Source organism: Salmo salar, chromosome 13 (assembly GCF_965601325.2).
Source record: "Salmo salar chromosome 13, fSalSal1, whole genome shotgun sequence".
Classification (NCBI taxonomy): domain Eukaryota; kingdom Metazoa; phylum Chordata; class Actinopteri; order Salmoniformes; family Salmonidae; genus Salmo; species Salmo salar.
In genome coordinates, this window is record NC_138303.1 from 51,088,551 (window position 1) to 51,158,904 (window position 70,354).

General features: G+C 42.7%; 1 protein-coding gene across 1 annotated transcript; it reads left to right on the forward strand.

The window, feature by feature from the left end:
• The first annotated feature begins 11,422 nt into the window (after window positions 1–11,422).
• Window positions 11,423–43,766, forward strand: clcn6 (Cl-/H+ antiporter 6). The gene is made up of 22 exons (XM_014136526.3): window positions 11,423–11,893; window positions 12,721–12,780; window positions 13,129–13,194; window positions 13,432–13,497; window positions 13,728–13,794; window positions 13,952–14,058; window positions 17,577–17,703; window positions 17,958–18,084; window positions 18,169–18,301; window positions 18,422–18,535; window positions 18,662–18,828; window positions 19,036–19,156; window positions 19,926–20,058; window positions 20,479–20,632; window positions 31,295–31,451; window positions 31,546–31,652; window positions 31,878–32,064; window positions 32,783–32,946; window positions 33,223–33,379; window positions 34,316–34,423; window positions 38,039–38,164; window positions 38,932–43,766. The coding sequence occupies exons 1-22, from the start codon at window positions 11,819–11,821 to the stop codon at window positions 39,010–39,012; spliced, it is 2,604 nt and encodes an 867-aa protein (XP_013992001.1). The 5' UTR covers window positions 11,423–11,818; the 3' UTR covers window positions 39,013–43,766.
• Window positions 43,767–70,354: the final 26,588 nt, after the last annotated feature.

Here is a 70,354-nt window from a genome sequence, read left to right on the forward strand (position 1 = left end):
GGGAGGGTGCAAATGTCTATGGCGGCTCTGGTGCAGTAAGCAGAACCTTCTCATCCTGCAGATCCTCCAACAGAGGAGGCGGCTCCGGTTCAGGGCGTAACCCCCGCTCCGCCCGCTGATCCCTCTGTTTTTGTGTCACCGGACTGTGGATCATCACCGAAGGTTCTGGACTGCGGGCCGTCGCTGAAGGGTCCGGACTGCGGGCCGTCTTAGGAGGTTCCGGACTGCGGGCCGTCTCAGGATGTTCCGGACTGCGGGCCGTCTCAGGATGTTCCGGACTGCGGGCCGTCTCAGGATGTCCCGGACTGCGGGCCGTCTCAGGAGGTTCCGGACTGCGGGCCGTTTCAGGAGGTTCCGGACTGCGGGCCGTCTCAGGAGGTTCAGGACTGCGGGCCGTCTCAGGAGGTTCCGGACTGCGGGCCGTCTCAGGAGGTTCCGGACTGCGGGCCGTCTCAGGAGGTTCCGGACTGCGGGCCGTCTCAGGAGGTTCCGGACTGCGGGCCGTCTCAGGAGGTTCCGGACTGCGGGCCGTCTCAGGAGGTTCCGGACTGAGGACTGTCTCAGGAGGTTCCGGACTGAGGACCGTCTCAGGAGGTTCCGGACTGGGAACCGTCGCCGGAAGCTCTGGACTGGGAGCCGTCGCCGGAAGCTCTGGACTGGGAACCGTCGCCGGAAGCTCTGGACTGGGAACCGTCGCCGGAAGCTCTGGACTGGGAACCGTCGCCGGAAGCTCTGGACTGGGAACCGTCGCCGGAAGCTCTGGACTGGGAACCGTCGCCGGAAGCTCTGGACTGGGAACTGTCGCCAGAAGCTCTAGACTGGAAACTGTCGCCAGAAGTTCTAGACTGGGAACTGTCGCCGGAAGCTCTAGACTGGGAACTGTCGCCGGAAGCTCTAGACTGGAAACTGTCGCCGGAAGCTCTGGACTGGGAACTGTCGCCGGAAGCTCTGGACTGGGAACTGTCGCCGGAAGCTCTGGACTGGGAACTGTCGCCGGAAGCTCTGGACTGGGAATGCGCACTGGAGGCCTGATGTGTGGGGCTGGCACAGGTGGTGCCAGACTAGTAATATGCACCTCAGGGCGAGTGCGGGGAGCAGGAACAGGACACCCCGGACTAGGCAGGCGCACTGGAGGCCTGATGCGTGGGGCTGGCACAGGTGGCGCCAGACTAGTAACACGCACCTCAGGGCGAGTGCGGGGAGCAAGAACAGGACACCCCGGACTGGGCAGGCACACTGGAGGCCTGATGCGTGGGGCTGGCACAGGTGGCGCCAGACTGGTAACACGCACCTCAGGGCAAGTGCGAGGAGCAGACACAGGGCGTACCAGGCTGAATAGACTCACTGGAGGACGGGTACGTGGGGCAGGCACAGGATATACTGGGCCGTGGAGGTGCACTGGAGATCTCGAGCGTAGAGCTGGCACAACCCGCCCTGGCTAGATGCTCAACCTAGCTCGACAAATGGGTCCTTTCCCGTCCAGAATTTCCTCCCAAGTCCATTCCTGTTTCTCCTGGGCATGCTGCTTGGTCCTTTGGTGGTGGGAGATTCTGTCACGGTCGTCGAAGGAAGGAGCGTACCAATGTGCACCGTGTGTGTCATTCCACATTTTATTTACACTATGAAACTATGCAATACATACACAATAAACTGAACAAACAAAAAACAACAAACTGTGATGCAGAGTAAACATACACTAACTCAAAAACAATCTCCCACAAACCCAGGTGGAAAAAACCCCTACTTAAGTATGATCTCTAATTAGAGACAACGAGGACCAGCTGCCTCTAATTGGAGATCATCCCAAACAAAAACCCCAACATAGAAATTCAAAACTAGACCCTGACAACATAGAAATAGAAAACATAGAAGAAGAAAAAACTGTCACGCCCTGACCTACTCTACCATAGAAAATAACATAATTTTATGGTCAGGACGTGACAAATAGGTCTGCACAAGGAACAAGACTCTGGGCATTTTCCCTTTTGAGAATAAGTGATATGTTAGCTTCCCTCAGCGTTTGAGGGAGGCTGTCATTTGAAAATGAGTGGTTAAACATATCAAGCAATGGCTCAAGGATCAGGCCATGGAACTCCTTATAGAACTCACTACAAAACCCACGTGCTTTTCACGTTTTTTCTGCCTCTTAGTGACTGAGTATGACATAATCAGACCCCTGGCATACGCTTTACAGATTTCCCAAAGGAGCGAGTGGTTATCTGTTCATTGAGAGTTAGAGAGAAATGCTTTAAACTCTGTGATAAAATATGATGCAAGTGTATGGTCTTTAAGAATGGTTGTATTCAATCTCCAATGTCTTGATGGATTGGGTGTCCCTTTGAGTTTTATGTCCAGGATCACCTCAGCATGATCAGATATGACTATGCTTCCTGTTTTAGCAGATAAAACCGACTGCAAAGACGTCCTGGGCATAAAAAAATGATCTATTCTAGTCTGACATCCATGAGGTGTAGAGAAAAAGGTGAACTCTTTGTTGGAGAGATGAAAAGTTCTTCAGATGTCAGCAAACCCCAGATCATCACAAATAGCTTTAAGCAACCTAGCTTGTGGAGAGGGTGAAGCTATGCTGCTGGGAAACTTGTCAATAAGGTGGTTCAGCAAACAATTAAAATCTCCCCCAATCACTGCAGATTCTGAGTTTAATTCTGAGAAGTCTAGAAATACCTTAACCTGTCTGGGCTAGGGGGCAGTATTTTCACGGCCGGATAAAAAACGTACCCGATTTAAACTGGTTACTACTCTTTCCCAGAAATGAGAATATGCATATTATAAGTAGATTAGTAGATTAGTCTTCCCTGTGGCTCAGTTGGTAGAGCATGGTGTTTGCAACGCCAGCATGGTGTGTGCAACGCCAGGGTTGTGGGTTTGATTCCCATGGGGGGCCAGTACAAAAAACAAAACAAAAAATGCATGAAATGAAATGTATGTATTCACTACTGTAAGTTGCTCTGGATAAGAGTCTCTGCTAAATGATGTAAATGTAATGTAGATTTGGATAGAAAACACTCTGAAGTTTCTAAAACTGTTTGAATGGTGTCTGTGAGTATAACAGAACTCATATGGCAGGCAAAAACCTGAGAAAATTCCAAGCAGGAAGTGGCCTGTCTGAGAAATTGTAGTTCTTCTTTCTAGTCCCTTTCGAAACTACAGTATCTCTGGGGTTACGTTGCACTTTCTAAGGCTTCCATTGGCTCTCTAAAGCCTTCAGAAAGCGGATTGAGGCGTCTCCTGTCTCTGGGCAGAGTATACTAGCACAGTTTGTCAGTGGTCTGCCTAGTGACAAAGAGATTGGAGATGCGCGGTCCCACGGCCATGCTGTTTTTTCTTTTTCTCTTTGAATGAATACACTATTGTCCGGTTGGAATATTATCGCTATTTTACGAGAAAAATACCATCAAAATTGATTTTAAACAGCATTTGACATGCTTCTAAGTACGGTAAAGGAACATTTCAAATGTTTTTGTCTCGAAATGCACTCGCGCGTTACCCTTTGGATAGTGACCTGAACGCACGAACAAAACGGAGGTATTTGGACATAACTATGGATTACTTGGAACAAAAACAACATTTCTTGTGGAAGTAGCAGTCCTGGGAGTGCATTCTGACGAAGATTAGCAAAGGTAATACAATTTTTCTAATAGTAATTCTGAGTTTAGTGAGCCCCGAAGTTGGCGGGTGTCAAAATACCTAGCCGTGATGGCTGAGCTATGTACTCAAAATATTGCAAAATGTGCTTTCGCCGAAAAGCTATTTTAAAATCTGACATAGCGATTGCATAAAAGAGTTCTGTATTTTGGGTGGGAATGCATGTTCTGAACATCACATGCCAATGTAAAAAGCTGTTTTTGGATATAAATATGAACTTGATTGAACAAAACATGCATGTATTGTATAACATAATGTCCTAGGAGTGTCATCTGATGAAGATCATCAAAGGTTAGTGCTTCATTTAGCTGTGTTTTGGGTTTATGTGACATATATGCTTGCTTGGAAAATGGCTATGTGATTATTTGTGGCTATGTACTCTCCTACCATAATCTAATGTTTTGCTTTCGCTGTAAAGCCTTTTTGAAATCGGACAATGTGGTTAGATTAACGAGAGTCTTGTCTTTAAAATGGTGTTAATAGTCGTATGTTTGAAAAATTGAAATTATTGCATTTTTGAGGTTTTGTATTTCGCGCCATGCTCTTCCACTGGCTGTTGAATAGAGTGGGACTGTGACGTGCCACCTAGCCCATAGAAGTTAATGAGGAAACCAGGGGGGTGGGCAAGGGGAAGTAAATATTCATTATGGAAATGTGGAAATGTCTTCGTAAAACCGTCGTGGAGTAGTCAATGAAGAATGAGACCCTTGGACCTTGGTGTTGAATACCGTCAGATCCGATGCGTCAATGACGTGCTGCTTGTCAGTGAACTTTCTAACCACTGGTCGTGGGCGCTGGTTGGGACCGGGCAGGGGCGCCGCCAGGGATTTTGGGCCCCATGAAATTATGTCACATTGGGCTTCACCACCACTGGCCACACCAACCCTGCGCAATTGCTGTAACCACACACCTCCAGAAGCCAATCGACCCATTCAAAGGTTTAAATAACTCTACATTTGCAGGCTTGCAACTCTCTTGTAGTCCAATATTTACTGTACGATATTTACTGGCAGTGAGCTGTGAAAATATGCATGCAAACATGCATGCAACATTCTGCATACAGTGGAATTCACTATTTGATGCAAGACTGATACTCTCTATAAGAAATGTGCAAAAGGCCATATTTTACAGTCTAAATGTAATTTTAATGGTAAAACTCTTGAATGGAAAATGATCTTAACGTTAATGAATAACTTATAATAAATATAACTTAAATATACATTAACCTCTTCAATTAAAATAAATCAACATCATCATCTATAGAATGATATAACAAAATAATAAAAACAGCAGCAGATTGTTGAACTAAGTATACATACCAACTAGAAAATAAGCAGCTGTAAAAGTGGAAATGGAAATGAAAAGGCCTCATGGTGGGGCTAGAGGAAAGGTCAAGTGGTCACCAAATCAATAGGTTTCTTCCACTTGGGGTCTTGATTGTGCACAACAAATGTTATGGCAATCGAGTCATTACTTTGAGATATATCTTGTTCTCAGTCTGTTCTCAGTCTGTTCTCAGCCTGTGGGCATCATGTGTGTAGTGATCCAATATCCATAGCCATGCCATTTAACGGTTATCACTGGCCCTTGCTCAGCCTTACTCACCAAGAGCCCAGCACCGAGCCTTCTTGCTAGCAAAGTCACTGATCAAGTCTTTGAAGTCCAGCTTTCTAGCTAACTGACTTTCAATGGACAGCATGGCAAGACTGCAAAGCCTGTCCTGGGACATAGTGGACATTTTTTACATTTTACATTTTAGTCATTTAGCAGATGCTCTTATCCAGAGCGACTTACAGTAGTGACCTCAAATAGTTGATCAGTTTTAGCTTACTGAAAGCTCTCTCGCCACCAGCAACAGTCACAGGCAGCGTGCAAAATATACGTAAAGCCATGTACACTTCTCCAAGAAATGCTTTGCAGCTGCATCTTACAAAATGCATTCAGGTGACCAAGAGGGGACAAGTTAGGGGGGAAAGTGGCAGCATATACAGTGTTCAGGTGTCTTACTTCCTTTTGAAACTCAGGTGTAAGAGCTCTGGAATACTTAATGATCAGTGGTTGGCACACAGAAGGGACTTTATCCTCACTAATCTGCTCAACTTTAGAACAGCAGAAAATGATTCTACAATTTTTGCAGTGGTGTGGAACCTAGTGTTCAAGTCACTTATGATGTTGTCCATAGCAGTAAAAACACTGTGTTCCGAAACCCCGTTGCTGCACTGTCCTGAGCTGTCTCCTCTTAAGAGGTCTCATCAAGGAATCTCTTCCTTTTCCTCTGGCGGCTGTGTTCCTTGCTAAATTGAGGTGCAACATCCATTTGCGTAGCAATCAGTGTTGCCTCAGACAGGAGAGACACTCATCCATCTCTAAGAGCCTGCATCTCTTTCTTTAAGGCACTGATATTGGTTGCCTCTTTGTCAAGTGAGATTTTTTTCCTGACTGGAGAAGCACATTCCTGTCGTCAATGGATTGCAGTACCTGCAATTATGCCAACTGAAATGTCATTCAACACAATGCTGCTCACCTCCTTTTTCAGTTGGGAGTAGGGCTGGTTCAGGGGTATGGAGATGGGAAGACAGGGCTGCTGAGCCTGAAGCTGCATCTGTTGGGCCTGGCACCAGGCAGGGGCAGGGACAACTGATTTAGTATTAGCTTGCTAAAAGTTTGCCTGCATTGATTAAATGTCGGCTAAAAGAGGAGCAAAATGTAAACACTCAGAATATTCTTTGAAGATATTAAGTAAATCATTTTAGTGGAGCTAAGGCAGCCTATATAACTATGGACTAAGCTAACAGGTTCGTTTCCACCACTCACGGACTACACCCATCTTCTTTTGTGAAAAATTGGGCGACAGCTTTCTTTTCTCTCTCCTGTCTTTCTTTTCTTTCTTTTCGTTTTTGGAAGCCAGATTTTTCTTCAGGAAGCTGAGATATGATGCTCCACCGGCACTCCTCACTCGCAATTCACTGCTAGCAAGTATCGTTCGCGGCTGGTTTGGGGCCAGGACCGAACCATTTCATGGAAATATGATATTACTGATGATAGATTAATCATTTAATATTGAAAACAATGTACCTAATGTTCTAATAATATTTTAGTGACCCTGTCAGTCACAGGCCCTTAGAATCGTCCTAACCCTAACCCCAAATCAAGAGCTTCATCCACACATTGTGGAGAAGAACATATTCTAATTAGAAACCTATTGCGCATCTCCGCTGCTTTTTCTAGATAGTCCTCTGTGGATTGGCATATATGGCAGTCTGAAAAACAGGTTTCTTGGAAGTCCTCTTTTTATTAATGGCTCAGAGTGGAAGCTGTCCCCCTGTAAGAGTATGTCTGTCCGTTTTTTTTCTGTACAGAGTTGTAAACAGGGTTCCATTTGATTTCTCAATCCACATATTGAGGTAATGAACACGTTGTGTCACATTCCATAGTGAATTTGAGATTGGGGTCAATGTCATTGAGTAATGCCATAAAGTCAGAAAGCTCTTTTCCCGTGCTTCCCCATATGCAAAAAATGTCATCCATATATCGATACCACTTCAGGACTTTATTCAAAAATTGATTTTCATTGTTAACAAAACGTTCTTCAAAATGACCCACATAAAGGTTAGCATAGCTTGGAGCGAATGTGGAGCCCATCAATGTTCCATTCGTTCCAAATAGTGAGCTAGGGCTCCCAGCCCCCCCCCCCCCCCCACACACGGGGAATGCTGGTACATAGACACTCGACATCTGTGACCAAAATTCAGTCTTCTGTTAATCCCGTTATTGGTGAGATCTTATTTATGAAGTTTATAGTCTTTAACGTATGAAGGAAATGCTTGCACGAGATTTAATAAAATACTCTACAAAGATCGACAATGGCTCTAGCATTGAGCCTATTCCTGCAACCACTGGTCTTCCTGGATAATTGCCTTGTGTTTTAGGTTTGTGTAATATCGTCAAAATGTACAGGCATGGATGTATAACACATTTGCAGCAAAGATATTCATATTCAGGTTTTGAGATAAGGTGGTTTAATAGGGCTTGCTCCAGATTAGAGCTAATATCTATTTGGAACACCTGTGTGAGATCAACACTCAGTTTTCTATAGAAACGTTCAGGGCTGTGCTTCGGTGGACACACGGCTCTCGACCTTCGCCTCCCGAGGCCATACGAGAGTTGCAGCGATGGGACAAGACTATTGAATATAATAAAAAGGGTGCACATTTTATTTTTTTTACAAATGAGAAAAATAAATTGGATGGGTATAATTTGTATGTTTAAAATGACTAAATCGGGTAATTTTGTATACGTTTATTTAAAATTGCATCAGCCGCTTCTGGGGAATTCTGGTAAGATGCCAGGAAAGTCGGCTGAATTCCGGTAGAAGGAAACGGCCCGATGTACTTGGGATGATTCTAGACAGTCATTAATTTTGATTCCGGGCCGAGTGTCACCAGCAAAGCACCCCCACACCCTAACACCTCCTCCTCTATACTTTACGGTGGGAAATACACATGCGAAGATCATCCGTTCACCCACACCGCGTCTCACAAAGACATGGCGGTTGGGACCAAAAATCTCAAATTTGGACTCCAGACCAAAGGACAAATTTCCACTGGGCTAATGTCCATTGCTCATGTTTCCTGGCCCAAGCAAGTCTCTTCTTATTGGTGTCCTTTAGGTGTGGTTTCTTTGCAGCAATTCAACCATGACGGACTGATTCAGTCTCCTCTGAACACTTGATGTTGAGATGTGTCTGTGTACTTGAACTCTGTGAACTATTTATTTTGGATGCAATTTCTGAGGCTGGTAATTCTAATAAACTTATCCTCTGCAGCAGAGGTATCTCCGGGTCTTCCATTCCTGTGGCGGTTGTAATGACTGGGCAGGAAGTAGGTGCAACATTTTAATAACAGCACCACGCACACGCCACTAGCCTAAGGCAGTATGCCAATACACAAGAACAACACCAACTGGTGAGTGAACATGGGAGAGTGACATATAAATGGGAGGAATTGATGAAGGTAATGGAGTCCAGGTGTGAATGATAATGATTAACAGGTGTGCGTAATGATGAGTGCCAGGTGTGCATAATAATGAATCCCAGGACCGGTGGTTAGTACTCTGGCAACGTCATACGCCAGAGGGGAGGAGCAGACATGACAGCGGTCCTCATGAAAGCCAGTTTCATCATAGCACTTGTAATGATGGACTGTCATTTCTCTTTGCTTATTTGAGCTGTTCTTGCCATAATATGGACTTGGTCTTTTATCAAATAGGGCTATCTTCTGTATATTTTGATTTGTTTAACACTTTTTTGGTTACTACCTGATTCCATGTGTTATTTCAGTTTTGATGTCTTCACTATTATTCTACAATGTAGAAAATAGTAAAAATAAAGAAAAACCCTTCAATGAGTAGGTGTACTAAAACTTTTGACCGGTAGTGTAGGTCTTCATGCTCTCTTGAGAACCTTGATGATCTCAAAATGGAGTCAGATGGTAGTGGTAAGCGCGCTGAGGTTGAGCTAGTCCAGGATGAAATGGGCCTACCTGCGGCAACAGTTGTAGTGGAGACTTCCAACGTTTGTCTGAGAAACCTACCAGAGATCATTTTGGACCGGTAGGAGTGAGATATTTAGAAAGAGTGGATTCCTGCATTTTTCAATTCGTGTGCTTTGCTCTCCGCTAAAAGGGGTGATCAGCGGGGTAGCATTGAGTGTATAGGTAAATCAAATGAAAAGTAATATTCCTAGTGTTTGTGGCGCCTGGTGGCAATGGTGAAACTGAGAATACTCTGTCTTGTTGCGCTTTGACACAGAGTTTCTTCCTGATAAGGTCAGGTTAGGTTATATTTGCTATTCTGTGAGGGCCTATGTTCTGAACACGCTTCGGTTCTATACGTGCCAAGGATTCAGACATGTTGCAACAGTGTGTAGAAGGGAGATCCCATGATGTGAGAAATGTACCGGAGGGCATATTCAGAGGGAGTGTACAGTTGGGATACTGAAAGCACTGTGTCAACTGTGGGGGTGCCCATGCAGCTGGGGATCCGAAGTGCCCTGAGAGAGAGGTTGAGATTGCCAGAGTTCGAGTGGGGCTAAAAAGTTTCCTATGTTTAGGCATTGAAGAGAGCTGAGGATAGCCTAGGGGTGAGTGAGTGGACTGGGAGTCCCCCAGTGAGTAGGCCTGAAGAGAGAGTCAGAGAGGATGAGTTTTAGTAAGGTTGGATTTTTTGCGTCGATGGAGTGGAAATCACAGAAGATAAATGTGGTAGTTGCAGCAGCAGAGAAATATTTGGGTGTGAGATTTTAATGCAGAAGATCTACAGGAAGTTTAGAGAGCAGGGGTTCCATCCTCCCAGGCCGACGGCCTGGTGTAGGATCGTTTAGAGCCAAAGTATTGGGATGGTGAGGTGGGTTTTTAGGGATAGTGAATAGGTGCATGGTTAGATGGTGGTGCAATTTAAGTTTTTACCATTCCCCTTTTCCCTTTTGTTTTTTTGTTTTGTCACAATGTGGAATGCACATTCCCAACTGAGGAAGTCAGCAATACGCCAAAAAGCGTCTATTCTGACAGAAATTCACAAGAAGAAGAAGAAGTAGATTTGCTTGATTGCGGCATTGACTATGTTGGTTGGCAAGCAAAACTTGACATTAGACATAGTTCCCAAAAGTGAACTGGTCTCATCGACTTGACATAACATAGTAAATGTAAATCCGGTACATTCAAATTAGTATGATATGTTACGTTTGGTATGGTTACATAAGACAGATGGTTACTTGTTTGGGGTGGGCGTATAATGCGAACGTCTAGCAACCCAACGGTTATGAGTTTGAACCTCATCACGGACAACTTTAGCAACTTTTCAAATACTTAAGTTACTTTGCAAATACTTAGCATGTTAGCTAACCCTTCCCCTAACCCTTTAACCTAATTCCTAAACTTAACCCTAACCTCTAACCTAGTTAACGTCAGCCAGCTAGCTAACGTTAGCCACCTAGCTATAATTCGTAACACACACACACACACACACACACACACACACACACACACACACACACACACACACACACACACACACATATATATTGTTAAACCTTTATTTAACTAGACAAGTCAGTTAAGAACAAATTTGTATTTCAATGACGGCCTTGTTCTGGGGCAGAAAGATAGATTTTTACCTTGTTAGCTCGGGTATTCAATCTTGCAACCTTTCGGTTACTAGTCCAACGCGCTAACCACTAGGCTATCATACATTTTGCAAATTTGTAACATATCATACGAAATTAGTGACTGACATTCACAAATTAATACATACCATACAAATCATCCTAAATGGAGTTGTAGATTTACCTACAGACTAATACAAAATATTCTGAGACCAGGTTGGGTAGCTAGCTATCTTTACATTTTAGCAGAAGCTCTTATCCAGAGCGACTTACAGTATTAAATCCATACATTTTCATACTGGACCCCCTTGGGAATCAAACCCACAACCCTGGCATGTGGACGCCACGCATCACCATCCTTGCACTTTGAAACCAATGTATAGCACAGTTCACCTGGCAAAATGGCTGAAATTGGTGGGCTTGTTACACATTGCAAGCGACTGCCAACTGACTGATATACAATTCCCTTTCCATCATAAATAACTAACTCACATTATTATTTGTAGATCAGTCAGTCACAATTTACCCATGATCTTTACCCATGATACATTACGGTTTTGATCCTCTCAACCACAGCCAGTCCGGTCAGTTCGAGCTGGGCAAACTTAACACAGTCAGTGCGATACGTTTAAAGGCGAATGCATACACATTATTTGTGTTGAACTATTATAACTGGGTCTTGTAATCTTGTTGTTGTTTAATTGAGAATAACAAGCATCACACATGCGTAAATTACACGCAGTTTTGATACGTTTCCGTAAATTACCGCGTCTTTGTTCGTCACATCATATTGGCCGTGTTCGAGAGCATCAAAACGACTGCATGCGACTGCCGACTGAATAATCTACAAATCACCCTGCATCATAAATAGCGATTTATTATAATTTGTAGATCAGTCAGGCAGTCACAATCTACCCATGATGCATTGCGGTTGTGATCCTCTCGAACACGGCCAATGTGGGAAGTGGTGGTGCTGAAGAGGCAACAACGAAGATGGCGTGCTGTGGGAATTGCTTATGTTGTCACTGCTGCTGCAGGGATGAAGAGACCCGAACACCCGAGGAACTGGTGAGAGAGAATCTGTATAATGTCTTATAATGTGTAGAATTGCCTCAATGTGCAAAATATTGTGTGTGAGTTTTCCAAGGAAAACTGAGCCTATGTCCTGACTTCACCCTGGCTGGAGAAAGCTCCACCCTGTTCTGTTCTGTTCTGATCTATGGATATCTCTCAATGCTAACTTAGGTAGCTAACTATGTTGCACAATAGCTTGATAAATAAATATTGAGTTTGACTATGTTACAGAATATAGCTGTCAGTAACATTATAGGCTAAATAAATGTTTTGGGGTAATGTGTTCTGTGAGTCAAAATAAACAACATGACAGCTAGCTGATAGTGCTGAGCAACTATGCTAACTAGTAGCCACTGGCAATACGCTAGCAAATATTTTTTATAACTAACCATCCTTGTTTTATCTGTGACTCTAGCTTGATGCTTGCCAAGCACGACCGATGCCATTTGTTTATGCATGATGTGCATTGTCAAACACCCTATCGGACTGTTTGACAAGGGGGCATTATTTGTCGAGGAAGTGTATGGTTAAATAAAGGTTACATTTGAAAGAGCGCAACGTTAGCATCTAGCTATTTGTTTCCATCCAGCTATTCACAGCCTTGTATGACTCAGGAAGAAACCTCAGACAACAGCTTGCTCTTTTGTTGGGGTTATTGTGGGGCACATAGTACTAGCTGTAGTAAGTGCCAGGTATCTTTTCATGATGACTGGGAAGGTGCACTGCATAACCTTATTTGTCAGGCTGAGAGTAGTTTTGTTTCGTTGTTTTGTTATTGTTCATGCACAATGATGGCAGTGTCACATTCTTCTAATTTCCAGACTATTCTTGGGGAAACTCAAGACGAAGAGGATGAGATCCTTCCAAGGAAAGATTATGAGGTGATGAAATCCCTTTGAAGCAGATCAAGATGTTGGCCTAACTCAGTATGAATGAAGGGAAAATAGACACACCCAAATGAGCATCAGTGTAGCTCTTGACTATCCTGGTTGCCAGTCTGTTTTGGCTTTTTTGCCAACTCCTTATGGAATTGTCATGTCAATGTAAGGCCTGACAATGACAATGGAGTAGGCAAGAGCACAAAATAATATGGGACCAGGCTACCTCTTGACCACGTCTGTTACCTGCGTATCATTGAAATTTCTCTCTGCAGAAAAACAAACTACAGAATGAATTCAATTAAACACACACTGACTCCTCTTCCAATGGTTCTCTCTATATTTTGGCAGAGCCTGGATTATGACAGGTGCATCAATGAACCATATGTTGAAGTTCTGGAGGAGATGAACAATAAGGTATACTAAGAAATTAATTGTGGTATTGGTATTGTGATAAATAAGCCTACATTTTGAGTTAGTTACAAAGTCGTTACTAAGTCATTAAGTATGTGGTTAGACCACCAACTACACTAGAATGCCTTTGTTTTTTTTACAGCTTCTGAAAATATCATACTTTTCATTTCCACAAACTGCATATTGCAATTGTGCTGTTTTCCATCTCTTCTAACATGGGTTCTTCTATCGCATTATTAGAGAGCCAAAAAGTATGAAGCTGTGAGGTGGATGCTGGTGTTTGCCATTGGAGTTTCAGTAGGCCTGGTAAATGCAATCATGTTCTATGCTGGATGAAGAATCAGACATTCAGATTTTTGGTTGGCTTACATACCGGTATGTTAGCGATAAACAATGGACCTCTGTACATTCTCTGGAAATAATGTGTATGACGAAGGTATGGATGATGTGCAGGTGCTTCTGACATATGTCTGCATGCTTTGAAAAAAATAATATGCATATTAAGCTCTTATTAACACCATTCTCTTTTCTTTCAGGTGGGTGTTTTTGTGGACTTTTTTGTACGCCTTTTCACTCAGCTCAAATTCAACTTGGTGGGAAAATGTATCTTTTTTTGAAGATGGAATATTTCACTCAAAGTCTATGCCTAATTGATAATGTCTTTCTGATGTTGAACATTGCAAATCAACATATTGTATTAGTTGAGAGCAGTGAGGTGTTGTGTGGCCGACAATGCTTTTCCTTAGCCAGTGTGTGCTAGCTGTGGAGGAGTGCAGTGAGAAAGGCTGCCTGGCTCTTTCGCTTCTTGAGCTACTGGCCTTCAACATGATGTTCATCTTCATCGCCAGTGTGTTGGTCCTCATTGAGGTAAAGACGCTCTACACAAATACCTAACATGTCCTAACATGCTATTATGTCCTTACATGTTATTGTTATGCTATACATTAGTAAGATGGCGCCGACAGACATGGCAGCTCTGCTTCTAGCTCATAAGCAACTTTGCAGTATTTTGTTTTTTTCTGTGTTGTTTCTTACATTATTAGCCCAGAACGTTTTTTTGTGTTGTTACATATAGCCGGAAAGAACTTTTGGATATCAGAGTGGCGGTAAATCGGCAGCGTTACGACCAGGAATACGACTTTCCCGAATTGGATCATTTGTTTGTACCCCCCAGGGCAATTGAACTTATCCCAGAGGCTGCTCCAAGTCATCGCCGGCGGAGAAGAGGTATTCACACCATCCACCACATCCGAGTTTGTTACTCGCTAACGTTCAATCTCTGGAAAATAAAGTAGTCGAGCTCAGGGCGAGGATCTCCTTCCAGAGAGACATCAGGGACTTTAACATACTATGTTTCACGGAATCATGGCTCTCTCAGGATATACTGTCCCCGTCCATACAGCCAGCTGGGTTCTCAGTTCATCACGCAGACAGGAATAAAAAAAACTCTGGGAAGAAGAAAGGTGGTGGTGTATGTTTCATAATTAACTACACAAGGTGTGATTGTGATAACGTACAGAAACTCAAGTCCTTGTGTTCACCCGACCTAGAATGCCTCACAATCAAACGCCGACCGTATTACCTCCCAAGAGAATTCTCTTCGGTTGTAGTTACAGCCATGTATAGTCCCCCTTAAGCCAATACCCCGACGGCCCTCACGGAACTACACTGGACTTTATGCAAACCACATATCCTGAGGCCACATTTTATTTTAGCTGGGGATTTTAACAAAGCAAATTTGAGTAAAACACTACCGAAGTTCTATCAACACATTGACTGTAGTACTCGCTTAGAGAAAACACTAGATCACTGCTATTCGCCTTTTCAAAATGCCTACAAGTCCCTCCCTCGCCCTCACTTTGGCAAATCAGATCACAACTCCATTTTTCTCCTCCTTTCCTATAGGCAGAAACTCAAACAGGAAGTACCAGTGCTAAGGTCTATTCAAAGCTGGTCTGACCAATCGGAATCCATGCTTCAACATTGTTTTGATCACGTGGAATGGGAAATGTTCCGGTTAGCCTCTGAGAATGACATTGACGCTTAAACGGACACGGTGACTGAGTTCTTTAGGAAGTGTATAGGGGATGTTGTTCCCACGGTCACTATTAAAACCTACCCTAACCAGAAACCGTGGATAGATGGCACATTTGCGCAAAACTTAAAGCGCGAACCACCGCATTTAACCATGGCAAGGTGACTGGGAATATGGCTGAATATAAACAGTGCAGTTATTCCCTCCGTAAGGCAATCAAACAGGCAAAACGTCAGTACAGAGACAAAGTGGAGTCTCAATTCAACGGCTCAGACACGAGATGTATGTGGCAGGGTCTACAGACAATCCTGGATTATAAAGGGAAAACCAGCCACGTCACGGACACCGACGTCTTGCTCCCAGACAAGCTAAACGCCTTCTTTGCCCGCTTTAAGAATAACACAGTGCCACTGACGTGGCCCGCACCCAAGGACTGTGGGCTCTTGTTCTCTGTGGCCGACGTGAGTAAGACATTTAAGCATGTCAACCCTCTCAAGGCTGCCGGCCTAGACGGCATCCTCTAGCCGCGTACTCAGAGCATGCGTAGGCCAGCTGGCTGGAGTGTTTACGGACATATTCAATCTCCCTATCCCAGTCTGCTGTCCCCTCTTACTTCAAGATGTCACACCATTGTTCCTGTACCCAAGAAAGCAAAGGTAACTGAACTAAATGACTATCGCCCCATAGCACTCACTTCTGTCATCATGAAGTGTTTTGAGAGGCTAGTTAAGGATCATATCACCTCTACTTTACCTGACACCCTAGACCCACTTCAATTTGCTTACCGCCCTTATAGATTCACAAGACAATGCAATCGCACTGCACACTGCCCTATCCCATCTGGACAAGAGGAATACCTACGTCAGAATGCTGTTCATTGTCTATAGCTCAGCCTTCAACACCATAGTGCCCTCCAAGCTCATCATTAAGCTTGGGGCCCTGGGTCTGAACCCCGCCCTGTGCACCTGGGTCCTGGACTTCCTGACAGTCTGCCCCAGGTGGTGAAGGTAGGAAACAACAATTCCACTTTGCTGATCCTCAACACAGGGATCCAGGGCCTCAGCCCCCTCCTGTACTTCCTGTTCATCCATGACTGTGTGGCCAAGCACGCCTCCAACTCAATCATCAAGTTTGCAGATGACAACAGTAGTAGGCCTGATTACCAACAATGATGGGACAGCCTACAGGGAGAAGGTGAGGGTGCTGGTGGAGTGGTGCCAGGAAAATAACCTCAAAGTCAACAAAACGAAGGAGCTTATCGTGGACTAAAGGAAACAGCAGAGGGAGCAACCCCTATCCACATCGACGGGACCACAGTGAAGGTGGAAAGCTTCAAGTTCCTCGGTGTACACATCACTGACAATCTGAATTGGTCCACCCACACAGACAGTGTGGTGAAGAACTTCAGGAGGTTTTTTCAACCTCAGGTTTACAGATGCACAATTGAGAGCATCCTGTCGGGCTGTATCACTGCCTGGTACGGCAACTGCACCGCCCGCAACCGCAGGGCTCTCCAAAGGGAGGTGCGGTCAGCACACAATGTCACAGGAAGATGAAAAAGATCATCAAGGACATCAACCATGCATCAAAGCTGGGTCCGAGAGACTGAAAAACAGCTTCTATCTCAAGGCCATCAGACTGTTAAATAGCCATCACGGCTGATCAACCCTGCACCTTAGAGGCTGCTGCCCTATATACATAGACATGGAATCACTGTCCACTTTAAAAATGGAACACTAGTCACTTGAATAATGTTTACATACTGCTTTAACCATCTCATGTGTGTATATAGTGTATTATATTCTACTGCATTTAGTCAATGCCACTCTGACATTGATCATCCTAATATTTCTTAATTCCATTCTTTTACTTTTAGATTTGTGTATTGTTGTGATTTGTTAGATACTACTGCACTGTTGGAGCTAGGAACACAAACATTTCACTACACCCGCAATAACATCTGCTAAATATGTGTATGTAACCAATAAATTTGACTTGATTTTTAAAGTCAACTCCTGATAAATGCAGTAGCTTGGGACTGTCGTGATACCATGTAGTTATCAGAGCAATTAAAAAGGGACCTATATTACACTTCAATGGAGTTTACGCTTATCTGAAGTGTACTTGTCAGGAGTCTACTGTACTGTACTGCCTGCATGCCTGCCTGTACTGAACATGCTCATAATCCCTTTGACAATACGCTTTGACAGCTTATTATCAAAACCTCTTTTTTTTTTTTTTTTTTTTTTACACCTGTTGGATAGTTATTTTGGTTTTCTTTGCTTGTCTGGTGGTATCACATCAGATTTGTCCCAACTCCTACTGATTGTCCCTTTCCTGTGTTCTTTAGCCTGTAGCTGCAGGCTCGGGAATTCCTGAGATCAAGAGCTACCTGAATGGAGTAAAGATACCTGGAATAGTCCGGCTACGGACTTTCGTCTGCAAGGCTATCGGAGTCCTCTTTACCGTATCCGGAGGTACTACAAAATAGATGGAACAAGGTCATATTCACTAGGCACCAAACGGAAGACAACTGAAACAGAAAGGGACTACCTGAACTTGTCCAATAGAAACAGTAGTTATTTTGCTTTCCTTTTCAAAACATTTTGCTACAGTGTGCACTAATGAATACGACCCCTGACTTTCCAACAGATGCAAACATTATAGCATTTAACTAAAAGGAATCCAATGGCAAAGCGTCTGTTCCGCCTCTAAGTGTTTGATCCCTCAGGTCTGTTTGTGGGGAAGGAGGGTCCAATGATCCACAGTGGAGCCATCGTGGGAGCCGGACTCCCTCAGTTTCAGAGCATCACTTTCAAGAAGATCAACTTTGACTTCCCCTACTTCCGCAGTGACAGGTACAGTAGCATACTCTGTAAAGTGCTAATAGTGCAGTTGTTCATCATTATAAGTTAAATCTCTGTGCTTAATCTTGATTTCAGGGACAAGCGGGACTTTGTGTCGGCGGGAGCGGCGGCCGGGGTGGCGGCTGCGTTTGGGGCACCAATAGGGGGCACCCTCTTCAGCCTGGAGGAGGGATCCTCATTCTGGAACCAGGCGCTCACCTGGAAAGTGGTAGGTCAAAGGTCACAGACAGAGACGCATGCAAACACACACACACACACACAGGCTATTTTTCTGTCATTGTCAGTCAGCCTGGTCTGAAGTACCACTATCTTCCTGTTTACCCCCCAGCTCTTCTGCTCCATGTCGGCTACGTTCACCCTCAACTTCTTCCGCTCGGGGATCAACTACAACAAATGGGGCTCGTTCCAGCTCCCTGGCCTGCTCAACTTTGGAGAGTTCAAGGTACAAGCACTCATTCACGTTCATGTTGTGGAGGTGTGCAGATAGTGTTTGTGGGTCTGTGTGTGCATATAATGGTTTAGCGGCTTGAGTTCTATGTCTCCATGGGTGTCCATCCCTCTCCCACAGTGTTCAGACGGGGATAAGAAGTGTCACCTGTGGACGGCGGTTGACCTGGCCTTCTTTGTCCTGATGGGGGTGGCGGGAGGGCTGCTGGGGGCCTTCTTTAACTGTATCAACAAGAGGCTGGCCAAGTACCGCATGAGACACGTCCACCCCAAGGCCAAGTTTGTCAGGTACCTGCTAGGAGTGATATGTACATACACATATACACTTCATTGTAGTGACAGTTGCGTTGCTGCAATGCTTTGTTACAAATTAAACTTTTGTTTTTCAAATTATCAATATATTTAACTTCCCCATCTGAGTGGAAAGGCATATTTCTCAAAGGGGTTACAGTGATTTGTGTTTCATGTCATATTCTTTGTCTGGTCCCTGGGAAGAGTTCTAGAGAGTCTGCTGGTTGCCATGGTGACCACGGTGGTGATCTTTGTGGCATCCATGACATTGGGGGAATGTCGTGACTTGGCCTCCACAATCACCAACAACAACACGACAGCTCTGGTACGTTTGGCAGAGCTCAACTTTATAAAAAAGTGAAGCTTATAAAAAGAAGATATGAACAGCCGAAAAACAACGTCATAATCATCCTAAAACAAGCACTAAAAGCATATTGAAACATAACGAGACCATAAAACTACGTATATTCATACAAAAGCCATCCTTAAAAAGTTTATTGGTGTTTTCTGTTGCCTCTCTAACCTCAGATTGGCTGACTGAGTTGAATGAAGTGAAATGGCATTGATCCCAACCGTGCTAGTGTTCAGGAGGGTGCAACAATGAAGAACATTCAGATAGAAGTGTATTGTATAGAACCGATATGATGGTCTGTCATGTAGATTAGGGAATCCAGATAAAAATGTAATGAGTAGCTTTGTCTGCAACGTACTGAACGCTTCAACTTACTGAATATACCCCATTTTCAATGTTTGACTTCACTGAACATACCAAAGTTTCAACATTCAATGTTTTTAATGGTGTAAATGAACCGATTCATCGGGCAGCACACACCGTCACTCCAGGGTCAGCCATTGTGTTAATATTTTAATGTTTCAATCTATGGCATAGACATCACCTCTATTCCAAAACTGTTTTCCCAGGTCTCTAGTCTAGTGTACACTCAAGTCCTTCAGAAGTGGAGTTTCACATTTTGAATACGTCCCACATCGGACAGACATGTATACAGTGCATACATGTAACTAAAGTTAGAAACATGCTCACATTCAATGGTTTTGTTACAATGGTAAAATGTGTGATATGGCGCTTTATCTAGGTGTCCCTCAACGAAGACGTCATCAACTCTACAATCCGCCAGTTCTTCTGCCCCAACAAGACGTACAACGACATGGCCACTCTGTTCTTCAACCCTCAGGAGGTGGCCATCCACCAGCTCTTCCACCAGGACGGTGAGACAAGGGCTGTTCTTGGATCAGTTTAGCCTTTTAGATAATGATGAATGAGATTATGGACAGGCTCCCACCTGATTTTAAGGGCAAAACTGATCCCATGCCTGTACTAAACTGCATGCTCAATAATCTCTATTTAAAGTACTTCTTAGTTCCAGGACTAGGCTTAATCTGTGTTTTCTTTGAACAGGGTCCCTGGTCTCTATACACATACACACCGAAATATGTTTGTGTACTGGTGATGGCTACACTTTAGTTAATCATTATACAGAACATAATGAACACCTCTGTGGCCAACTGAAAAATATCTGATGTGATTGGTCAAAATACCAAGTAGTGGAAGAAAGATCAGCGTTGGACTGCCATGTGTAAACGCAGCCTTAGTGTGTGATTTCCTGTGTTTTCTGTCTGTCTCTGTAGGTACGTTCAGCCCTGTGACGCTGATTGTGTTCTTTGTGCTGTACTTCCTGTTGGCGTGCTGGACGTACGGCGTGTCGGTGCCCAGCGGCCTCTTTGTGCCCTCGCTGCTCTGTGGCGCCGCTTTCGGACGCCTGGTGGCCAACCTCCTCAAAATGTAAGACCAATGTTCTGATAAAGTTCTCAATGTTAGGCCAACGTTCTCATAATCAAATGTTCTCAGTGTTAGGCATGATCTAATGTACGCAAATTGTTAGGCTGTCATTCTCATTGTAATTTTTTTTCCCGAAATGTAAACCCAACGTTCACATAGTCAGTACTCAAATATGTAAGCCCAACTGTCTCATAACAAAATGTCCAGGAATGGTAATGGTGTATATCAGATTCATTCATATGTAAAGTACCAGTCAAAAGTTTGGACACACCTACTCATTCCAGGGTTTTTCTTTATTTGTACTATATTCTACATTGTATAATAATAGTGAAGATATAAACTATAAAATAACACATATGGAATCAAGTTGTAACCCAAAAAATATATTTGAGATTCTTCAAGGTAGCCACCCTTTGCCTTGATGACAGCTTTGAACACTCTTGGCATTTTCTCAACCAGCATTATGGGGTAGTCACCTGGAATGCATTTCAATTAAGTGTGCTTTGTTGAAAGTTAATTTGTGGAATTTCTTTCCTTAATGCGTTTGAGCTAAATCAGTTGTGTTGTGACAAGGTAGGGGTGGTATATTTGGTAAAATACCAAGTGTATAGTATGGCAAGAACAGCTCAAATAAGCAAAGAGAAATTAATTTAAGACATGAAGGTCAGTCAATGTGGGAAAATGTAAGAATTTTTAATGTTTCTTCAAGTGCGGTCGCAAAAATCATCAAACGCTATAATGAAACTGGCTCTCATGAGGACCCCGCCACAGGAAAGGAAGACCCAGAGTTGCCTCTGCAAGCAGAGGATAAGTTCATTTGAGTTACCAGCCTCAGATTGCAGCCCAAATAATTGCTTCAGATTTCAAGTACACAGACACAACTCAACATCAACTGTTCAGAAGAGACTGCGTGAATCTGGCCTACATGGTTGAATTGCTGCATAGAAACCACTGCTAAAGGACACCAGTAAGAAGAAAGGACTTGCTTGGGCCAAGATATACGAGCAATGGACATTAGACTGGTGGAAATCTGTCTTTTTGGTCTGATGAGTCTAAATTACAGATTTTTGGTTCCAACAGCCGTGTCTTTGTGAGACGCAGAGGAGATGATCTCCGCATGTGTGGTTCCCACCGTGAAGCATATAGGAGGAGGTGTGATGGTGTAGGGGTGCTTTGCTGGTGACACTGTCTGTGATTTAAGCCACACTTAAACAGCATGGCTTCCACAGCATTCTGAAGCGATATGCCATCCCATCTGGTTTGTGCTTAGTGGGACTATCATTTGTTTTTCAACAGGACAATGACCCAACACACCTCCAGGCTGTGCAAGGGCTATTTCGCCAAGAAGGAGAGTGATGGAGTGCTGCATCAGATGACCTGGCCTCTACAATCACCCAACCTCAACCCAATTGAGATGGTTTGGGATGAGTTGGACCGCAGAGTGATGGAAAAGTACCCAACAAGTGCTCAGCATATGTGGGAACTCCTTCAAGACTGCTGGAAAAGCATTCCAGGTGAAGCTGGTTGAGAGAATGCCAAGAGTGTGCAAAGCTGTCATCAAGGCAAAGGGTGGCTACTTTGAAGAATCTAAAGTACATTTTGATTTGTGTAACACTTTTTTGGTTACTACGTGATCCCATATGTGTTATTTCATAGTTTTGATGTCTTCACTATTATTCTACAATGTAGAAAATAGTAGAAATAAACCCTTCAGAAAGTATTCATACTCCTTGACCCACATTTTGTTGTTATATACTGCTCAAAAAAATAAAGGGAACACTTAAGCAACACATCCTAGATCTGAATGAAATAAATAATCTTATTAAATACTTTTTTCTTTACATAGTTGAATGTGCTGACAACAAAATCACACAAAAATAATCAATGGAAATCCAATTTATCAACCCATGGAGGTCTGGATTTGGAGACACACTCAAAATTAAAGTGGAAAACCACACTACAGGCTGATCCAACTTTGATGTAATGTCCTTAAAACAAGTCAAAATGAGGCTCAGTAGTGTGTGTGGCCTCCACGTGCCTGTATGACCTCCCTACAACGCCTGGGCATGCTCCTGATGAGGTGGCGGATGGTCTCCTGTGGGATCTCCTCCCAGACCTGGACTAAAGCATCCGCCAACTCCTGGACAGTCTGTGGTGCAACGTGGCGTTGGTGGATGGAGCGAGACATGATGTCCCATATGTGCTCAATTGGATTCAGGTCTGGGGAACGGGCGGGCCAGTCCATAGCATCAATGCCTTCCTCTTGCAGGAACTGCTGACACACTCCAGCCACATGAGGTCTAGCATTGTCTTGCATTAGGATGAACCCAGGGCCAACCGCACCAGCATATGGTCTCACAGTCAGGCTACCTCTGGCGAGCACATGGAGGGCTGTGCGGCCCCCCCAAAGAAATGCCACCCCACACCATGACTGACCCACCGCCAAACCGGTCATGCTGGAGGATGTTGCAGGCAGCAGAACGTTCTCCACGGCGTCTCCAGACTCTGTCATGTCTGTCACGTGCTCAGTGTGAACCTGCTTTCATCTGTGAAGAGCACAGGGCGCCAGTGGCGAATTTGCCAATCTTGGTGTTCTCTGGCAAATGCCAAACGTCCTGCACGGTGTTGGGCTGTAAGCACAACCCCCACCTGTGGACGTCGGGCCCTCATACCACCCTCATGGAGTCTGTTTCTGACCGTTTGAGCAGACACATGCACATTTGTGGCCTGCTGGAGGTCATTTTGCAGGGCTCTGGTAGTGCTCCTCCTTGCACAAAGGCGGAGGTAGCAGTGCTGCTGCTGGGTTGTTACCCTCCTACGGCCTCCTATACGTCTCCTGATATACTGGCCTGTCTCCTGGTAGCGCCTCCATGCTCTGGACACTACGCTGACAGACACAGCAAACCTTCTTGCCACAGCTCACATTGATGTCCCATCCTGGATGGGCTGCACTACCTGAGCCACTTGTGTGGGTTGTAGACTCCGTCTCATGCTACCACTAGAGTGAAAGCACCGCCAGCATTCAAAAGTGACCAAAACATTAGCCAGGAAGCATAGGAACTGAGAAGTGGTCTGTGGTCCCCACCTGCAGAACCACTCCTTTATTGGGGATGTCTTGCTTATTGCCTATAATTTCCACCTGTTGTCTATTCCATTTGCACAACAGCATGTGAAATGTATTGTCAATCAGTGTTGCTTCCTAAGTGGACAGTTTGATTTCACAGAAGTGTGATTGACTTGGAGTTACATTGTGTTGTTTAAGTGTTCCCTTTATTTTTTTGAGCAGTGTGTGTATATATATATATTTCTGTATTTCATTTTCACTTCATCATTATGGGGTATTGTGTGTAAAAAAAAAAAAAAAAATATATATATATATATATATATATATATATATATATATATATATATATATATATATATTTTTTTTTTACACACAATACCCCATAATGATGAAGTGAAAATGAAATACAGAAATCTAATTTACTTTAGTATTCCCACTACTGAGTAGAAGCACCTTTTGGCGGCGATTACAGCTTTGAGTCGTCTTGGGTATGTCTGTACCAGTTTTGCACATCTGGTTTTGGGGATTTTCTCAAATGTTTCATTTTCTCAAGCTCTGTTAAGTTAGATGGGGAGTGGCAGTGAACAACAATCTTCAAGTCTTTCCACATATTTACAATGGGATTCAAGTCTGGGATTTATCTGGGCCACTCAAGTCTTTCACATTCTTGTTCTGAAGCCATTACAGCATTGCTTTGGCTGTATGCTTTGGGTCATTGTCCTGTTGGAACATACATCTTTGCCCCAGTCTAAGGTCGTTTGCAGTCTGAAGCAGAGGTCGACCGATTATGATTTTTCACCGCCGATACCGATTATTGGAGGCCCGAAAAAATAAATAAAAACATTTTGTAATAATGACAATTACAACAATACTGAATGAACACTTATTTTAACTTAATACATCAATAAAATCAATTTAGCCTCAATTAAATAATGAAACATGTTCAATTTGGTTTAAATAATGCAAAACAAAGTATTGGAGAAGAAAGTAAAAGTGCAATATGTGCCATGTAAGAAAGCTAACGTTTAAGTGCCTTGCTCAGAATATGGGAACATATGAAAGCTGGTAGTTCCTTTTAACATGAGTCTTCAATATTCCCAGGTATGAAGTTTTAGGTTGTAGTTATTATAGGAATTATAGGACTATTTCTCTCTATACGATTTGTATTTCATATACCTTTGACTATTGGATGTTCTTATAGGCACTTTAGTATTGCCAGTGTAACAGTATAGCTTCCGTCCCTCTCCTCGCTCCTACCTGGGCTCGAACCAGGAACACATCGACAACAGCCACCCTCAAAGCAGCGTTACCCATGCAGAGCAAGTGGAACAACTACTCCAAGTCTCAGAGCGAGTGACGTTTGAAACGCTATTAGCGCGCACCTGCTAACTAGCTAGCGATTTCACATCAGTTACACCAGCCTAATCTCGGGGGTTGATAGGCTTGAAGGGGTGGGTATAATTTGTGGAACGTTCCAACAGGAATCTGTTACAAAAAAACGTAAAGTAAAAGGTTGCCAACCAACAACGCATACAAAGTAGCAACGCATACAAACCTTGCTAACTAGCTGCCGAATAGGCATCAACTCACCACGTAGCTTATTCTTAATGTTTGTCCATAGGCAACCAGAGTGAGGACAGACATTTTTCGGAATAAACGTGATGAGTGAAAAACGCAAAGAAATAGACCATTCTCTACCCGGTATCTTATTCTGCCGCTATACAACTTTGTATGCGTTGTTTTTTTGGCAACCTTGTTATTTACGAAGTTTTTGGAATAGATTCCTGTTGGAACGTTCAGAAATACGAGCCTTAGGTCATTAATATGGTCGAATCCAGAAACTATCATCTCGAAAACAAAACGTTTTTTTTTTTTTTCTTCAGTGAAATACGGAACCGTTCCGTATTTTATCTAACGGGTGGCATCCCTAAGTCTAAATATTCCTGTTACATTGCACAACCTTCAATGTTATGTCATAATTACGTAAAATTCTGGCAAATTAGTTCGCAACGAGCCAGGCGGCCCAAACTGTTGCATATACCCTGACTGCGTGCAATGAACGCAAGAGCAGTGACACAATGTCATGTTAGCATGCAATATTAACTAAATATGCAGGTTTAAAAATATATACTTCTGTATTGATTTTAAGAAAGGCATTGATGTTTATGGTTAGGTACATTGGTGCAGCGACAGTGCTTTTTTCGCAAATGCGCTTGTTAAATCAACACCCGTTTGTCGAAGTAGGCTGTGATTCGATGAGAAATTAACAGGCACCCATCGATTATATGCAACGCAGGACACGTTAGATAACTACACATGGTTGATGATATTACTAGTTTAACTAGTGATTGTGTTAAGATTTATAGTTTTTTATAAGATAAGTTTAATGCTAGCTAGCAACTTTACCTTGGCTTCTTGCTGCCCTCGCGTAACAGGTAGTCAGCCTGCCATGCAGGCTCCTCGTGGAGTGCAATGTAAGGCAGGTGGTTAGAGCGTTGGACTAGTAACCTGAAGGTTGCAAAAACGAATCCCCCCTGAACAAGGCAGTTAACCCCCGTTCCTAGGCCGTCATTGAAAATAAGAATGTGTTCTTAATCTGACATGCCTAGTTAAATAAAGGTGTAAACATTTTTTTTAAATATATTTTTTTAAATCGGCAAATCGGTGGCCAAAAAGACCGATTACCGATTATTATGAAAATGTGAAATCGGCCCTAATTAATCGGCCTTTCCGATTAATCGGTCGACCTCTACTCTGAAGCAGGTTCTCATCAAGGATTTGCCTGTATTTGGCTCCATTTATTGTTCCCTCTATCCTTACAAGTCTCCCAGTCCCTGCCGCTAAAAAGCATCCCCATAACATGATGCTGCCACCACAATGCTTCACGGTAGGGATGGTGTTAGACGGGTGGTGAGCTATGCCTGGTTTTCTCCAGACATAGTGCTTTGCATTCAGGCTAAATCGTAACATTTTTGTACACAGAATATTTTGCCTCATGCTCTGTCTGTCACATGCCTTTTTGCAAACTTCAGGCATGCCCTCATGTGCCTTTTGCCAGACGGAAGCCACTCCTGAGGAAATCTCCCATAAAGCCCAGATTGGTGAGAGCATGCCTGGAGTTTAATGTAGAGACTGAGACTGTTGTCCTTATGACAGGTTCTCCCATCTCAGCCAAGGAACTCTGTAGTTCTGTCAGTCGTCATTGGGTTCTTGGTCACATCCCTAACCAAGGTCCTTCTTGCCCGGTTGCTCAGTTTGGTCGAACGGCCAGCTCTAGGCATAGTCTGGTTAGTTCCATATTATTGAGACCGCTGTGCACTTGGAAACTTTCACTACTGTAGAAGTTGTTTTATACCCTTTCACAGATACAGTGCTGTGAAAAAGTATTTGCCCCTTATTTCTTTGCACATTTGTCACACTTAAATGTTTCAGATCAAACAAATTTAAATATTACACAAAGATAACCCAAGTAAACACAAAATGCAGTGATGATTTTTTAACTTATTTTTTTTAGGGGAAAAAGCTATCCAAACCTTCATGGCCCTATGTGAAAAAGTAATTGCCCCCTAAACCTAATAACTGGTTGTGCCACCCTCAGCAGCAACAACTGCAATCAAGCGTTTGCGATAACTGGCAATGAGTCTTTCACTTCGCTGTGGAGGAATTTTGGCCCGCTCTTCTTTGCAGAATTTTTTTAATTCAGCCACATTGGAGGGTTTGAGCAGGAACCGCTTTTTTAAGGTCACGCCACAGCATCTCAATCGGATTCAAGTCTGGACTTGACTAGGCCACTCCAAAACCTTCATTTAATTATTTTTTTTTTTAAGCCATTCAGAGGTGGACTTGCTGGTGTGTTTTGGATCATTGTCCTGCTGCAGAACCCAAGTGCACTTCAGCTTGAGGTCACGAACTGATGGCCATTCTCCTTCAGGATTTTTTGGTAGAGAGCAGAATTCATGGTTCCATCAATCACAGCAAGTCATCCAGGTCCTGAAGCAGCAAAGCAGCCACAGACCATCACACTACCACCACCATATTTGACTGTTGGTATGATGTTCTTTTTCTGAAATGCTGTGTTACTTTTACGCCAGATGTAACGGGACGCACACCTTCCAAAAAGTTCAACTTCTGTCTCATCAGTCCACAGAATATTTTCCCAGAAGTCCTGGGGATCATCAAGATGTTTTTTTGCCAAAAGTGAGATGAACCTTTATGTTCTTTTTGGTCAGAGTGGTTTTCGCCTTGGAACTCTGCCATGGATGCCATTTTTGCCCAGTCTCTTTCTTATGGTTGAGTCATGAACACTGACCTTAACTGAGGCAAGTGAGGCCTGCAGTTCTTTTAGATGTTGTTGTGGGTTCTTTTGTGACCTCTTGGATGAGTCGTCGTTGTGCTCTTGGGGTAATTTTGGTAGGCCGGCCACTCCTGGGAAGGTTCACCACTGTTCCAAATTTTCTCTATTTGTGGATAATGGCTCTCACAGTGGTTTGCTGGAGTCCCAAAGCTTTAGAAATGGCTTTGTAACCCTTTCCAGGCTGATAGATGTCAATTACTTTGTTTCTCATCTGTTCTTGAATTTCTTTGGATCGCAGTATGATGTCTCGCTTTTTGAGATCTTTTGGCCTACTTCACTTTGTCAGACAGGTTCTATTTAAGTGATTTCTTGATTCAACATGTCTGGCAGTAATCAGGCCTGGGTGTGGCTAGTGAAATTGAACTCAGCTTTCCAAAAAATGTGATTAACCACAGTAAATTCATGATTTAACAAGGGGGGGGGGGCAATTACTTTGTCACTTAGGGCCATGAAGGTTCGGATAGCTTTTTTCCTTTAATAAATAAAATGATCACTTAACTGCATTTTGTGTTTACTTGGGGTATCTTTGTGTAATATTAACATTTGTTTGATCTGAAACATTTAAGTGACAAATGTGCAAAAAAATAAGAAATCAGGAAGGGGGCAAATACTTTTTCACAGCACTGTATATGCTTCATCAAAGTGCCATCTCAGAGATCTACCGTTGAAGTCGGAAGTTTACATACACTTAGATTGGAGTCATTAAAACACATTTTTTAACGACTCCACAAATTTCTCGTGAACAAACTATAGTTTTGGCAAGTTGGTTAGGACATCTACTTTGCATGACACAAGTCATTTTTCCAACAATTGTTTTCAGACAGATTATTTCACTTACCATTCACTGTATCACAATTCCAGTGGGTCAGAAGTTTACATACACGGAGTTGACTGTGCCTATTAAACAGCTTGGAAAATTCCATAAATGTATGTCATGGCTTTAGAAGCTTCTGATAGGCTAATTGACATAATTTGAGTCAATTGGAGGTGTACCTGTGGATGTATTTCAAGGCCTACCTTCAAACTCAGTGCCTCTTTGCTTGACATCAGGGGAAAAATCTAAAGAAATCAGCCAAGACCTCAGAAAAAGATTTGTAGACCTCCACAAGTCTGGTTCATCCTTGGGAACAATTTCCAAATGCCGGAAGGTACCAGGTTCATCTGTACAAACAATAGTACGCAAGTATAAACACCATGGGACCACGCAACTGTCATACCGCTCAGGAAGGAGACGCGTTCTGTCTCCTAGAGATGAACGTACTTTGGTGCGAAAAGTGCAAATCAATCCCAAAACAACAGCAAAGAACCTTATGAAGATGCTGGAGGAAACAGGTACAAAAGTGTCTATCCACAGTAAAACGAGTCCTGTGTCGACATAACTTGAAAGGCCGCTCGGCAAGGAAGAAGCCACTGAAGAAGCCACTGGAGAAATGTCCTCTGGTCTGCTGAAACGAAAGTAGAACTGTTTGGCCATAATGACCATTGTTATGTTTGTAGGAAAAAGGGGGATGCTTGCAAGCCGAAAAACACCATCCCAACTGTGAAGCACGGGGGTGGCAGCATCATGTTGTGGGGGTGCTTTGCTGCAGGAGGGACTGGTGCACTTCACAAAATAGATGGCGTCATGAGGAAGGAAAATTATATGGATATATTGAAGCAACATCTCAAGACGAAAGGAAGTTAAAGCTTGGTCGCAAATGGACAATGACCCCATGCATACTTCCAAAGTTGTGGCAAAATGGCCTAAGGACAACAAAGTCAAGGTATTGGAGTGGCCATCACAAAGCCCTGACCTCAATTCCATAGAATATTTGTGGGCAGAACTGATAAAGCGTGTGCGAGCAAGGAGGCCTACAAACCTGACTCGGTTACACCAGCTCTGTCAGGAGGAATGGGCCAAAATTCACCTAACTTATTGTGGGAAGCTTGTGGGAGGCTACCCAAAACGTTTGACCTAAGTTAAACAATTTAAAGGCAATGCTACTAAATACTAATCGAGTGTATGTAAACGTCTGACCCACTGGGAATGTGATGAAATAAAAGCTGAAATAAATAATTCTCTCTACTATTATTCTGATATTTCACATTCTTAAAATAAAGTGGTGATCCTAACTGACCTAAGACATGGAATTTTTACTAGGATTAAATGTCAGGAATTGTGAAAAACTTCTGACTTCAACTGTATAGACAGTTCCTTGGATTTTATGGTATAGTTTCTGCTCTGACATGCACTGTCAACTATGCACTGTCAAATATGTTTCTTTCTAAGTCTTGTCCAAACAATAAACAATTGAATTTAGCCACAGGTGGACTCCAAGTTGTAGTGACATCTCAAGGATGATCAAAGGAAATTGGATGCACCTGAGCTCAATTTGGAGTGTCATAGCAAAGGGGTCTGAATATTTATGTAAATTAGGTATTTGCAAACATTTCTAAACTAATTTTCACTCTGTCATTGTGGGGTATTTTGTGTAGATCCATTTTGAATTCAGGCTGTAACACAACAAAATGTGGAATAAGTCAAGGGGTATGAATACTTTCTGAAGGCCCTGTATATGGATCTGGTTTCTATGATTTGAAATCCTTTGGTTTGGAAATCTCTCAACTACTTTCCCAGCACCAAACTACAGTGAGATATATATATATATGTGTGTGTGTGTGTGTGTGTGTGTGTGTGTAGCTGCAGTGTAACTTCCCATGGAGTTTGTATCTCTTAGAATGTGTAAAAATGCCAACAAAGCTACATTTTAAAGTTGACATCCTCTGAGAGGGAATCTGCTGATTGGGCATTTTCTCTAAGCGCTTCTCTCCCACTCTTTCTGAGTTTTTCTCTCTTTGACCCAGTTGTCCTCTGTACTCTGCTTTGTCAGCCTCAGGCCTTTTGAGTTCTTGGGTTCCTGCAAGTAATGACTGCTTTCATGTGCCATGCTGGGGCCCTTGTAATGCCTGTGGGAGATTGTTAACTTAGCTAAAAATTAAATTTCTCTTGGCGTTTTGGACTGTAGGTGCCAGTTCATTGTCTCACTTCAGATAGTGTGACTTGTGAGTGTAATGCCACCTGTTGGAAGATAATGCAAACTGTCTTATCAAAACATGATAAATATGTTGATTTACAGTTGATTTACATAGATTCGTGGTGGTCTGAGGTATAAGAAAATAAAGCAGTTTGAGAGGACAATGCTAGCAATAAGCCTTAGAGTCTTTCCTTAGTTATCTCTATCAAACTGACCGCTTCCTGTTGCCACAGCAACCTGGGGATGGACATCTACTCTGGGACCTTTGCTCTGATTGGTGCAGCCGCCTTCCTGGGAGGTGTGGTCCGGATGACCATCAGCCTGACTGTCATTCTCATCGAATCGACCAATGAGATCACCTACGGCTTGCCCATTATGATAACCCTCATGGTAAAGTACACCTCATTGATTTGAATTTACATTCACAATTTAGTACACTTGCATCAGTTGGTACTTACAGGATTACGTGTGCGCGTATGCTCAGGTGGCCAAGTGGACGGGGGATTTCTTCAATAAGGGCATCTATGACATCCACATTCATCTGAGAGGAGTGCCACTGCTGGAGTGGGAGACAGAGGTCGAGATGGACAAGTAAGAAAATAATACTACATTTATGAAAATAAAGATCAGTGGTCATTGTATCCAAACCCACTTTCAACTAACACATTTCTCTTCAGTATACACACATAATCTGTATATATGTGTCCCTTTTCAGCCTTTAACCAACTGTGTTTTTCAATGATTGAATTGGAATTTTACTTCCTGAATTGACTGACCCTAACCCTGGTACATGTGTGTCCCTCGTTTGTCCCCCAGACTGACGGCCAGTGACATCATGGAGCCCAACCTGACGTACGTGTACCCCCACACGCGCATCCAGTCCCTGGTGAGCATCCTGCGCACCACCGTCTACCATGCCTTCCCCGTGGTCACCGAGAACAGGGACAACGAACGGGAGTTCATGAAGGGCAACATCCTCATCAGCAACAACATCCGCTTCAAGGTAGGAGCCAGGGCAACGTGCAGATAGAAATTGCATGAATAGAACTGACATGATTCTTTATTCTACATGTCAGTGATGTTTGTTCTACTGAACCTATTTCTATCTTAACATTTCACTATGTTGTGTCCTGGGGTGTATGCATTAGTTGCAGATCGTAGCGAAATGTTTTGCCTGGTTAATCTAGGACCCAAAAATATGCAAACATAACGAAACTGGGAGGGACCTACCTGGTTTTATCCAATAGAAACTCTTGTTTATTACAAAACTTTTTCCATTTGGATCAACAGGCCAAACGTTTTGCTACAGTCTGCGACAAATGAATACACCTCTGCTGAAGGTGCCCTTGCCATACCGCGAACTGCCACCAGGAGTAATCAGAACCCTGTTATACTGTATAATGCTGGGCCTACCGATATAGGCCACTTAGTTTGGCCGTGTTCCCAATAATTGGAAAATGTTGTTTATCCTTCCTTGCTCCCCTCCTTGTAGTATTGTTACTGTAAAGCTCTTTGTGACATGTTGTTAATAAAAAGGCTAGTCACATCTATTTATATGTTAGGGCAGTGTCAGTAATTACATTAGGGAATGTAGGGAACAGGGATGCACAGACAGTCTCTCGGTCTTTTACTGTAAAAAGATTTACATTTATATGAACAGGAAGGTGTGTCTGTGGAGCATGCATGTTCAACCCTGCCTTCTCCGCCCACCACCTCCTCAGAAAGCAAGCGTGCTGACGCGGGCCGGGGAGCAGCGGCGGCGCTGCCAGTCCATGAAGTCATACCCGTCCAGTGAGCTGCGCAACGTGTGTGACGACCAGCTGGCAGCCGTGGTGCCTGCTATGGAGGAGGGCCAGGACATGCTGCAGCAGATGCTGGAGAGGAGGTGAGCCCCACACACACATACGCACACCTTAATTCTCACACCTGACTTGACCCCATCCCATTTTTTACAACACCAACCATGTAACCATCCTATTCCCTGTAACTTTGACTTGGGTCAAATTTAGATTTTTTTTTATCCATCATTCTTCTGAAATGAACTACTAATAAACTTTGCACACGTTGTAATCGATAGATTCACTGTAATGAGTCAGTCCGGTGTTTTCTATTTGGAGAAATTGCTGTTCTAACGTTTCTATGACTCTGTGTATGTTTCTAGACATGCACCCTACCCTAACCTGTACCCAGACCAGTCCCCTAGCGAGGAGTGGACCATGGAGGAGCGCTTCCGACCTCTGACCTTTCACGGCATCATCCTGCGCTCTCAGCTGGTCAACCTGCTGATCCGTGGCGTCTGCTACGCAGAGAACCAGTCGGTCAGTGGCCCAACTCCCAACCCACTGGACAACAGGGTCGTATTCATTAGTGATGGGGGGGAAATATCGATACAGGAGAGTATTGCAATATTATTTTTGCATTCGATTCTCTGACTCAAAAGTATTAATTCAATTTTATTTATTTATTTATTTATTTAATGGGGAGTTAATGTTAGCTGGTGCTAACTCTACCTGTGCCAAAACGCCAGTATTTCTCATCCTATGGTTTGTTATCCATCGGCCATTTTATTTCTATGACTTATTAAAACTTGTTTTCTCATGCCTCTGTAGTAAGATCTGCAGTGAGCCAGTTGTTTGAACATCGAATCACAATAAAATTGCAGTATCAAATCGCAATACATATAGAATTGTGGTACATAAAGAATCGCACCTAAGTACTGTGGTAATACTGTATCGTGAGGTCCCTGGCAATTCCTAGTATGAGGTATGAAAGTGGCGTGTCAATGGCATGTCATTTTCCAGGAAGTAGCCTTGTAGTTTTTTAACTCTTGTAACCTTTTTGAATGGTATTCAATGGGAAAAACGGAGCACAAGGGTCTTGAGCGCAAAAACGTAAAAAACTTAATCCTGAAATTCAAAATTATTTTATATGTATCTTAAATGACCGGATTTTCATTAATGTTATGATATAATCGTCAAGCCCAATCAAAAGATTAGGGGAAAGGACCCGGAAGTATGACGTAGGACGATGTCACTTGCACATCGTATTCATTAGGCAACAAATTGAATAAAACGGACTGAAACATGAAGGAACTACCTGAACTCTCGTTTTTGTTCTCTGTTGCAAAACCACTGTGTGCTGTGCACTAATGAATATAACCCAGGAGTTAGTCAGTGCGTGTGTGTAGTGTTTCTACACATGTTCTCGTGTGTGTATGTCTGTGCGCCTTTTTATTTGTCTGTCTGTGTCCACAGAGTGCCACGCAGCCGAGACTGTCGTACGCTGAGATGACGGAGGACTACCCCCGTTTCCCAGACATCCATGACCTAGACTTGGCCCTTCTCAATCCCCGCATGATAGTGGTACAACCCAGTCCATCACACATCTACAGCTACTGCTGCACTTACAATCAGGGCTCTAAATTAAACATTTTCATTGGTAGCACTGGTGCTCCCAACTTTAAAAGTTAGGAGCACAACATAACATTTATGAGCGGCAGAAAATGATTTTTTTAAGTAGATTGAGATATAACCTACAGTACATTCAGAAAGTATTCAGACCCCTTGACTTTTTCCATATTTTGTTATGTTACAGCCTTATTCTAAAATGTATTAAATATATATTGTTTTCCCTTATCAATCTACACACGATACCCCATAATGACAAAGTAAAAACAGGTTTTTGCAAATGTATAAAACAAACCCAGAAATATCACATTTCCATAAGTATTCAGACCCTTTACTCAATACCTTGTTGAAGCACATTTGGCAGGGATTACAGCCTCGAGTCTTCTTGGGTATGATGCTACAAGCTTGGCACACCTGTAATTGGGGAGTTTTTCCTCCATTCTCTGCAGATCCTCTCAAGCTCTGTCAGGTGGGATGGGGAGCGTCGCTGAACAGCTATTTTTCGGTTTCTCCAGAGATGTTTGATTGGGTTCAACTCCAGGCTCTGGCTGGGCCACTCAAGAACATTGAGACTTGTCCTGAAGCCACACTTGCCTTGTCTTGGCTGTGTGCTTAGGGTCGTTGTCCTGTTATACAGTCTGAGGTTCTGAGCGCTCTGGAGCAGGTTTTCATCAAGGATCTCTATGTACTTTGCTCCTTTCCCTCGATCCTGACTAGTCTCCCAGTCCCTGCCGCTGAAAGACATCCCCACAACATGACGCTGCCACCACCCTGCTTCACCGTAGGGATGGTATTGGCCGGATAATGAGCGGTGCCTGGTTTCCTCCAGACGAGACTCTTGGCATTCAGGCCAAAGAGTTCAATCTTAGTTTCATCAGACCAGAGAATCTTGTTTCTCATGGTCAGAGTCCTTTAGGTGCCTTTTGGCAAACTCCAAGCGGGTTGTCATGTGCCTTTTTACTGAGCAGTGGCTTCCGTCTGGCCGCAGTTTGTAGTGTAAAAATTATCATAATTTTTTGGGGGTCCCGCGACCATTCTCTTCGCCAAAATTCAGTTCACGGCTGAATCTACAATTATTATTTTTTTTAGGCAACATGTAAAGTGTTGGTTTCATGAGCTGAAATACAAGATCCCAGAAATGTTCCATGCGCACAAAAAGTGAGCATTTATCCTTTGCCAAGATAATCCATCCACCTGACAGGTGTGGCACATCAAGAAGCTGATTTGAACAGCATGATCTTACACAGGTGCACCTTGTGCTGGCAACAATAAAAGGCCACTAAAATGTGCAGTTTTGTGACAACATAATGTCCAGATGTCTCATGTTTTGAGAGACATGCAGTTAATTTCTCTGCCATAAGCTGCCTCCAATGTCATTTTAGAGAATTTGGCAGTATGTCCAACTGGCCTCATAACCGCAGACCACATGTAACCACGCCAGCCCAGACCACGTGTAACCACGCCAGCTCCACATTCACCTGTGGGATCGTCTTAGACCAGCTACCCAGAGAGCTGATGAAACTGTGTGTTTGCACAACCAAATAATTTATGCACAAACTGTCAGAAACCGTCTCAGGGAAGCTCATCTGGGTGCTCGTCCTCACCAGGGTCTTGACCTGACTGCAGTTCGGCATCGTACCTGACTTCAGTTGGAAAATGCTTGCCTTCGATGGCCACTGGCACGCTGGAGAAGTATGCTCTCCACAGATGAATCCCGGTTTCAACTGTACCAGGCAGATGGCAGACAGCGTGTATGGCGTTGTGTGGGCGAGCGGTTTGTTGCTGATAACATTGTGAACAGAGTGCCCCTTGGTGGGGTTATGGTATGGGCAGGCAGGCATAAGCTACGGACAACGAGCACAATTGTACAGAGATACCGTGATGAAATCCTGAAGCTGATTGTCGTGCCATTCATCCGCCGCCTTCACCTCATGTTTCAGCATGATAATGCATGGGCCCATGTCGCAAGGATCTGTACACAATTCCTGAAAGCTGAAAATGTCTCAGTTCTTCCATGGCCTCCATACTCACCATACTCATACACTGGATCGACATTCACGACAGTGTGTTACAGTTTTACCCCTTCAAATGAATGGATTTGGCTATTTCAGCCACACCCGTTGCTGACAGGTGTCTAAAATCGAGCACATCGCAATCTACATTATACAGGCCATTCTACTGCAATGTTTGTCTAAGGAGCTTATGACTTTCAACGTGGCACCGTCATAGGATGCCACCGTTCCAACAAGTCAGTTCGTCAAATTTCTGCCCTGCTAGAGCTGCCCCGGTCAACTGTAAGTGTTCTTATTGTGAAGTGGAAACGTCTAAGGGCAAGAACGTCTCAGCCGTGAAGTGGTAGTCCACACAAGCTCACCGAACGGAACCGGTGAGTGCTGCTTCATGAAATGGGTTTCCATGGCAGAGCAGCCTAAGTCTAAGATCACCATGTGCAATGCCAAGCGTCGGCTGGAGTGTTGTAAAGCTTGCCACCATTGGACTCTGGCGTAGTGGAAACACGTTCTCTGGAGTGATGAATCATGCTTCACCATCTGCTGGATGCCAGGAGAACGCTACCTGCCCCAATGCATAGTACCAACTGTAAAGTTTGGTGGAGGTCCCTTAGTTCCAGTGAAGGGAAATCTTAACTCTATAGCATATAATGACATTCTAGACAATTCTGTGCTTCCAACTTTGTGGCAACAGTTTGGGGAAGGCCCTTTCCTGTTTCAGCATGACAATGCCCCCGTGCACAAAGTGAGGTCCATACAGAAATGGTTTGTCGAGATCGGTGTGGAAGAACTTGACTGGCCTGCACAGAGCCCTGAACTCAACACCCTCGAAAACCTTGAGGCTGAATTGGAACAACGACTGCGAGCCAGGCCTAATCGCTCAACATCAGTACCCGACCTCACTAATGCTCTTGTGGCTGAATGGAAGCAAGTCCCCGCAGTGATGTTCCAACATCTAGTGGAAAGCCTTCCCAGAAGAGTGGAGGCTGTAATAGCAGCAAAGGGGGGACCAACTCCATATTAATGCACATGATTTTGGAATGAGAGGTTCCACGGGTAGGTGTCCACATACTTTTGACCATGTTGTGTATCTGTGACCAACCGATGCATCTCTGTATTCCCAGCCATGTGGAATCCATAAATGTGGGCCTAATGAATTTATTTAAATTGACTGATTTCCTTTTATGAACTTTAACTCAGTAAAGTCTTTGAAATTGTTGGGTTTTATATTTCTGTTCAGTGTAGTTTCAAACCCCTAGCCTATATGAAATATAGCTACTTCTGAAGTTGTGCTATAGAAACTAATATGTAACCCTGTAAATACATTTATTTAAAAAAATATATAATATTGATAGAAATACATGTCATTGAAGTTAGAGTAATTGTGGAATATTAGGTTTCTAAGCATTGCATTAAATTGTACACTGTTTCTTTAAGAGCGTCACGTTTGTGCTTTGTCACCCCTAAAGGAACAATTTTCCTCAAAAGTGTTGAGGCTTTTTGTTGTTACTAACTGGTTACATGTTTGTGATAGTAAGTGATCATCTTCTTTCACTTTCAGGACGTCACCTCGTACATGAACCCTTCCCCCTACACAGTGTCCCCAAACACACATGTGTCCCAAGTGTTTAACCTGTTCAGGACCATGGGCCTTCGACACCTGCCTGTGGTCAACGCAGTAGGAGAGGTGAGTCGCACCGCAAGGGGTTAAAATTCCCACTCCTTAACTTCCTGTTTCCTCTCTGTGGCCTGGGTCATATTCAGTAGGGCAGTGTTTCTAAATTCCTGGTCCTTTGTTTTTGACCTAGTACCACCCACCTGATTCCACTAATCAACTCCTCAAACTTTTGATTAGTGGAATCATGTGTGGAGTGCTCTGGCCAAAAAACAAATGTGCAGCCCTTTGGGTCCCCGGGACCAGAATTAAAAATCACTGCATTAGGGCACACCATAGCAAAATGGTTTGCAACGGAAATGGAAAATAATAATTTCTTATTGGACAAGTTCAGGTAGTCCCTCCCTGTTTCAGTCAGTTTTCTTAGGATTGATGGCTTATCACTACAACCCAGATGAGGAATTATAGTAACTGACACACCAAGCTGTGTTGGCCACTATAGCCTTAATGCTTATTAACGGTGTCATTTTAATAACATAAAAAGTGTCCTTGTCAAAATACACTTTATGTACTTGATGCAGTATGTATTAAAAGGTCCATTTTGTTCCATTCTAAACCTGCATGTATAATCAACACTGACAAAAATGCAGCTTCAAGGGACTAACACCACTTTTTTTTTTATTGTCAAACTATCTAAGATATTTGCTTTTGCTTAGAAGCACTAAGCAGAGGAATGGCTCAGTAGCTAACTACTGTAGCTAATTAATAATTTTTTAGTCATTCTAGAGTGGAGGAAGCAGTCTGCTCCATGATGTCGCTCCCTGTACCTTCTCTTTCAGATTGTGGGAATAATCACACGACACAATTTAACCCACGAGTTTCTCTTGGGGAAACTCAGACAGCATTACATCACCATTTGAGCTTCAGAGTCCAGTCTTTAAAGCCGTCAAGAGTCGCCCACGTCTTGAAATCCCTCCTTCAACTGGACCTGTACAATACTTTTCCATGTCTTATCCATTCCCCCACACCCACACTCTGTACGACACGATAGGCACACACCTCTGCAACGAGACGTTAAAGGATTTACTTTTGTCTGCTCCGGAGCCTCTACAGCCCAAGACATCCCCCTGTATCCCAAGTGTCCACGCTTTACCAACAGACCGACTTTATCATCTTTATCACTGTAACACTTTTGTTTTGACTTCTGACTGTACATTTGAATTTTATGTTCTCTGTGTATTTAAATGTATTATACTATATATTTGCGCAAAGAACATTTCACTGTGCTGCCAGGGTTTTCGATCAAAGTAGGCTTTTCCTGCAGTGTTAACAAGATGTCACATTACGGACCATTTCTAATCAAGGCATATGTGTGGAGCTACATTAACACAAAAATACAGAATTGCACTCGCATATGTTAAGCTTAACAGAGGACAGTTAATCTCACAAATATTCAGGCAGAAATGTTATGGGTATGTTTCGAAAGGACAGAGGAAGATTGAGGAATATGGTGTATGTCAAGACTGGATAGAATCGACCAAGGTTTTTTAGTTTTAGCTTTGTTGTTTTGAGTTAGAGGGTGTGGGACCAAGAAAGGTCCAGCATATTTTCTAGACAGAAAAGGGTGGACATTTGTTTGTCAGTATTAAGTACCTCTGTAAAACCTTTGTGGAAATGTTGCCATTGTTCACCTTGTAGATTCACATTGCAGGTAACCAATTGGGAAACCAATAATGTGGTGACTTTCTGGCTAGTTTCCCCATCCATGTAGGTTGGGTTGGTGGTACTTTAAAGGTAGAATCCGCAATATGACATTATCACACAACTCAAGAGATGGTGTAATGGTGCTTTCAAGACTGGGAACTCAGGGAAAAAAACAAGGTCAAATCAGGACGTCAGTGATCTTCAGGTCGGAAAGTCGAGGCTCTAGAAAGAGGCCAGAGTTTCCGATTTGGATGACCGTTCAAAACTATTTTTCCAGGTTCCCAGTTGTCTTGTATGCACTGAAGTCAGAGATTTCCGAGTTCCCAGTTGTTTTGAACGTAGCATAAATTGGGATAAGCCAGTAACGGCTGTGCTAAGTTGATGTGTGTAAGTAGGGTGTTTGTCCACTGTCTATTAGGGGTGTAATGGTTCACCATACCCACGCTTCAGTCCATATTGCTGTTTTGGGGTCATGGTTCGGTCTCGGTACAGCAGGAAAATTAAATGCCATTCACAATCTTCCTGGCATTGTCTGTTGTGATAGGATTGTTATGTTGGGTCTCAAGTTTCCACTCTGATGCTACGTTTGTAACCATGTGGGAGGTGGGAATTTACCAGTTTTGAAGTCATAAATATCAGTTGGATGCATTCATGTGATTTGATCTCGTTGGGAAACGCTGATTGACTAATGGCCAACAAGCTGCGTCAACCATAAACTAAAAGTACAGCTATCATGCGTGTAAACAAATTAGTTTCAAAACCTCAGTAATAGATGCTGTAAATGCTGTTTTTTTTTTTTTAATAATTAATGTTTTGTTGCATTTAACTGCCAAAAATGCTCTTATAAGTGGCCATTTCCGTCATAGCTGACTACAGAGGTCACCATCCATGTGGGAGAAGTGGTAGCTCAGGATGATCGACAGGTTTCCCACAAGTAATTCATTACCAGTTAGAGGGCCGTTCAAGTGGATTTTTCCCAGTAGTATGTGGTAAATTCCCACTTGGTTGTGAACGCACCATGACTCTGCCTCCTACAGTGCCAGATGCACACTTGTAGCTCTCATAAAGGGGCCGTGTCTGTAGCACAGTACATTTCCCACTCCAGGGTAATGTGATGGGCTGTCACTCTTAAGTAAGTGCAACACAGGGTGCACTGGCCAATTCATTGAAAACGTTGGCTTTGGCTTGCTTATATAGAGCGGGTACTACCTATTTGCTGAAATGGGTGCAAGAGGGAAGTTCATAACATGGCTCGATCACTTTCACGAAATATTCTCAACCACTGCGAATGGGTGCATATCCGTGGCTATAAACCAAAGACTGTAAAAAATATATATATATAAACTTAGCCCACCTATCGCTCTTGTAATTGATTTGTCCCGGTCCAGATTTAGCTGCTTGACTTTAGAGGGGAGACATTGTTTCTTTGCATTTCCGTCTTGCGCCGGCATACTGGGGTGACGTCGGCGTAAATGTGCCAACATATTTGAGGTGTTGGCAGCCGCATAGGTGACATTGTTATCCACAACTCTCTATCCATCACGGTTGTAATTTACTGTGAGGAAACCAAAATGTTCCCAAACTTGAGATCTAAACGATGATGGAGGATCCTCTAATTCTGGTTTATTGACCCCACCACTCGCCATTGTACAGAACTAATTCTTGGCTGCGCATCACAACATTTTAAATGCGCCAAATAAGATTACAATTAATTACAATGTGCACATAGACTACTTGTTTTAACGGAATAGCCTGAAAATGTTTTTTTTTTAGATCAGATTTACTCGAGGCATAGGCCTACAATGCAGCATAGCCTATAGGCCTAGTGTTTTTATGTTGTAAATAAAAACATTTTAATGTATTCATTTGGGTTCACAGTGCGGACCGAACCGAGGTCCCTGTACCGAACAGTTTGGTACAAATACATGTACGGTTACACCCTTGCTGTGTATGGTGATGTTATATTGCAGAGTCTACCTTTTTAACATGTGATTAAACATGATGATGAGGCCAGTGCAGCTTTTCTATAAATAGTAAAGATGGATGTAAAGTGAATCAATTATGACAAACCATGATGGCACATACAGTGCCTTCAGAAAGTATTCACACCTCTTGACTTTTTCCATACTTTGTTGTGTTACAGCCTGAAATGTCTTGAGTCAATAACTATTCAACACCTTTTGTTATGGCTAGCCTAAATAAGTTCAGGAGTAAAACTGTGTTTAACAAGTCACATAAGTTGCATGGACTCTGTGTGCAATAATAGTGTTTATCATTATTTTTTTTGAATGACTACCTCATCTCTGTACCCCACAGATACAATTATCTGTAAGGTCCCTCAGTCGAGCAGTGAATTTCAAACACAGATTCAACCACAAAGTCAGGGAGGTTTTCCAAAGCCTTGCAAAGAAGGGCACCTATTGGTAGATAGGTAAAAAGCAGACGTTGAATATCCCTTTAAGCATGGTGAAGTTATTAATTACACTTTGGACACGCAGTCACTCACTACAAAGATTCAGGCGTCTTTCCTATCTCAGTTGCCGGAGAGGAAGGAAACCGCTCAGGGATTTCACCATGAGGCCAATGGTGACTTTAAAACCGTTGCAGAGTGAAATGGATGTGACAGGAGATCTGAGGAGGGATTATAAACATTGTAGTTACTCCACTATACTAACCTAAATGACAGAGTGAAAAGAAGGAAACCTGTACAGAACAAGGCACTTAAGTAAAACTGCAAAAAATGTGGCAAAGAAGTTAACTTTTTGTCCTGAAATACAAAGCGTTATGTTTTGTGCAAATCCAACACAACACATCACTGAGTACCACTCTTCATAGTGGAGGCTGCATTATGTTATGGGTATGCTTGTCATCGGCAAAGACAATGGGGTAAAAAAAAACTAAAGAGCTAAGCACAGGCAAAATCTAATGCAAGACTTGAAAAGGGCGTTCTAGCAATTATCAACAACCTGCTTGACAGAGCATAAAGAATTTTTTAAAATAAATAAATAATGTGCAAATATTGTAAATCCAGGTGTGCACAGCTCAGAGACTTACTGAGAAAGGCTCACCGCTGTATTCCCTGTCAATGCTGATTCTAACATGTATTGACTCATTTACTTATGTAAATGAGGTTTTTGTACTTCATTTGCAAAATACCTTATTTATAGAAGTATTCCAACCCTTTGGTATGAGATCACAAGTGAGTCATTATGGTGTACTGTGTGTAGATTGATGAGGAAAAAATATTTTTCATCCATTTTAGAATAAGGCTGTAACAAAATGTGGAAAAAGTCAAGGGGTCTGAATACTTTCTGAATGGACTGTATACACTAAGCATTCCTTGTTATGTTTGTGTCATGTTTTTTACTGTTTTATTTAAGAGTTTATTTTTATGAAATGTTATTTGTATGATTTGCTACATGTACTATAAATGGATAAAATAATATGGCGTTACATTTGGTCTAGAACAAGATAAATAGTTGTTACTTTGGGGGGAAAAAAAGGTATTTGTTTGTAGAATTGCCATAGCGAGGGTTGCAAAATGTAAGGGTATCTTTCCCAAAATTCCCTGGTTTCAGGAATCATCCAACCAGGATTTCTGGAAAACGGTGGAATTTTGGGTAAGTTAACATCCACACTAAATGTGTCTCTGTAGATGACATGGATCAGATTAAGTTGTATGAAAAATGGACAAGTGGTAAATGCGCTATGCTTAGCCATTGTCAGGACCAGAGGGACCGTTCCCCCCCCCAAATAACATTATGGACACACCAGTATTTAGTAAATCTGCTGTGGAGGTTTAGGCATTGCTCTAAGCTTGGTGATACGTTTGTGGAAGCTTGACATGCCGTATGTAGGAAAGCAAGCCCATGGCAAACAACATAGCTCCCTGGGAAAGAGAAAGCAGAAACCTCTGTCTTGTGCCTTGACATTACTCTTCAAAATAAAGATCCCTTTGTTTTGTAAATCATTCAGATGTATCCATCCTTTTTTTTATATAATTATCACTGTTAAAAATGTTTTAGAAGATATAATACAAAAGTGTTGTTATTTTCACTTATTCTATACATACAATATATTCTCATATTGTACGACTTAAACTTTCCAATGCTTGAGTAGTCCAGAATGACTGTTGCCTGGTACTAAAATGAGGGCATGCATGCTCAGGCTGGCTGCGTAAGGCAGTAAGGTGTCCTGATGTGCCGGATATGGGGGCATTCCACGAGGTCCAGGTTCGAGTTTTCCACATTTGACTGGCTCTGGAAACCTAGCCCACACTTATAAACTACCAATCAGGCCAATCTTCCCCCACAGTGGAAAAATCCATTGGCCATCAGACCTGTGCTTATCACTGGGATCACAGTCACTGACAAGCCCTGGAATCTATCTGGAGTTCCATAAGGGTCAGTTGCGGCGCCACTTAAAGCTTTCAAGCGATGGTGACACACTTAAGAGAGAAGTCACCAGGTGCATCATTTGTGTTTAATTAGTTCCTGCTCAGCTGCTCCTGTATGTAGCACCTTCTCTCAATGGGTCGCTGCCATCTTTGGTAAAGCTTCACTGAAGCAGAGTACTGGAGTTTAATTCATAACGGGTAACCCAACTAGACATGAGTGTGGGACTGGAGTGACATGGCTTCGCTTTAGCGTAACAAACAGTGGCATCCCATTCACACTGCCTGTCAGAATACATTCCCACCAGACATAATACATTGTGTGCAGCATTTTTTAAAATGAGTTATGAATTAATCACATTCTATATATCAGGGTGAGAGGTTATTTTTGTCTTCATGTACCGAAGTGGCTGTTGTACAGCTTTTTACTATTTCCTGGTGTTGTCTCATACTGTAGCCACCTCAGTGCTTTCTCAAACAATCATTGTAGGCTATAGGGCAGGGATACTCAACTAAATTCAGCTGCGGGATGTTTTTTTGTTTTCTTGAGCGGATGGTCAGGGGGCCGGAACATAATTACAAATCATTTGTAGACCGCAAGAAACCGAAACATAATATTTAACTAAAGCGTAATCATTTCAAACCTTGCTTACATTTGTAAATGCATGGAAATACTTGAACAGACTTCCCAAATTAAAATCACTTGGAGCTGATTTCCTAGTGTTTTAACTTTTTTTTTAATGTCCAACAATGAAAATTCTACAAAACAAACTGGGGTGCCAAAGAAAACCGCGGGCTGCCAGTTGGGGAACCCTGCTATAGGGAGATCCTCACCAATGGTTCGTTTTTAGAATATCGCAGAGTTGTGGCACATACAAAATATTGAAATTAAATATGGCATTTCACAGACCAGGTCATCTCAGTACAGCTTTGTTTGGCATGGCTCAGTAGTGTGAAAAGCCTTTTTTTTGTGGTAGGCATTCACCATATTGCTCTCCTTTACTCTGTGTTCTTAGGCCAGCAAAGATATGAGAGCAACCTCATTGAGATGCATCTCATGTCTGAAGGCACTGCAGACTCCTTGGAGGAATGCCCTACTGTAAATGACAGAGTATTAGGATCTTATTAACTCACTTCACCGCTGCCTAGAAAGGTGTTTTAGGATGTAATGAGGGCCTTCTGCACCGAGTCTATGGGGAAGAAGAGGTAGACAAATACTCTGGAAGTGTGGAGGCAGTCCCTACACTGTAGTTCCAAAGTCTTAGATGTATGTCAAATTGAGCAGAGTGACAATCTATGATTTATCCCAAAACTTTATTCATGTGAGGTGAACTGATGTCAAAGTTGTATCCTGTGAAACTCTCATGGTCATACTATCCCAATAGAAAGAGAAACCTATACAAAGGATGTAATAACAAAAGTACTGCCAGTGCCAATGTGATATTAGAACAAGTCAGATTTATAACAACTTGAGCTAGCAGTTAGCCAGCATCCTAAATTCTTATCTTTGAGCTGATACGATTAAAGAACGTATACAAATGTGTTCAATATACTTCCTGTAAATGATTGTACTGACATAGATGGTATAGATCAGTGTTTCCAAACCTTGGTCCTCGAGTACCCGCAACAGTACATATTTTTATTGTAACCCTGGGCAAGCACACTTGATTGAACTTGTCAACCAGTCATCAAGCCCTCAATGAGTTGAATGAGGTGTGTTTGTTATGGGCAACAATGAAACTGTGTATTGTAGGGGTTACTCGAGGACCAGTGTTGGGAAACACTGATATAGATGATAGTTGATATACAAATCTTAAGTCAACAAATGTTTTCTATTCTACCTAGTTGCTTTAACAACAGCCAGGGGCGTCATGCACCCATTATTTTAGACGGGCATGAAGTATGTGAGGATGGAGGGTAGGGCTGGACGATATGGCCTAAAAATCATATAAAAATAAAAACAAGTTGTAAATTATTTATATATAACTCAGCAAAAAAAGAAACGTACCTTTTTCAGGACCCTGTCTTTCAAAGATAATTCATAAAAATCCAAGTAACTTCACAGATCTTCATTGTAAAGGGTTTAAACACTGTTTCCCATGCTTGTTCAATGAACAAGAAACAATTAATGAACATGTACCTGTGGAACAGTCGTTAAGACACTAACAGCTTACAGATGGTAGGCAATTAAGGTCACAGTTATGAAAACTTAGGACACTAAAGAGGCTTTTCTACTGACTCTGAAACACACCAAAAGAAAGATGCCCAGGGTCCTTGCTCATCTGTGTGAACGTGCCTTAGGCATGCTGCAAGGAGGCATGAGGACTGCAGATGTGGCCAGGGCAATAAATTGCAATGTCCGTACTATGAGACGCCTATGACAGCGCTACAGGGAGACAGGACGGACAGCTGATTGTCCTCGCACTGACAGACCACGTGTAAAAACACCTGCACAGGATCGGTACATCCGAACATCACAGCTGCGGGACAGGTACAGGATGGCAACAACAACTGCCCGAGTTACATCAGGAACACACAATCCCTCCATCAGTGCTCAGACTGTCCGCAATAGGCTGAGAGAGGCTGGACTGAGGGCTTGTAGGCCTGTTGTAAGACAGGTCCTCACCAGACATCACAGGCAACAACGTCGCCTATGGGCACAAACCCACCGTCGCTGGACCAGACAGGACTGGCAAAAAGTGCTCTTCACTGACGAGTCGCGGTTTTGTATCACCAGGGGTGATGGTCGGATTCGCGTTTATCGTCGAAGGATGAGCGTTACACCGAGGCCTGTACTATGGAGCGGGATTGATTTGGAGTTGGAGGGTCCATCATGGTCTGGGGGCGGTGTGTCACAGCATCATCGGACTGAGCTTGTTGTCATTTATTTATTAAATTTTATTTCATCTTTATTTAACCAGGTAGGCCAGTTGAGAACAAGTTCTCATTTACAACTGCGACCTGGCCAAGATAAAGGAAAGCAGTGCGACACAAACAACAACACATAGTTACACATGGAATAAACAAGCGTACAGTCAATAACACAATAGAAAAAAATAGTCTATACAGTGTGTGCAAATGGCGTGAGGAGGTAAGGCAATAAATAGGCCATAGTAGCGAAGTAATTACAATTTAGCAAATTAACACTGGAGTGATAGATGTGCAGATGATGATGTGCAAGTAGAGATACTGGTGTGCAAAAAAGTAAATTAAAAACAATATGGGGATGAGGTAGGTAGTTGGATGGGCTATTTACAGATGGGCTGTGTACAGCTGCAGCGATCGGAAAGCTGCTCAGATAACTGATGCTTAAAGTTAGTGAGGGAGATAAGTCTCCAACTTCAGCGATTTTTGCAATTCGTTCCAGTCATTGGCAGCAGAGAACTGGAAGAAAAGGCAGCCAAAGTAGGTGTTGGCATTGGGGATGACCAGTGAGATATACCTGCTGAAGCGTGTGCTACGGGTGGGTGTTATGGTGACCAGTGAGCTGAGATAAGGCAGAGCTTTACCTAGCAAAGACTTATAGATGACCTGGAGCCAGTGGGTTTGGCAACGAATATGTAGCGAGGGCCAGCCGACGAGAGCATACAGGTCGCAGTGGTGGGTGGTATATGGGCTTTGGTGACAAAACGGATGGCACTGTGATAGACTGCATCCAGTTTGCTGAGTAGAGTGTTGGAGGCTATTTTGTAAATGACATCGCCGAAGTCCAGGATCGGTAGGATAGTCAGTTTTACGAGGGTATGTTTGGCAGCGTGAGTGAAGGAGGCTTTGTTGCGAAATAGGAAGCCGATTCTAGATTTAATTTTGGATTGGAGGTACTTAATGAGTCTGGAATTTACAGTCTAGCCAGACACCTAGGTATTTGTAGTTGTCAACATATTCTAAGTCAGAACCATCCAGAGTAGTGATGCTAGTCGGGTGGGCGGGTGCGGGCAGCAATTGGTTGAAGAGCATGCAATTAGGTTTTACTAGCGTTTAACCTCTCTGGGACATCTGGGACGCTAGCGTCCCACCCGCGGTACTCACTATCAACAGCCAGTGAAATAGCAGGGCGGCAAATTCAAAACAACAAAAATCTCTTAATTCAAATTTCTCAAACATACAAGTATTATACACCATTTTAAAGATAGGATTCTCCTTAATCCAACCACAGTGTCCGATTTCAAAAAGACTTTACGGTGAAAGCATAACATTAGATTATGTTAGGACAGCGCCTAAACAAGAAAAACCACACAGCCATTTTCCAAGCAAGGAGAGGCGTCGCAAAAACCAGAAATACAGCAAAAATTAAATCACTAACCTTTGATGATCTTCATCAGATGACACTCCCAGGACTCAATGTTACAAAATACATGTATGTTTTGTTCGATAAAGTTCATATTTATATCCATAAACCCCATTTTACATTGGCGCGTGATGTTCAGAAAATGTATTCCCTCCTAAACCTCCGGTGAATGAGCACATCAATTTACAAAAATACTCATCATAAACATTTAAAATTTACAACAGTTATTGAAAGAATTATAGATACACTTCTCCTTAATGCAACCGCTGTGTCAGATTTTAAAATAGCTTTACGGCGAAAGCACATTTTTCAATATTCTGAGTACAGAGCTCAGCCATCAAAGCAAGCTATACAGTTACCCGCCAAGTTCTGGAGTCAACTAAACTCAGAATTAGTATTATAAATCTTTACTTACCTTTGCTGATCTTCGTCAGAATGCACTCCCAGGACTCCCACTTCCACAAGAAATGTTTGTTTTGTTCGATAAACTCCATATTTATGTCCAAATACCTCCGTTTTGTTTGCGCATTCAGATCACTAATCCATAGGCAGAACACACGAGTGCAAAACCAGAGACGAAAAGTCAAATAGTTCCATTACCGTTCGTAGAAACATGTCAAAAGATGTTTACAATCAATCCTTAGGGTCTTTTTAACATAAATCTTCGATAAAGGAAAAAGAAGGAAGGGCGCGCCTGCGTGCTCACGCAGTAAACAACTCGTCGGTCCCAGGCTTGAGACAGCTCCTATTCTCTGCCCAGTAACAGTAGAAGCATAAAACAGGGTTCTAAAGACTGTTGACATCTAGTGGAAGCCTTAGGAAGTGCAAAATGACCCCACAGACACTGTAGTTTGAATAGGGATTAGATAGAACTACAAGCCACTTCCTGGTTGGATTTATTCTCAGGTTTTTGCCTGCCATATGAGTTCTGCCTACGGAGCTGTGAAGGGAACGGCACCTCCATACCTTCAGGCTCTGATCAGGCCCTACACCCAAACAAGGGCACTGCGTTCATCCACCACTGGCCTGCTGGCCCCCCTACCTCTGAGGAAGCACAGTTCCCGCTCAGCCCAGTCAAAACTGTTCGCTGCTCTGGCACCCCAATGGTGGAACAAGCTCCCTCACGACGCCAGGACAGCGGAGTCAATCACCACCTTCCGGAGACACCTGAAACCCCACCTCTTTAAGGAATACCTAGGATAGGATAAAGTAATCCTTCTAACCTCCCCCCCCGCCCCCCTTAAAAGATTTAGATGCACTATTGTAAAGTGGTTGTTCCACTGGATATCATAAGGTGAATGCATCATTTTGTAAGTCGCTCTGGATAAGAGCGTCTGCTAAATGACTTAAATGTAAATGTAATGTTCTGTTATACTCACAGACATCATTCAAACAGTTTTAGAAACTTCAGAGTGTTTCTATCCAAATCTACTAATAATATGCATATCCTACCTTCTGGGCCCGAGTAGCAGGCAGTTTAATTTGGGCACGTTATTCATCTTAATTTCTGAATACTGCCCCCTGACACCAAGAAGTTTTAAGAGCAGTTGGAGGCCACATAAGGAGTGTTGTATGGCATTGAAGCTTGTTTGGAGGTTTGTTAACACAGTGTCCAAAGAAGGGCCAGATGAATACAGAATGGTGTCGTCTGCGTAGAGGTGGATCAGAGAATCACCTGCAGCAAGAGCGACATTGTTGATATATACATAGAAAAGAGTCAGCCTGAGAATTGAACCCTGTGGTACCCCCATAGAGACTGCCAGAGGTCCAGACAACAGGTCCTCCAATTTGACACCGTGAACTCTGTCTGAGAAGTTGTTGGTGAACCAGGCGAGGCAGTCATTTGAGAAACCAAGGCTGTTGAGTCTGCCGATAAGAATGTGGTGATTGACCGAGTCGAAAGCCTTGGCCAGGTCAATGAAGACAGCTGCACAGTACTGTCTTATCGATGGCGGTTATGATATCATTTAGTACCTTAAGCGTGGCTGAGGTGCACCCGTGACCAGCTCGGAAACCGGATTGCACAGCGGAGAAGGTACAGTGGGATTCGAAATGGTCAGTGATCTGTTAACTTGGCTTTCGAAAACTTTAGAAAGGTAGGGCAGGATGGATATAGGTCTGTAACAGTTTGGGTCTAGAGTGTCACCCCCTTTGAAGAGAGGGATGTCTGCAGCAGCTTTCCAATCTTTAGGAATCTCGGACAATACGAAAGAGAGGTTGAACAGACCGGTAATAGGGGTTGCAACAATGGAGGACAGGGTCCACATTGGGTCCAGATTGTCTAGCCCAGCTAATTTGTACGGGTCCAGGTTTTGCAGCTCTTTCAGAACATCTGCTATCTGGATTTGGGTGAAGGAGAAGCTGGGGAGGCTCGGGCCAGTAGCTGCGGGGGGTGCGGAGCTTTTGGCCGGGGTTGGGGTAGCCAGGAGGAAAGCATGGCCAGCCGTAGAGAAATGCTTATTGAAATTCTCGATTATCGTGGATTTATCGTAGTGACAGTGTTTCTTTGCCTCAATGCAGTGGGCAGCTGGAAGGAGATGCTCTTATTCTCCATGGACTTTACTGTGTCCCAAAACATTTTGGAATTAGTGCTGCAGGATGCAAATTTCTATTTGAAGAAGCTCGCCTTTGCTTTCCTTACTGACTGTGTGTATTGGTTCCTGACTTCCCTGAAAAGTTGCATATCGCGGGGACTATTCGAAGCTAGTGTAGTACGCCACAGTGTGTTTTTGTGCTGGTCAAGGGCAGTCTGGAGTGAACCAAGGGATGTATCTGTTCTTAGTTCTACATTTTTTTGAAAGGGACATGCTTATTTAAGATGGTGAGGAAAGCACTATCCTTCCAGGATACCCGGGCCAGGTCGATTAGAAAGGCCTGTTCGCAGAAGTGTTTTAGGGAGCGTTTGACAGTGATGAGGGTTGGTCGTTTGACTGTGGACCCATTACGGACACAGGCAGTGATCGCTGAGATCCTGGTTGAAAACAGCAGAGGTGTATTTAGAGGCCAAGTTGGTCAGTATGATATCTATGAGGGTGACCATGTTTATGGATTTAGGGTTGTACCTGGTGGGTTCCTTGATAGTTTGTGTGAGATTGAGGGCATCTAGCTTAGATTGTAGGATGGCCGGGGTGTTAAGCATATCCCAGTTTAGGTCACCTAACAGAACGAACTCTGAAGATAGATGGGGGGCAATCAATTTACATATGGTGTCCAGGGCACAGCTGGGAGCTGAAGGGGGTCTATTTTACATTTACATTTTAGTTATTTAGCAGACGCTCTTTTCCAGAGCGACTTACAGTAGTGAATGCATACATTTCATTTCATACATTTCATACATTTTTTTCTGTGCTCTATAACAGGCAGCAACAGAGACTTACTTCTGAAGTGATTCATTTTTTTAATTAGAAGCTCGAACTGTTTGGGCATAAACCTGGAAAGTATGACAGAACTTTGCAGGCCATCTCTGCAGTAGATTGCAAATCTCCGAATTTTTGGTGGCCTTCCTAAGCCAGGATTCAGACACGGCAAGGACATCAGGGTTGGCGGAATGTGCTAAAGCAGTGAGTAAAACAAACTTAGGGAGGAGGCTTCTGATATTAACATGTATGAAACCAAGGCTTTTACGGTTCCAGAAGTCAACAAATGAGAGCGCCTGGGGACACACACGGCCTGGCTTAACCTCTACATCACCCGAGGAACAGAGGAGGAGTAGGATGAGGGTATGGCTAAAGGGTATCAAAACTGGTCGTCTAGTGCGTTGGGGACAGAGAATAAAAGGAGCAGAGTTCTGGACGTGGTAGGATAGATTCAGGGCATAATGTACAGACAGGGCTATGGTTGGGTGCTGGTACAGTGGAGGTAAATCTAGGCATTGAGTGACGATGCATCTCTGGACGCACTAGTTATGCTGGGTGAGGTCACTGCATGTGTGGGAGGTGGGACAAAAGAGGTATCTGAGGCATGTTGAGTGGGACTAGGGGCTCCCCAGTAAAATAAAACAATGATAACTACCCTAAACAACAGTATATAAGGCATATTGACATTAGAGAGAGACATAAAGCAAGACATAAAGCAATCACAGGTGTTGATTGGGAGAGCTCGCTAAGAAAACAACGGGTAAGACAACAACAGCTAATCAGATAAGACAACAGCAACAGGTAAAATGGCGATGAATGGGCAGAGAGGGTCAGTTAACTACACACAGGGCCTGAGTTCAAGGCTGGGGCCGACAGATAAACAAAATGGAGTACCGTGATAAATGAACAGTCCAGCAGGCATCAGTTATGTAGCCAAGTGCTCATACGGTCCAGTGAACAGCAATAAATGAAACCATGAAGCCGCTAGGTAGTCGTTACTACGCTAGCAAGCGAGAAAGTTAGCAGGCCGGGGCTAGCAGAAGCGTCTTCACCGACGTCCGGCAAAGGCCGGTTGGGGGCACATCGGACTTAATTACGTTGGCAGACCAGTCGTGATGGATCGGCAGGGCTCCGTGTCAACAAAGGGTCCAGGCCAAATGGCAAAAGAGGTATTGTATCTGGAGTAATTTTGTTTGCTAGCCGGGAGATGCTCCTGACTTGAGGCTAACTGGTGCTAGCTTCGGGACAAGGGCATTAGCCACTATAGCCACTCAGTAGCAGCTAGCTAGCTGTGCTGATCCGATGCTAAGGTCCAGAGTTTACGGCAGGAATCCGGTGATGTAGTGGATTATAGTCATGTTAGTGAAGAGTCTGGGAGGCATCAGCTTTGTAGCCAAGTGATCATAGGGTCCACTGAGCAGGTCGGGAGATGGGCCTGGCTCAAGGCTAGCTTCAGGGCTGGGCCACTCAGTAGCAGCTAGCTAGCTGCGATGATCAAGAGTAATGGTCCAGGGCTTAAGGCAGGAATCCGGTGTAGTGGAGAAAAGCAGTCCGGTATGCTCAGGGTTAATATCGCTAAAAGTGGCTGATGTCTGAGCTAAAGGCAAAGGCCGCTAGCAGTGGCTAACAATGACTAAATAGCTAGTAGCTAATAGCTAGTAGCTGGTTAGCTTCAGATGGCAAGCTCTGATGGAGATTCTAGCTATAAGGTCTAAAAATAGCAGATCCGTATCACATTGGGTGAGGCGGGTTGCCGGAAGTTATATTTAATTTAAAAATGGAAAAAGAGATTGAAGTATATTGAAATATATTTTAAAAAAGACGAAAAAAAACGAAATTTACACAGGACAACAACAAACAACGTCTGCACTGCTACACCATCATTGCAAGCAATCTCAACGCTGTGCGTTACAGGGAAGACACCCTCCTCCCTCATGTGGTACCCTTCCTGCAGACTCACCCTGACATGACCCCCCAGCATGACAATGCCACCAGCCATACTGCTCATTCTGTGCGTGATTTCCTGCAAGACAGGAATGTCAGTGTTCTGCCATGGCCAGCGAAGAGCCCGGATCTCAATCCCATTGAGCACGTCAGGGACCTGTTGGATCGGAGGGTGAGGGCTAGAGGTCGACCGATTAATCGTAATGGCCTATTAATTAGGGCCGATTTCAAGTTTTCATAACAATCGGAAATCGGTATTTTTGGCGACCGATTTGGCCGATTTTTTAAATTTATTTTATTTTAATTTTATTTTTAGACCTTTATTTAACCTCTTGACGGTCGCCTAGGATGGGGGCGCTACAGCGATTTTAGAAAAAAAATTCGTGCCCATTTTAAACGGCCTCCTACTCAAACTCAGAAGCTAGGATATGCATATAATTAATACTTGTGGATAGAAAACACCCTAAAGTTTCTAAAACTGTTTGAATGGTGTCTGTGAGTATAACAGAACTCATATGGCAGTCAAAACCCCGAGACCGATCGTAACAGGAAGTGGAATTCTGAATTGCGGACTCAACTTCATCAGTTTGCCTGTAAATCACACAGTGAGCAATGGTTCATTGAGCACTTCCTATTGCTTCCACTAGATGTCCCCAGTCTTTACAAAGTGATTTGAGCCTTCTACTGTGAAAACTGAATGAATGAGACGCAGTGGAACGTGGTCACACGGAGAGGGCCATCACCATTATGACGCCGGCGCCCCTGGCTACCCTCCCCTTTCGAAACGTTTTGAAACACAATGCAATCGTCCCCCTTGAATCTTATTGGAGCTCTGGTTGAAAAAGGCCCTAAAGATTTATGTTATACAACGTTTGACATGTTTGAACGAACCTAAATAAAAAAAAAAAACATTTTTTCGAAAGTGGAGTCCCGCGCACGACGGAACTTTTGGTGCAGCCTTCAGAACGCGCTAACAAGAACAAGCTATTGGAACATAAAGGATTAACTTTTTCGAACGAAAATACATTTGTTGTGGACCTGGGATTCCTAGAAGTGCTTTCTGATGAAGATAATCAAAGGTAAGGGATTATTGACAATAGTATACAAGACTAGATTTGATATGCGATTGTTCCAAGATGGCGCTGACCTGTAACGGTAGCCTATTTTCTGAGTATCGCATCCCCTTTTATCGCAAAGTGTGATTACCCAGTAAAGTTATTTTTAAATCTGGCATTACAGGTGCTTTCAAGAGATATTCATCTATAAATCTTAGAATGACAATATTACATTTGAAAAATGTTTTCGAATAGTAATTTAGTAAATTGTAGCGCTGTTTCACCGGATGCATTTGAGGGAAAATAGTTAGTCAACGTTACGCGCCGATGTAAAATGCTGTTTTTATATATAAATAGGAACTTTATCGAACAAAAGAATGCATGTATTGTGTAACATGATGTCCTAGGGGTGTCATCTGATGAAGATTGTCAAAGGTTAGTGCTGCATTTAGCTGTTTTTTGGTTATTTGTGATGCATGTGGTTGGTCGGAAAATGGCTATGTGGCTACTTTTACGATATACTCCTCTAACATAATCTAATGTTTTGCTTTTGCTGTAAAGCCTTTTTGAAATCGGACAGCGTGGTTCGATTCAGGAGAGGTGTATCTATAAAACGATATAACATAGTTCTATATTTGAAAAAAAAAAAAATTAATTTCGTTATGCTAATGGCGATAGGATTTTTCGCTGGATGTCCGTCCCGCATACAGGACGGAGCCCGACCAGGGGTTAACTAGGCAAGTCAGTTAAGAACACATTCTCATTTTCAATGACGCCCTAGGAACGGTGGGTTAACTGCCTTGTTCAGGGGCAGAAAGACAGATTTATACCTTGTCAGCTCAGGGATTCAATCTTGCAACCTTACGGTTAACTAGTCCAACGCTCTAACCACCTGCTTTACATTGCACTCCACGAGGTTATGCGAATGCAGTAAGAAGCTAAGGTAAGTTGCTAGCTAGCATTAAACTTATCTTATAAAAAACAATCAATCAATCATAATCACTAGTTAACTACACATGGTTGATGATATTACTAGTTTATCTAGCCTGTCCTGCGTTGCATATAATCGCTTAGGTACACGTTGCTCCAACCATAAACATCAATGCCTTTCTTAAAATCAATACACAAGTATATATTTTTAAACCTGCATATTTAGTTAATATTGCCTCCTAACATGAATTTCTTTTAACTAGGGAAAATGTGTCACTTCTCTTGCAAACAGAGTCAGGGTATATGCAGCAGTTTGGGCCGCCTGGCTCGTTGCGAACTGTGAAGACTATTTCTTCCTAACAAAGACAGCCTTAAAATCAATACACAGAAGTATATATTTTTTAACCTGCATATTTAGCTAAATGAAATCCAGGTTAGCAGGCAATATTAACCAGGTGAAATTGTGTCATTTTGCGTTCATTGCACGCAGTCAGGGTATATGCAACACTTTGGGTAATTTGTCAGAATTTTACATAATTATGACATAACACTGAAGGTTGTGCAATGTAACAGGAATAACGTTTTGTTTTCGAGATGATAGTTTCGGATTTGACCATATTAATGACCTAAGGCTCGTGTTTCTGTGTGTTATTATGTTAGAATTAAGTCTATGATTTCAAAGAGCAGTCTGACTGAGCAATGTTAGGCAGCAGCAGGCTCGTAAGCATTCATTCAAAATAGCACTTTCGTGCGTTTTGCCAGCAGCCCTTCGCAATGCATTGCGCTGTTTATGACTTCAAGCCTATCAACTCCCAAGATTAGGCTGGAGTAACCGATATGAAATGGCTAGCTAGTTAGCCAGGTGCACGCTAATAGCGGTTCAAACGTCACTCGCACTGAGACTTGGAGTAGTTTTTTCCCTTCCTCTACATGGATAACGCTGCTTCGAGGATGGCTGTTGTCGATGTGTTCCTGGTTCGAGCCCAGGTAGGAGCGAGGACAGGGACGGAAGCTATACTGTTACACTGGCAATACTAAAGTGCCTATAAGAACATCCAATAGTCAAAGGTATATGAAATACAAATCGTATAGAGAGAAATAGTCCTATAATTCCTATAATAACTACAACCTAAAACATCTTACCTGGGAATATTGAAGACTCATGTTAAAAGGAACCACCAGCTTTCATATGTTCGCATGTTCTGAGCAAGGAACATATACGTTAGCTTTTTTACATGGCACATATTGCACTTTTACTTTCTTCTCCAACACTTTGTTTTTGCATTATTTAAATCAAATTGAACATGTTTCATTATTTATTTGAGGCTAAATTGATTTTATTGATGTATTATATTAAGTTAAAATAAGTGTTCATTCAGTATTGTTGTAATTGTCATTATTACAAATAAATAAATGGAGGACCTTTTTTGGTCCTCCAATAATCGGTATCGGCGTTGAAAAATCATAATCGGTCGACCTCTAGTGAGGGCTAGGGCCATTCCCCCCAGAAATGTCAGGGAACTTTCAGGTGCCTTGGTGGAGGAGTGGGGTAACATCTCACAGCAAGAACTGGCAAATCTGGTGCAGTCCATGAGGAGGAGATGCACTGCAGTACTTAATGCAGCTGGTGGCCACACCAGATACCCCCTTTGTTCAGGGACACATTATTAAATTTATGTTAGTCACATGTCTGTGGAACTTGTTCAGTTTATGTCTCAGTTGTTGAATCTTGTTATGTTCATACAAATATTTACACATGTTAAGTTTGCTGAAAATAAACGCAGTTGACAGTGAGAGGCTGTTTCTTTTTTTGCTGAGTTTACATACATCCACATTCTTTGGGGAATATACCTTTATTATTCCCCGCAAACCCTACCTCCCCTCCCCAATTGGAGTAAACTAATAAACAATAACACTTAGGCCTTCAGTTTAGGCCTTCAGTTTATATATATAATACACACTTTACAGACACAATCCATTTTACAATAGTTATATTTTGTTTGTTTTTAGTCCTTCCTCTATTTCTGATGTCCATCTAGTTTGATTTCTATTTGTAACTGTACTATTTCACAACATTTCTGAACCTATATACATTTTACAGACCCCGTATGTTTTACATTGGTTATCTTGTTATTAGTCCCACCCTTCAGCTCCATTCAACCCCTCCCATCTATCTCTTAACCCCATCCATTTTGAATTTCTATTTGCCATATATTTTTCAACTGTGCTGTGATGCTTCACAAAAGTCCTGAACCTTTCTATTCTCATACAGTAGCTTCTACAGATTGTAAATTAAAGATAACTATTGTAGAAAAAAAATGTATATTATATTATTGATCGATTGACTATGACTTTTCAAATCACCCAGTATTGCTATCTGCAGTGTTAGTTCTAGGTAAATGTTGCAATTTTTCAGCCATTCCTGGACCTGTGACCAAAAATGAGCTACATATGGACACTACCAAAATAAGTGATCTAATGACTCTGCCTCCTCGCAGAAAAATCTGCAGAGCTGGGATTCGGTACATCCCCCATTATATGTAACATTCTACTGGTTGCAAGAATTTTGTATAGTAATTTAAACTGAAAAATTCGAAGTTTTGAATTCAGCATTGTTTTGCGTGTCAATTCATGAACCATGTACATCTCTTCCCAACTATTTTGCAGTTTATATGGCACATCTGTCAATGTTTTGGTCTTTAAATGAAATTGGTATATATTTTTATTTATCACAATTTTCAATTTTCTTGCCATGGCTCTTTGCTGGCCATGGCAGAACACTGACATTCCTGTCTTGCAGGAAATCCCGCACAGAACGAGCAGTATGGCTGGTGGCATTGTCATGCTGGAGGGTCATGTCAGGATGAGCCTGCAGGAAGGGTACCACATGAGGGAGGAGGATGTCTTCCCTGTAACGCACAGTGTTGACAAGCAGAGTTCGATGATGCTGTGACACGCCGTCCCAGACCATGACGGACCCTCCACCTCCAAATCGATCCCACTCCAGAGTACAGGCCGCGGTGTAACGCTCATTCCTAAACGTGAATAAACGTGAATCCGACCATCACCCCTGGTGAGACAAAACCGCGACTCGTCAGTGATTTGCAATTTATTGCCCTGGCCACATCTGCAGTCCTCATGCCTCCTTGCAGCATGCCTAAGGCACGTTCACGCAGATGAGCAGGGACCCTGGGCATCTTTCTTTTGGTGTTTTTCAGAGTCAGTAGAAAGGCCTCTTTAGTGTCCTAAGTTTTCATAACTGTGACCTTAATTGCCTACCGTCTGTGTCTTAACGACCGTTCCACAGGTGCATGTTCATTAATTGTTTATGGTTCATTGAACAAGCATGGGAAACAGTGTTTAAACCCTTTACAATGAAGATCTGTGAAGTTATTTTGATTTTTATGAATTATCTTTGAAAGACAGGGTCCCGAAAAAGGGATGTTTGTTTTTTTGCTGAGTTTATGTATGTATGTATGTATGTATGTATGTATGTATGTATGTATGTATGTATGTATGTATGTATGTATGTATGTATGTATGTATGTATGTATGTATGTATGTATGTATGAATGAATGAATGAATTAATGTTTATGGGTATGTGTATGTATATATGTATGTAGATATTAGAGGTCGACCGATTTAATTAGGGCCGATTTCAGGTTTTCATAACAATCGGTAATCGGCCTTTTTGGACGCCGATTATGGCCGATTACGTTGCAATCCACGAGGAGACTGCAAAGGACCTTGTGGCTGCAAGGAGCCAAGGTAAGTTGCTAGCTAGCATTAAACGTATCTTATAAAAACAATCAATCTTCACATAATCACTAATTAACTACAAATGGTTTATGATATTACTAGGTTAACTAGCTTGTCCTGCGTTGCATATAATCAAAGCGGTGCCTGTTAATTAATCATCGAATCACAGCCTACTTCAACTTTGCCAAACGGGTGATGTGCTTTTGTTAAATCAATCGTTGCACAAATGTACCTAACCATAAACATCAATGGCTTCATTAAAATCAATACACATAAGTATATTTTTTTAAACCTGCATATTTAGTTATTAGAAATGCATGTTAGCAGGCAATATTAACTAGGGAAATTGTGTCACTTCTCTTGCGTTCAGTGCAAGCAGAGTCAGGGTATATGCAACCGTTTTGGCCGCCTAGCTCGTTGCGAACTGTATGAAGACCATTTCTTCCTAACAAAGACCGTAATTAATTTGCCAGAATTTTACATAATTATGACACAACAGTGAAGGTTGTGCAATGTAACAGCAATATTTAGACTTAGGGTTGCCACCCGTTTGATAAAATACGGAACGGTTCCATATTTCACTGAAAGAATAAACGTTTTGTTTTCGAAATGAGTTTCCGGAATTTACCATATTAATGACTAAAGGCTCGTATTTCTGTGTGTATATTATAATTAAGTCTATGATTTGATATTTGATAGAGCAGTCTGACTGAGCGGTGGTAGGCAGCAGCAGGCTCGTAAGCATTCATTCAAACAGCACTTTACTGCGTTTGCCAGCATCTCTTAGCAATGTTTGAATTACAGCGCTGTTTATGACTTCAAGCCTATGAACTCCCGAGATTAGGCTGGCAATACTATAGTGCCTATAAGAACATCCAATAGTCAAAGGTATATGAAATACAAGTGGTATAGAGAGAAATAGTCAATGCGTCATAATTCCTATAATAACTACAACCTAAAACTTCTTAACTGGGAATATTGAAGACTCATGTTAAAAGGAACCACCTGCTTTCATATGTTCTCATTTTCTGAGCGAGGAACTTAAACAAATCAAAATATATTTTATATTTGAGATTATTTAAAGTAGTCACTCTTTGCCTTGATTACAGCTTTGCACATTCTTGGTATTCTCTCAATCAGCTTCATGAGGTAGTCACCTTGAATGCTTTTCAATGAACAGGTGTGCCTTGTTAAAATTTAATTTGTGGAATTCCTTTCCTTCTTAATGCATTTGAGCCAATCAGTTGTATTGTGACAAGGTAGGGGTGATATACAGAAAATAACCCTATTTGGTAAAAGACCAAGTCCATATTATGGCAAGAACAGCTCAAATAAGCAAAGAGAAACAACAGTCCATCATTACTTTAAGACATGAAGGTCAGTCAATGCGGAAAATTTCAAGAACTTTGAAAGTTTCTTCAAGTGCAGTCGCAAAAAGCATCAAGCACTGTGAGGAAACTGGCTCTCATGAGGACCGCCACAGGAAAGGAAGACCCAGAGTTACCTCTGCTGCTGAGGATGAGTTCATTAGAATTACCAGCCTCAGAAATTGCATCCCAAATAAATGCTTCACAGAGTTCAAGTAACAGACACATCTCAACATCAGCTGTTCAGTGGAGACTGCGTGAATCAGGCCTTCCCATTGTCTAATTGCTGCAACGAAACCACTACTAATGGACACCATTAAGAAGAAGAGACTTGCTTGGGCCAAGAAACACGAGCAATGTACATTAGACCGGTGGAAATCTGTCCTTTGGTCTGATGACTCCAAATTTGAGATTTTTGGTTCCAACCGGCGTGTCTTTGTGAGATGCATAGTAGGTGAAGGGATGATCTCTGCATGTGTGGTTTCCACCGTGAAGCATGGAGGAGGAGGTGTGATGATGTGGGGGTGCTTTGCTGGTGACACCGTCAGTGATTTATTTAGGGTTCAAGACACACTTAACCAGCATGGCTACCACAGCATTCTGCAGCGATACGCCATCCTATCTGGTTTGGGCTTAGTGTGACTATCATTTTTCTTCAACAGGACACTGACCCAACACATCTCCAGGCTGTGTAAAGGCTATTTGACCAAGAAGGAGAGCGATGGAGTGCTGCATCAGATGACCTGGCCTCCACAATCCCCCGACCTCAACCAAATTGAGATGGTTTGGGATGAGTTGGATGGCAGAGTGAAGGAAAAGCAGCCAACAAGTGCTCATTATATGTGGGAACTCCTTCAAGACTGTTGGAAAAGCCTTCCAGTTGAAGCTGGTTGAGAGAATGCCAAGAGTGTGCAAAGCTGTCATCAAGGCAAAGGGTGGCACTTTGAACACTTTTTTGGTTACTACATTATTCCATCTGTGTTATTTCATAGTTTTGATGTTCTCACTATTATTCTACAATGTAGAAAATTGTCAAAATAAATAAAAACTCTTGAATGAGTAGGTGTGTCAAAACTTTTGACTGGTACTGTATATATCCACCAGGCAACTGTATGTTTGTCTTGACAAGCACGTAGGACACAGACAAAGGAAGGGGGAGGATAGAGGGAGCGACAGAGGAAAGGACAGAGGGAGAGAATACAGCCGTGAGGCCCAGATATCAGTTGCTTCATAAATTCTTAATATTGTTGTTGCTAAATGATTGAGGGTTAGGTTCTGTGTCTTTCTTACTATTGACCCTCTTTCCCTTCTCCACCCCCCATCCTCCTCTCTCTCTCTATCTCTCTCTCTAGGGGACACCTGTGTTTGTTCACACCTGTCCATTGTCATATATTGCCCAGGGCAACTCGTCCATCCTGGCTGACCAGATCGCCTTAAAGCTGGTGGGCCCAGAGGGGTTTGTGGGTAAGTAAAATGCTGTTAACTTCTATGATCTAGGTGGGATGTTTGCGTCCCCCCCTAGTCAACAGCCAGTGGAATCACAAGGCGCGAATTACAAATACCTCAAAAATGCTTTAACTTCAATTTCTCAAACATATGACTATTTTACACCATTTTAAAGACAAGACTCTCGTTAATCTAATCACATTGTCCGATTTCAAAAAGGCTTAACAGCGAACGCAAAACATTAGATTATGTCAGGAGAGTACCCTGCCAAAAATAATCACACAGCCATTTCAAAGCAAGCATATATGTCACGAAACCAAAACCACAGCTAAATGCAGCACTAACCTTTGATGATCTTCATCAGATGACACTCCTAGGACATTATGTTATACAATACATGCATGTTTTGTTCAATCAAGTTCATATTTATATCAAAAACCAGCTTTTTACATTAGCATGTGATGTTCAGAACTAACATACCCACCGAAAACTTCCGGTCAATTTACTAAATTACTCACGATAAACCTTGACAAAATACATAACAATTATTTTAAGAATTATAGATACAGAACTCCTTTATGCAATCGCGGTGTCAGATTTTAAAATAGCTTTTCGGCGAAAGCACATTTTGCAATATTCTGAGTACATAACTCGGCCATCACAGGCTAGCTATTTTGACACCCACCAAGTTTGGGGCTCACTAAACTCAGAATTACTATTAGAAAAATTTGATTACCTTTGCTGTTCTTCGTCAGAATGCACTCCCCAGGACTTCTACTTCAACAACAAATGTTGTTTTGGTTCCAAATAATCCATAGTTATATTCAAATAGCTCCGTTTTATCCGTGCGTTCAGGTCACTACCCGAAGGGTGACGCGCGAGCGCATTTCGTGACAATTTCTTTTTAAATATTCCATTACCGTACTTAGAAGCATGTCAAACGCTGTTTAAAATACATTTTAATGCTATTTTTCTCATGAAATAGCGATAATACTCCAACCGGGCAACGTTGTATTCATTCAAAGGCTGAAAGAAAAAAATGGAGTAGTCTTGTGAACGCGCATCTCAGTCTCACTGTCCCCAGGCTGACCACTTACACATTCTGCTGCTGTTCTTTGCCCAGAGACAGCAGACACCCCATTCCACTTTCTGGCGGCTTTAGAGAGCCAATGGAAGCCTTAGAAAATGTCACATTACAGCACAGATGCTGTATTTTCGATAGAGATGCAACAGAACGACAACAAATTGTCAGACAGGGCCTTCCTGTATGGAATTTTCTCAGGTTTTGGCCTGCCATATGAGTTCTGTTATACTCACAGACACCATTCAAACAGTTTTAGAAACTTCAGAGTGTTTTCTATCCAAATCTACTAATAATATGCATATTCTATTTTCTGGGCCAGAGTAGTAACCTGTTTAAATTGGGTACGTTTTTCATCCGGCTGTGAAAATACTGCCCCCTAGCCCCAACAGGATAACCTGATAATGACTTGATATTTGACACAACAAGCCACCTGCAGCATTCACAACAAGCCACCTGCAGACAACTTTCAAAATGCAATATTGCATTTGAAAGTTTGTTTTTCTGATAAATAGTTATTTGATACATGGCCTACTATTTCTAACTGGAAAAATAAATTCCTATGTCTTTTGTGAGTAAAATCCTTTTTCCAAAATTGATTTAGGTATACATTTGTGAAGAGGTATGAGGGTTGTGATATGGGTAATTTAATAGTAAAATCATTTAAGGGATCAATACATTTCTATATTGCTTCCCCAGTATCTGCATGAACCATCAGGCCAAGTGTTTTTGGTTGACCCTGCTGGACAGAAAGAGAAGGAGGAATCGGAACACGCTGCATTCAAATTCAGATCTTAGTTATTCCATTGTACTGGATCTAATACATATTAGCATTTTACATACATTCATAAGTGTAATACTTGTTTATGACATACTGTGAAAAACTATTGGCTGCTGGCTCTGTCACTTTCAGACATGCGCAGAGCAGACTTGAACCACAGGGGTTCTCTGTAAAGAGAGAGTAATCCAAAAGGCACAGACACACCCCTTGACTTTCAATTGGCACCGTTGACCTGTATGTATTCTCTCCTGATTGGCTCTGTGGTGCACAGTCTGGCAGTCTGACTAAAGTGCCAGAGGTATGAGGAGAGACATCCTCCTTTGTATTTATAGGAACAAATATTTCCTAACACTTTGGATCCTATTCTTGGACAGTTAAAATAGACCCTCAAACGCTCGCTTTTCATATCTTGTGGGGAGATGCCTTGCGTGTTAGTACATTACATTTGAATGGATTCTTGCATTCTTTGGCATTGTGTTGCCCCTTTGTACATTGAAATGTTCAGTCTTTTTTTGTTTTGCATCAATGCAATAATTTTTTTATTACTGTCCATGAGTAACCTCAACCTTGTGGGTCTATGGGTGTTTGGGCCTATAAAGTGCAAACTCAATTCTACCACTGACTAGTCTCTCATGCCCCTATGAATGGGGACACATGGCAATAGTTTTTAATCTAAACCAACCCTTTTTTACTGGAGTACACTAACCCCTAATTGGGGCTCTTTTCTTGACACATAGTAGCAGTTTACCAGGTAAGAAGTCAAGAAGATCAAAAAGTAGATTGTTGTAAGGGTGTATTATGTCCTGTGCTGGCCCCATTGTCATATCCATTCTGGATTCTGAGTGGTAAAATCATAGCTTAAAAATGCCTCTATGTATGTGTATACATTTTCCCCCAAGACAGAACTGCCAAAGGGGGTGGAGTTGCAATCTACTGCAGAGACAGCCTGCAGTGTCATGCTATCCAGGTCTGTGCCCAAAAAGTTTGAGCTTCTACTTTTAAAAATCCACCTTTCCAGAAATAAGTCTCACTGTTGCCGCTTGTTACAGATCCCCCTCAGCCCCCAGCTGTGCCCTGGACACCATATGTGAATTAATTGCCCCCCATTTATCTTCAGAGTTTGTACTGTTAGGTGACCTAAACTGGGATATGCCTAACACCCCGGCCGTCCTACAATCTAAGCTAGATGCCCTCAATCTCACACAAATTATCATGGAACATACCAGGCACAACCCCAGATCCGTAAACTCGGACACCCTCATAGATATCATCCTGACCAACCTGTCCACTAAATACACCTCTGCTGTCTTCAACCAGGATCTCAGCGATCACTGCCTCATTGCCTGCGTCCGTAATGGGTCCGCGGTCAAACGACCACCCCTCATCACAGTCAAACGCTCCCTAAAACCCTTCAGCGAGATAGCCTTTCTAATCGACCTGGCCCGGGTAACCTGGAAGGATATTGACCTCATTCCGTCAGTAGAGGATGCCTGGTTATTCCTTAAAAGTGCTTTCCTCACCATCTTAAATAAGCATGCCCCATTCAAAAAATGTAGAAACAGGAATAGATATAGCCCTTGGTTCATCCAGACCTGACTGCCCTTGACCAGCACAAAAACATCCTGTGGCGTTCTGCATTAGCATCAAATAGCCCCCGCGATATGCAACTTTTCAGGGAAATACCTAGGTGTCTGGTTAGACTGTAAACTCTCCTTCCAGACTCATATTAAGCATCTCCAATCCAAAATTAAATCTAGAATCAGCTTCCTATTTCGCAACAAAGCATCCTTCACTCATGCTGCCAAACATACCCTCATAAAACTGACTATCCTACCGATCCTTGACTTCGGTGATGTCATTTACAAAATAGCCTCCAACACTCTACTCAGCAAATTGGATGCAGTCTATCACAGTGCCATCCGTTTTGTCACCAAATCCCCATATACTACCCACCACTGCGACCTGTATGCTCTCGTCGCCTGGCCCTGGCTTCATACTCGCCGCCAAACCCACTGGCTCCAGGTCATCTACAAGTCTCTGCTAGGTAAAGCCCCGCCTTATGTCAGCACACTGGTCACCATAGCAGCACCCACCTGTAGCACGCGCTCCAGCAGGTATAATTCACTGGTCACCCCCAAAGCCAATTCCTCCTTTGCTGCCTTTCCTTCCAGTTCTCTGCTGCCAATGACTGGAACGAATTGCAAAAATCACTGAATCTGGAGACTCATATCTCCCTCACTATCTTTAAGCATCAGCTATCAGAGCAGCTTACAGATCATTGCACCTGTACGTAGCCCATCTGTAAATAGCCCATCCAACTACCTCATCCCCATATTGTTATTTATTTTTTTATTTTTTGCTCCTTTGCACCGCAGTATATCTACTTGCACATCTCACTCCAGTGTTTATTTGCGAAATTGTAATTATTTCGCCACAACTGCCTATTTATTGCCTTACCTCCCTAATCTTACTTCATTTGCACACACTGTATATAGACTTTTGTATTGTGTTATTGACTGTACGTTTGTTTATTCCATGTGTAACACTGTGTTGCTGTTTGTGTCACACTGCTTTGCTTTATTTTGGCCAGGTCGCAGTTGTAAATGAGAACTTGTTCTCAACTGGCTTACCTGGTTGATTAAAGGTGAAATAAAAAAATAAGAAAAATACTGTATGTGGGATTGTCTTATGTCCGTCCTACATGTACTGTTGGTACATGGAATATTCCTCAACTGCATATATTATAAATTGCTATTGCAAATAGAAGTATTATGTTCAATAACTGACATTTTCAGATATTATTTTGACAAACACACTTTGGTGCTTACAATTCTCTAATGTCATAGATTTGGTGGGCACTGTCATCTGTGATCTTTGTGATATGACTTTCTTTAAGCACGTACTGATGAAACTGTCACTTCATATTTTTTTCTTAAAGTCTACAAATGCTCGACATTTATTCACTCTCTGATAGGGTTGGATCCTATATGCTACTTTTATTATTGTCCTGTAAATGGTTCAGTGCCTATAATTTAGGCTGTGTGTAGAATGGGGAATAAAGGAAATTACCTCTACTAATAAATTACTACTAGATTATAGTGATAAGGAAAGCAGTATACACATTTGGCTTGTGTATCCATTTGCCTATAACTAATCTTAATTCCATTATTTTTACATAAAAAAGAGAATCCTTCAAAATGAGAAGATCCTGCCATGGAAAAGACGACTGCGTGGACATAAAGTGGAGAGGAGGGTAAATAACTCACACCATGCAGCAGGACGCCTTCAGTTGTGGGGTCTTTGTAATGCAGGTTTGATAGGTATATTTTCAATAATGAATGTTAGCTGTTATGTGACAATTAGGTAAAAAACTCTTTTTTATTTTTTGGTGTAGATGGCCAAGGAAGTTGCACAGAACTTCCCCAACATCCCCTCCCAAATTGATATGGAACCTTCAAAAACACATGGAGCAACTGCGAAAATAAATGGCTGAGGATATACTAAAAATGTCTGGTATGTAATGACATTTAATTCAAAGTAAATGTAAATTCTTTATTTTTATGTACCATAATTTCCAGACTATAAGCCGCTACTTTTTTTCCAGGCTTTGAACCTTGCGGCTTAAACAATGACGCAGCTAATATATGGATTTTTCCCGCTTTCAAAAAAATAAAAATAAAATACACACTCTGTGACGTGCTCAGTTTTTTGGCGGCATGAAGCTTTCATTAGACCAATGAAATTGCCGAACAGGTTAAGGTCAAATAACTTTTTTGTTTACTATTTAGATTAAGTCGAGCGCGCTCAAACTTCCCATCATTCTGATTACGGTAGTCATTTTGTCACCCTCATCATGGCAAAGACACGGAGAAATGCATATGATGCAGCTTTCAAGTTGAAGGCGATTGATCTGGCTGTTGGAAAAGGAAATAGAGCTGCTGCACGGGAGCTTGGTCTGGAGCAATGACTTTCTTGGTAGGCTACTGTTTACTGCTAAAAAAAAAATGTGTTACAAGCCGTGTTTCGTTAAAGCCTATTTATTTTTGTTACAAGCCGTGTTTCGTTAAAGCCTATTTATTTTTGTTACAAGCCGTGTTTCGTTAAAGCCTGTGTAAAGTTAATTTGTTTCAATGTACCAGTAGGCACCTGCGGCTTATAGACATGTGCGGCTTATTCATGTTCAAAATAATAATTCTAAAAAAATTCTGTGGGTGCGGCTTATATTCAGGTGCGCTCAATAGTCCGGAAATTACGGTAGTTGTTTGGGACAGCTATATGTTCAGTTCATGCCTATGATTTCAGAGTTCAACAAAGCCAACAACTGCTTCTTGTGTGCCACTGATAAAGAACCTGACTGGGTTAGTAACTTTATTTCAAATCAAATCAAGTTTATTTATATAGCCCTTCTTACATCAGCTGATATCTCAAAGTGCTGTACAGAAACCCAGCCTAAAACCCCAAACAGCAAGCAATGCAGGTGTAGAAGCACGGTGGCTAGGAAAAACTCCCTATAAAAGGCCAAAACCTAGGAAGAAACCTAGAGAGGAACCAGGCTATGAGGGGTGGCCAGTCCTCTTCTGGCTGTGCCGGGTGGAGATTATAACAGCACATGGCCTAGATGTTCAAATGTTCATAAATGACCAGCATTGTCAAATAATAATAATCATAGTAGTTGTTGAGGGTGCAACAAGTCAGTAACACGAGTAAGTGTCAGTTGGCTTTTTCATAGCCGATCTTTGAGAGTATCTCTACCGCTCCTACTGTCTCTAGAGAGTTGAAAACAGCAGGTCTGGGACAGGTAGCACGTCCGGTGAATAGGTCAGGGTTCCAGCAGGTCTGGGACAACAGGTCTGGGACAGGTAGCACGTCCGGTGAACAGGTCAGGGTTCCATAGCTGCAGGCAGAACTGTTGGAACTGGAGCAGCAGCACGGCCAGGTGGACTGGGGACAGCAAGGAGTCATCAAGCCAGGTAGTCCTGAGGCATGGTCCTAGGGCTCAGGTCCTCCGAGAGAGAGAAAGAAAGAAAGAGAAAGAGAGAATTAGAGAGAGCATATTTAAATTCACACAGGACACCGTAAAAGACAAGAGAAATACTCCAGATGTGACAGACTGACCCTAGCCCCCCGACACATAAACTACTGCAGCATAAATACTGGAGGCTGAGACAGGAGGGGTCAGGAGACACTGTGGCCCCATCCGATGAAACCCCCGGACAGGGCCAAACAGATAGGATATAACCCCACCCACTTTGCCAAAGCACAGCCTCCACACCACTGGAGGGATATCTCCAACCACCAACATACCATCCCCGGACAAGGCCGAGTATAGCCCACAAAGATCTCCGCCACAGCACAGCCCAAGGGGGGGCACCAACCCAGACAGGAAGACCACGTCAGTGACTCAACCCACTCAAGTGACGCACCCCTCCCAGGGACGGCATGGAAGAACACCAGTAAGCCAGTGACTCAGCCCCCGTAATAGGGGTAGAGGCAGAGAATCCCAGTGGAAAGAGGGGAAACCGGCCAGGCAGAGACAGCAAGGGCGGTTCGTTGCTACAGCCTTTCCGTTCACCTTCACACCCCTGGGCCAGACTACACTTAATCATAGGACCTACTGAAGAGATGTGTCTTCAGTAAAGACTTAAAGGTTGAGACTGAGTCTGCGTCTCTCACATGGGTAGGCAGACTATTCCATAAAAATGGAGCTCTATAGGAGAAAGCCCTGCCTCCAGCTGTTTGCTTCGAAATTCTAGGAACAATTAGGAGGCCCGCGTCTTGTGACCGTAGCGTACGTGTAGGTATGTACGGCAGGACCAAATCGGAAAGATAGGTAGGAGCAAGCCCATGTAATGCTTTGTAGGTTAGCAGTAAAACCTTGAAATCAGCCCTTGCCTTAACAGGAAGCCCGTGTAGGGAGGCTAGCACTGGAGTAATATGATCCATTTTTTTTGTTCTAGTCAGGATTCTAGCAGCCGTATTTAGCACTAACTGAAGTTTATTTAGTGCTTTATCCGGGTAGCTGGAAAGTAGAGCATTGCAGTAGTCCAACCTAGAAGTAACAAAGGCATGGATTAATTTTTCTGCGTCATTTTTGGACAGAAAGTTTCTGATTTTTGCAATGTTACGTAGATGGAAAAAAGCTGTCCTTGAAACAGTC

Excerpts from the sequence above, each read along its gene's own strand:
- clcn6 (XM_014136526.3), top strand. The coding sequence starts at position 11,819 with ATGGCGTGCTGTGGGAATTGCTTATGTTGTCACTGCTGCTGCAGGGAT. Across the intron at positions 34,424-38,038 it reads TCAATCCCCGCATGATAGTG|GACGTCACCTCGTACATGAA; the intron begins GTACAACCCAGT and ends TTTCACTTTCAG. Across the intron at positions 38,165-38,931 it reads TGGTCAACGCAGTAGGAGAG|ATTGTGGGAATAATCACACG; the intron begins GTGAGTCGCACC and ends CTTCTCTTTCAG.